The sequence below is a fragment of the Peromyscus eremicus genome, chromosome 2 (genome assembly GCF_949786415.1).
Source record: "Peromyscus eremicus chromosome 2, PerEre_H2_v1, whole genome shotgun sequence".
Taxonomy (NCBI): Eukaryota; Metazoa; Chordata; class Mammalia; order Rodentia; family Cricetidae; genus Peromyscus; species Peromyscus eremicus.
The window spans coordinates 16,634,410-16,706,498 of record NC_081417.1 but is presented as its reverse complement, the minus strand read 5'-3'; positions in this window follow the sequence as shown (position 1 = coordinate 16,706,498).

Sequence of the window (72,089 nt, the reverse complement as noted above, 5' to 3'; positions counted from 1 at the left end):
TAGGGAATGAGAGGTGCTCTCGGTCTCAGAGCATTCTACGATATGCTGAATTAATTTTTGTATCACCTTGGTGACAGTTTTCTGAAGAGTTTTATACCATCAAGAAAAGCTTCTAATTAGTTTTTTTTGCAAGCTTGGAGGGGAGGGGTAGAAGCATGAAGCCAGGGACAGCCTAGATTCCAGCACTGACTCCAGTTTTTTGATCTTGAAGTTACTGAATGTCACTTGTCAGTTCCACACCCATATTATCATACCTTTTGTTCTAGTGAGAGTTTGTAGCAGAATTTTCCAGTTAAATATTTTCCTCTTCCAACTCCTAGCAAGCCTGCTCCTGTATGACTGACAGATAATAGACACTGGATGATGGATAGCTTTGTGCATCTTACCCTCCAAAAGGCAGAGTCTATGTTCCCTAGAGCTTGCTGCCAGCATCTGTAACTTCTTCCATTATGGAGACTTTCAGTGACTTGAAACAGTCAGAGTTGCTTTGCTTAATTTTGATATTGGTTTCGGTTAGGTGTGAGTAGTATACATTAACATCCAAGCTGAAGGTTAACCCTGGTGGAGGCTGCTACCAGCAAATGTGACACATGTGAGGTTAACCCCTCAACATGGATCACACACTAGTGTTAAAGGTTGTGATGTTAATTCCTGTTTATGGATAGGTTGGCTTCTGTTTTCAGTTTCCTAGTGCAAGTGCTGAGACAAACCACAAAGAGACGATATTTAGAGTCTGCAGGCTTTTCTGTCATCCTGGTCTTGATAAGACTCATCCCCGGACTCAGGGGACTGGTACCTATTTGATGAGGTGAAAATGTGTTGATTACCCTTTCACGGGTGAGCCAGGGCATATTTTCAGTGGTGTACTAGGGGTTCAAGTGGGAAAAAGTAGAAATTCGCTTTTTCATGCTTTCCTCTGCTTGCTTTCAGTTTGTTATGGTTCTACTGACCAAGGGCAGAGTCTGTATATGAGGGTGCAACCAAAGACAACAAATACAGGAAGGCATGAGAAAACTGAGCTACACATCTAACCAATTTAACACATAATCTATAAGTAAAACAAAAAAACAAACAAACAAAACAAAAAAACAAAACAAACAAAAACAACAACAACAAAAAACCAGATGCTAAAGTAAAAGAAATTCTATAGAAAACAATTTCAGTCATGTGATATTATTATAGAAATTAAAATCTCCTGGAAGTTATCAATCAATATGTTTATTGTGTTTATCTTTTACAATAATGGCTGCTGGGTAGTTTGTATGTTTTTGTGTGGTTCTTCATACTTTAATATACTTGTGCTGAATAGTTTTATGTCAACTTGACACAAGGTAGAGTTATCTGAAAGGAGGTAGCTTCAACTGAGAAAATGCCTCCAGAAGATCTGACTCTATGGTATTTTCTTAACAATTACAAAGTGTAATTTTGAAATTCTAAGGAAGATATTTGTTTTCCCATCAAGTGCAGTGACTGGGGACTACAGAAGAAGAGAAGGAGTAGTTCTTTTCCTCACAGCCCTCTTGTAGACAAACCTGTATCCTGGTCTCATTCTAGCATCTCATTCTAGCGTCTTTGTCTGTGAAGTTTTTTCAGGAGAGTTAAGCACTGTTTCAGTGTCAGTTTCTTTTGCTTCTATTGCAGTCTAGAGCCTGCTGAGCCAATATTGTGCCTGTTGGGCAAAAGACAACTTCAAAGCACGTTGCCCTGCCTGGTTTGTTTTCCCTACCTGCGCAGAACCACGTAGATTTTGAGCTCTGCCACCCTCAGTTTTGAGGGTGATGAAGTTCCTTTGATTTCATCTTTCATTTCTGGGAGTCAGTTTCTTCACTGTCTAGTTTTGATTTCTGACGCCTTTTCCCCGTTGCTGCTTGGACGTGGGAAGGGAGTCTGGTCAAGAGATAATGAGAAACTATGGCTAGGAGACGGAGAAAGCCTGTTGAGGTAGTTACTCATTCAATACATTTTCCCTCTGGGACCTCAGTATCTGCACTTGGAAAAAAAAGGAATGAGAGAATGAAGAAATCACACCATCTATAGATGCTTACACAGAGAAACAAACTTGACAATGTTTATGAATGTTTGTTCTACAGAGAAATGCTTTCAAAATCTTCATGATCTTGGCTTGAGTTACTGCTGGAATTGAACACAGACTTGTTGGTTTTGAGAAGTCCAATATCCATCAGAGGACTGTGACCTTGTGGAGATTGTTCCTGCACAACGACAAAATATTTGCTAACAAGAGACAACACTTGCTCTAATACTTTTAGCTCAAAATTCAAGAGGTTGGCTCTCAAGTGGAAAAGTAGGAAGGCTGGGGACTCTGTAATTCTGCCCATGGAAAGGGGCTGAAGGCACCAAAGCTTTGTAAACCTACTTTCAAGTTCACCTAAGGATGACCTTCATTTTCTAGGTTAAAACCTTGGATTATTCATGGGAGTCGTCCATTCTTTAGAAGAGGTCAATGAATTTTAAGTTGCTTCTGAAATACTTGCTCTTGGTCAAAGTTGTCTTGCTTTGTTGTTTAAAAAGAAACCAGCCAATGCATTTAGCAACAAACATTCCTTCTAAAATAACTGCCAGCAGGATTCTGACAAGAGCACACTGGGCAATGTGAGGCTCCATCCAGTCAAATACAGGTGATATGAGGCTCACACAGCGAGACAAAATGTAAGGGATGGCAGTTAAGCCAAACAAGGAGATTTTATATTTTGACCTTGTTCTAGGTATAAAGGAAACTCCAGGAGGCCTACAATTCTGCATCAGTTCAGACTAAATGATTGATCTCTTTTCAGTGGAAATGAAAGCTCATTTTAATTATTTAAAAATTATCCAGACAATCATAACTTTCAGGCTATCAGAGAAAGCAGAGCAGTGACAAGAAAAATAGCATCTAATTTAGTTTTCCTATTGTATGTGAGCACATGGGCTTTTGTAATAGGGCAGAAGCAAGGACAGAATAATATGGTGCTCAAACATATGGTGGCTGATCTAAACCAAGATTAAAACATTTTAGTGAAGTTGCTGTGAGTCAACCATTGGAAAAATTAAATTTCCCTGGAAAAATTTCACTTTTGAAGACCTTCTGCCCCAAGCAAACAGCTCATAGGCTAAGGGTTCTTCCTGATGCCCATTTTTTAAAATTCTGTGACATGATTTAGTCTCTGAAAAACCTAGTCTTCTCTTTTGTAAACTTGACTTTATAGCACGCAAAAATATATTTTTTTTTGCATAGTTACATATTAGACATTTAAGAGCCATTATCTGCCAAGTGCTGACATTACAAAGGTATGCCCCCACACCCAGCACATTATCATCTTTAATTCTCACAATGGTCCTAGGAGTACTGAAGCATATAGACTATAAGATAAATAACTTGTCCAAGAATGACCTAAATGTTAAATCAATTCTCTTTGTTTCCTCCTATAAAATACTGTTGATGTTGGGTCATAACCATCCGTAGAATTTTTTGAAGAGAAAGACTGTTAAGAATGAGAGAAGAAAGATATTTCCCAAAGTCTACATGGCTTTCTTCTTCAACCATCAAAAAGAAAATGACGGCCAGAGAAGCAATTAGCCCGTAGTGGTCCGATGCGGAAGGTGTTGGGTGGAGACAACTGCAGAATTGGGAAGAAATGACCTGAGAGAAGCAGGAAGTGATGGGCTGAAGAGAAAGGTAATTTAAAGGTAATGAGGGACTGGTGTGTTAGTTCAAGATAAAAGGAGGTTTTAACCTGATGTTGGAGTATGAAGTGCTGAGGGGAAGAGATGGTATCTTTGAGAAAATCCAGGGAATTCTATATGAAGAACTTCTGTACAACTACTTCCTTTCCCTTTAAGTAATTTCAAAACATTTGTTTTATTATCAAAATAGAGATTTGAGCTATTGGAGTTTGTATTTTGTTTTGTTTTGATATTTTTGAATGAAGCAGGTATTAGGACAGGCTGTGTATGCAGCCTTCAAGTGTCAGGAAATGGAAACTGCCTGAATTTAAGATCAAGAGTGTTGATCACCAGAAAGACCCACGGACAGTGGGAAAGCAGTGACCAAGAGGGGCAGGCTCAAAATCCTGTGGCATGACTGCTGTCAGTAAGTAAGTAGTGCACTCCTTCGAAAGTGAGAGCCACAAAAATGTATTTCAAACAGATTCGTGGCTTGGGTGAGGTGGTTCTCTTATCAACTGCAGCTGCTCCATGATTCAACTTATAAGGAGTATGCAGAGTCTAGATGAGGTAGCTCCAAAGCTGCTCTACAGCAAGCAAGGAGGGTCTGAGTTGTAGATGCCCTAAAATTTCTTCTTTCCTGCAAGACAGTAAGGTCGTGGCTTTCAAGGGTTACACACTTGTGTCTGTGTGAAGCTCAGAGCGTAGGGACTGTTGGGAATTGTGCTTCAGTGACATGTTCCCGTGGTAGGTTCTACACCACATCTTTTGAATCCATATGAAGGGCATATGATCCGACAACGTATTAGTCAGGATTCTCTAAAGTAGCAGAACTTATAAAATGAACCTCTTTATATATATATATATATATATATATATATATATATATATAGAAGGGATTTACTAAAATCACTTACAGGTTATAGTCCAACATGATGGCTGTGAACAGAAAGACCAAGAATCCAGAAGTTACTTAGTCCACAAGGATGGATATCTTAGATGCTCTTCAGTAGACACTGCAGTCCAGAATAGGTAGGATCTAATGCCAAGGAAGGAATGGACTTGCTAGCAAGGCAAGGTCAAGTAGGCAAAGAGCAAAGGCTTCCTTCTTCCATATCTTTACATAGGCTTCCAGCAGAAGCTGTGGGCCAGATCAAAGGTGTGTCTTCCTGCTTCAAGATCTGAATTAAAGACTTGTGTCTTTCTGCTTTAAGATCCAGATTAAAGGTATGTTCTTCCTACCTCAAAGGTACAGACAAGAAATTGATTCATCTACTTCAAACAAAGCAAAAAAAAAAAAAAATCTCTCACTAGTGTGCCCCCCTCTTCTGAATTGTAGTTCATCCCAGATGTAGTCACTTTGACAACCAAGAATAGCCAACACAAACAACAAAAAAAAATATTTGAAATAAGATATATCTGGAAAAGTCTACTTTTCTTGGTAACCAGAACTATAAGCTGGCATTGTCACAAAAATTCTACAGTCTCTTCATTTTCCAGGTCTCTGCAGGGAGCAAAATTCTGAGTTTAGGAAGGAAAACACTCTAGGCTTTCAATTTCCTGTCTCCATGCAAGAGGACAAATAATTAACACTTTCCTATATCTAAAAGGGTCCTAGAGCCCAGAAATGTTATTATCAATCCTTGCTACTAGGGAAAAAATCATGGTTGTGTCTTGTATCAACAGGAATTATAACAGATTAAAAACTCAGTTTGAGTTAATCAGAAATAATCCAGGATGAGGAGAGTTTCAACAACACTGCCAGGTTGATCAAGTTCCTACCTAAACAACTAGAAAAAAATAGAGCTAATGTTGGAGAAGCAAATATGTCAAATATTGTGATGACTGGTGGATATTGAAAAGCAGTGTTTCCACTGCCGTCTGTTACTCTGTATTGATTACATTCAGATGCTATTATGATCTAGAAAATGTCCATTTAAAAGACTTCACCAAAGTTCCTTAATTTAGAACAGTCACCCAAGAAACCCCTCTGAATTTATCCCAATGCATACAATCTTAATATGCATTGATTTGAGACTTTTTAGGTCTTTGGATGAATTAGAAGTAGATTGTAAAGTAGATTACCTTGGTTTGTTTCCAGAATTGCCATAAACCGATTGAAGGCTACAAAACAAATTTAAAATGATTTGATTGTAAAATTCACTATGAGTTTTCTCCATAGCCATCCAGGGGTGTGTAGAGGCTACTTCTATTTATTTATTTATTTTTACTATCATTTTGTGAACATTGTTGTCTGTAAACTGACATTTCTTTTATTTTCTTTCTCTTGCTCAATAACTATATACTTGACAAAGTTTGAATGAAAAAGCCTGTCCAGGAGAGAAGGCTGGACCCTGGACCTAGAAGATCACCTCTGTCAGAAATGATGAGCAAACTTCTGCAACCCAGCAGCTCCAAGCTCACTCCAACCCACAAAGTAAGGGTATGTGTCACTTGGCGAGACAGCGCAGCACCAAAGGGAGGCAGAGACCTAGCGACTGCCACTCTGGTTACTCAGCTCTGACAATCAACCCGCAACGGTAATCATGTGAGATGCACAAAGGAGAGAAAGGCAAACACAGGCCCAGGGCTCCTTAGTGTTTTCAGAAGTAGGACGAAGACTGTTACAGAAATTGGAGTTCAATGTCATGAACAGATAAACAGTCAGTTCTCATTCCTCGCAAGTTGTCTAGGTGATTTGCAGAAGACGGGGGAATTACTTGATTCCCCTCTACTTTCAGAAATAGATGAAGTAATTAAAAACCTGCCCCAGGAGAAAGTTCTTGGCCCTGGCGGAGCTACAGGAGATTTCTATAAAACCTTTGGCTTAGCTCTTTCTGTACATCTACTTGATGAGTTCAGTCACATGATGGGCTCAGGTGAATTTATCCCTGCCAGCCCTTATATCCAGATTATCTTAATTGCTGAAAAGGATAAAGAGACAGAAAACTGTACCAAAACCCATTTCAGACTTGTGATTAAAGTAGATACCAAGTTTTGGAAAGGACCCTGGTAATGCTGATCCATGTCTGTGATCTGAGGGAATGGAATCAGGCTGCTTTTGGGGGATGGGGCTAGTTTTTGAGTGCAGTGATTTTTTTAAAACCCTAGATTCAAATTCTGTGCATATCACAGGACAATAACACCCTCATTCATTGTTTTTCTTTACTGGTGAATAAGGTTGTTGTATTTTTTGGCAGAATAGTGAGTATTAGGGATGTATGCTGGGCTCTATAACGCATGATCTTCATCATTTAATATATTTTTTTTTGTTTTTGTTCCAAGTAAGTGTCTGTCTTCTGAGTAAATCTGAGTTTCTCTGTTGTCAAGCATTGTAATGGTAAGGTGGGAAGATGATCTTCCACTATACCAGTAACCTATTGCTAAATATAGGAAAAGATCTAAGGAGGGATAATTGAGAACATCTAACAGGAGAGAAATGGTCTTATAAATATGTACAATCATTATGCAACAACTAAAAAGGAAGGAAAATAAAAATCCAAAGCAACTTTCCAAGTTATGAACATCACAATATGCTTGCCAACACCACTCATTCCAATAAGGCCCAAAGTCTCTTACATGGACTATCTACTTCATGGCATTTTCTCTCAGCAGTGTCCTGGGTAAGGCATTCTATAAATAAATGGCCTGCAGAAGAGGAAAGTGTAGATGCTACCATACCTATATTCTGTTTCTGAGGGAAATTGTTCCATCTACTATAAGGGAAGCGATGCTGAGGGACACTTCTCTTCCATAGCTTGCCCTCATAGGTACATTCAACCAATCAACAAATGCAATAGTGAAGGGTCTGAGGATCACAGCTTTACACGGAGCCTGGCAGGAAATGTTTACCTGGGAGGCAAAGCAAGGGAGCTTGAAAACAGGGAATTGAGAAAGTAGGATGTTTTAGTGTATGATGTCTGGAGAAGGCCAGATAAAAGAATAATTAGGAACAGAAACCTCAGAGCACTCCGTTTTAGCTGCGGGTGGGATGAGAACATAATCGCATTGGTAGTTATGGAACTTCCTGATTGTTTTCCAGTTCTTTAGACATACTTGCACCGTCTTTGGTTTTTGCTATTGTTTGGTTGTTTTAAAGATGTGGCTTGTGGCTTCCCTGATATCTTGTCACTCAATGAATGATCACTGAGCACTCATTGCAGCCTGGGCTCTTTGTGAGGCCCTGGGGAAACAATGGGGACGAAAGCAGGCTTGGATTCCTTGGTGGTATTTCCAGTTGACACCTTCAAGGAGGCATTGATTACCAGCACTTGGGACTATATAAAAACAAACAAACAAAACAAAACAAAAAAACCAACTACATTTGCTGTGAGATGTTTTAGTAGAGCACTCTAGTCTGGTCATATGAGAAAGCTATCTGACACTGAATTCTTTTCTCCCTGATTGTGATGTGATTCTTAGACTAAGCCCGTCATTCTCTGAGTGCTGTTGAATGGAACAAGACCACCACACCTATGAATAAAAGCATTAATCAATACTTTTTTTTTTACAGTGCAAGTTGGCTTTACTGGCAAGCATTCAGTGAGGCAGAAGCATGGCAGCAGGAAAGCTGGAAGGATGAGGTGAGCAGTCCTGAGGGACATTGAGAAGGCCCTTATTTCTTGCTAGTGGCACACTCTATGCTATCCTTTAGTGGTATACCCTTCCATATCCTACCCTGATGGCAAAAGCATATTAGTGCTGAACTGGATGAAAATAAGTTACAATAACACCAGTATCTTAGGAACATGTTGAAGGAAACAGGAGTATTGAAAACAAAACTTCAAAACTTGAAAGCAGAGTTGGGAACATTTGGCTGCTTGGTGCCCTGGAGTTGCTGGCTACTTCCTTGTCCAAACATCTTATAGGCATGAACTTTATGATCTCAGAGGCAGGCAATTTTACCAGGTGTATCTCCTGTTCTGAGTAGCTATACAAGGCATGTCTCAGAATACATCAGGGGCAGGAATTTAGAAGGCTGAGAACCTACCCTTATTTATTAATTCATTCCCTCAACTGCCACTTATCAGCACTGGCTCTTCTTATTGCTTCCTACCATAGAGCACATAAAGATAAATATATTTTGTGCCTGCCAGAAGTATTTCTTCTTGGCTGCAAGAGGTCTACTGTTGTCATGAATAGATCTTCTTTATTGAATTAAATGTTTTCTATTGTCTTTTACTCATCTTTGGGTCCTCTCAATATCTAGCTTAAAGCTTTGACTATGTGTTTTCTACTTCCAATAAATTCATCAAATGTCCACCCTGGGTCCACATTAATTAATCAGAAGTGGCAACTTGTTCCTCTCACATACATTTAACACACACACACACACACACACACACACACACACACACACACACACACAAATATAGCAAAAGGGGCAGATGCACATACTACACCCCAGTAACTCTGGGGAAGCAAGAAAAGCATGGTACTGAGCACACAATTGTAGAGATAATAATCAAAACAAGAGGCACTTATTTGTCTATGCCTTGTTATGTGAAGGGTTTCAATGAACCCAAACATGGTACAAGAAGACAGTATGTTTTAGTAATAAATTTATCCATATCAAAGCCAACCTCTCTACTGTGTAGGCCGAACTAAAAGTATGGCAAAGTCCAGAGCCAAGGGAGAACAAGATACAGATCTTTTAAGGATGAGAAACAACAGCATCTGCAGGAGAGGACAGCAAAGGCAGAAAAGTAAATGGATGAGTGAATGAATAAAAGGCAGAGTATTTTCTCAGCTGGATGCTTGGCCAGTGTTGTACGGAACCTAAGGCACTAAGAACAGCCCTCCTTTCTGTAAAGCAGCTGTGTCTCAGCCAGTACTCACCAAAGGCCTAGTACTTCTCTAATCCCTCTGCTTCCTCTTGGAGTTTTCTTTTACATTATTTTTGTTTGTTTGTTTCAAATATGTAGAATAAGAAATGGTTTGGTAAAGACAGGCAGCAGTGGCACATGCCTTAAATCCCAGCACTCAGCAGGCAGAGCCAGGCGAATCCCTGTGAGTTCAGGGACAGCCTGGTCTACAGAGCAAGATCCAGGACAGACACCAAATCTACACAGAGAAACCATATCTCAAACACCCACCCCCCACAAAAAATTTAAAAAAAGAAAAAAAAGAGAGAAATGGTTTGGTAAGAGAGCAAATGTTTGATTTTCATGATTCTTAGTTAGTGGTTTATATGTAATTATACATTTTATACTGTTGGAAGTTACACTTCAGTGTTTCCAAGTATGGAATTATTAGAGTAAATAATTTTACCTTTCATGAGATTTCTGTTCTAGGTGTCTGACTATGGATCTCATCTACTTAAGCAGAGAAAGAATTGGTTGCTGCTATGGCCCTAGCTTGCATGGAATACAGCTCCAGATTAACTTGAACTAGATGTCAGCACAGGTACATGCCAGCTTTACTCCATGGAGCATCATTTGCCAATGCTACGTCTGAGGGTAGGATAAGCTTCTGTGAACCTATAGAATGTTATTAATGGTCTACAGATAGACAGATGGACCTGGAATGTAAACTGCTGCAGGCACTTGTGAATGGGACCTCTTTTTCATATACAGCTGTTTTCTTTGTTGTTGAGTCTCTGGTTAGGCAAAAGGTTGTTGTGTGGTCTTTTATCAATGTCACTGGGACTCTAATAAGTTTGTAAGGATGACTTGCTGCTATGCCCCAGATCTTATTTCCTTGTGTTTTAACCCAACAGTGAGTATTCTGTTAATGACTGTTCTGCATATTGAATGGAGAAATATTCTGTGAGAAGGACCTATTTTTCTTTCAGACCAGTAAGGGTATCATGTGCCAGATGGCTAATTCCAGTGGGTGAATGAGTGTATCCACACACTTTGTGATTTAAAATATCCTGCAGATATTTCCTTTGGTGAAAGGATTGCTAGATTTTTAAATTTACATTTGTGTGAAGTTCATATTTGCTGTTTGCTGCTGATACCTGAGAAAAATAGATTTTTATAATAATGTGTGAAATATGTGCTATTCTCATGATATATCCTCCCGGTCTTTGGTACATACAAAAATATAAGCCCGTGGTAGACCTGAAAAATTGTATTTTAATTATCAATTCCTTTTTAAATAGAGAGTAAGACTATAGCTTTCATATATGACATATGAAAGTATTCAAATGAATAATTTTATGTCTCTGTTTCAAAATATTTATAGTTTAAAATAATGACTGATCTTTATCCTGTTACATCCAATGAATAAACTCATGATTCATGGGCATTTTAGAGGAAGAAATTTCTTATTGAGCAATAATGCTGAACTTTCTAATGACTGACATGGGCAGAAAATTAGATTTGAGTGAACTTTAAGAAAAGGCCAAAATAAAAACAATCAAAATTTTGATATTTTCAAGTAGTTGGTAATGATAGTTGACAATGATAGATACATTAAAATAGTTGATATAATTGTGTTTTACAGATTCCCGGGTACATAAGCTGAACACAAAGGGCAAAGATACTCAAAATGTGAATTATACCCTTAGGTAATACATAACATATTGTTAAAGCATAATAAAATGATATTTTTCAGTACTGTATAAGCAACTATTTTTACATAGGCAATAGAATGGCACGGGCCATCAGCCACCCAAGGTTCATAGAGATGGTCATGGTCAACAAGACCACGCAGAGGCCTGAAAGCATACAGCTTCAAGCTCAGAGGAACTCATCTTCAGCTGCTGCATCACTCTGCTTACTCCACAAGTCAGTTCATGCTCACCTTGGGTGGGCATACCTTCTTTTCTTAGATGAAAATAAAGGTTTTGTCTTCTCATTGGTCAGCTTGGTGGGTAATACACCTGCTTTACTTTAGCCAAATTACTGACCAAGCAATCTGCCCATAGTGCTATGGGTAGGATTTTAGGTAAATGTGTGATGGACATTGGTCCACTGTGATAATGGCTAGAGGTAAACTAAGTTCCAATAAAGCCTTAGGCATTTTTTGAGTAAGTAGCTAGATTTTGGCTCCCATCATTTTGTTACTTTACATATGCAGTCCTAGGAGTAAGACAAAATGATAAAACAAGAACAAAACTCACAATATACCATCTTACATATCAGTAAGTAGCAGACAAAAGACAGAACTGGAGAATAGAATCTAGGTGGGGGAAAAGAAAAATGTTAGGACACTAGAAAAGCCAAGAGCTAAACAGTGTTAATTGATTGTTCTGAGTATTTTTATAGGCACATTAATGGGTATACTAGAATATTTAAAAATATAAAGTCAAATAATGTTTAGATTAAAGCACAAGACAAATGCTTCAAGATAGAGAACATGAAAGTAGAAAATAATATTTCACAGTGAAATAAATGAGACAGGTGTTTAGGAATCCATTTCATGTCAGATGTTTGAAAAAGATTGGCTGCTAACTGTGGGGTAGATAGAATTAAAATCTACAGGGGGTTTTTGACACCCCCCACATTTCTCATATCATTTAAGATCAAGGTGCAGATATTCAAAAAGAACACATTCTCATACCAATGCTGTTTCATGTTTTCACTTTGAATTTAAAACTCAAATCTGATTATGGCCATATTACATTATCTAATCCATTTCCCAACGGAGTCTGGCTATTTCGATCTAATATTCCCAACCTCTTTATTCCTTCTGTGTTACACTTTGCATTTCCTTCATTCCTACCCCCACTCCATCTGCACTCCTTTGCCTCATTCAATTCAATTTACTCTGCTAATGTTTGGAAAGAACATTGTAACTCAACCTTCATGTAATGGCTTCTAACCTCCTGATTTTGTCATCTTTTTAAGGTCTGCTATATTGACAAGGAAATTATACTTACCTCAGCCAATTGTATGCACTTATGTCACTTTAAATTTAACTTTATCACTACTTGTCAAATTCTCCCCTGTGGCCTTTTTAATGTTCCTATGTATTTGGCAATATTTTTTTATTGACATTTCAATTTTGTTTTGCAGTGTGCTAAAGTTACAAGAAAACAAATGGCAAAAGGTTAAACCAGAGCCAAACCAAGCTGAAGTTAAGCCTTTGGAATCTTTGGGAAGATATTCCTTTTGTTGAATATTCAAACTTCTGAATCTACTAAGATCCAGGATCACCAGTGCTCTTAAGAACAGCTCAGAGGTCATTGCTAAGCAAATGCACCTTTTACCCTTCCCTACTCACTATATTTTCAGTGTTAATTTTGTGGTCCATGAAAGACAGCAAACTCATTTCAGTGTCTTGGCTTGTGAGTACTTTATGTTTTCATTCGGTTCATTCATTAACATTTACAGAATTGTTTGTTTTGTTTCTTATTCTGTGATCAATTTGCCTCCGATGCTATCAGTTACTATTCACAGACTTTTCTGTCTTGTTCTTGATATTCTCTTGGTGCCTATCAGGCATTCAATAGTTGTTTGATGACTTGCAGTTACTGTCTAGCACATGGCTAAATCACACATAAATACTATTTTAAGAACAAAAATAAGCCAAATGGTGGTGGGTCACACCTTTATTCCCAGCACTCTGGAGGAAGAGGCAGGCAGATCTCAGATTTCAAGGCTAGTGTGGTCTATAGAATAAGTTCCAGGAAAGCCAGAGCTACACACGGAAACCTTGTCTCAAAACATCCAAAAAAAAGAGCAAACATAGATGGCAAACTATCGATTATGATTTATGTAGTTTTCACTTATTAGTTTTGTAGACAAAGACAATGCCTGTTTTGATTTGCTACTTCTATTGGACAATTCTACTGCAAACTGCATGGAACTGCTCTGCTCAAGATTGTGACCACTAGCCACGTGTATTTAATTTAAATGTAATTAAAATAAAATGAAATTTACAATTCAGTTCTTCTAAACTACACTAGTGACATTTGAGATGTTCAACAGGAACATGTGACTGTTGGCTTCTGAATTCTACAAGCTGGTTACAGAATGTTTCCATTGTAGCAGAAACTTCTTTTGGGCCATGTCAGATTATTATGTAGTCTTGAGCAAGTATCTCAAGTAGATAATTATAGAATAATAAATTGTCGTTTTGATTTCATATTGCTTTATGAAATGTCCAGTAATTCAGACCTCCAAAAATAGGTAGAACTATTATTAGTGCTAAGTGAAGAAAAATATTTAATTGATGACTATCAAAAATCAGAGGAAAATTAAAATTATTGTTAACTATTTCCAGCAAACAACTTTATAACAGTCAAGTTGCTTATTTGTACTCCTAGAGATAGGAATGGCTGTCTGTCTCAGGTATTCTATATTTACACAGAGACAACAATCATTAGCAACATCGACAGTAGGTACCATATCAATTCCTATTCTACCTCCCTTAGCTGCTGTATATGAACACTGAAAAGGAGTTATCCTGAAATCTGTGTTTCTACTGAGAGAGAGACAGAGAGAGACAGAGAGACAGAGAGAGAGAGAGACAGAGACAGAGACAGAGAGAGAGACAGAGAGAGAGACAGAGAGAGACAGAGAGAGACAGAGACAGAAAAAGACAGAGACAGAGACAGAGAGAGGCAAAGACAGATATTTTCCTGTTTAGAGCCGTATCAGGAAGTCATGCTTCCTGCCAAAAGGAAATTTAAAGACTATCATTTTTGCATCATGGGAGCAAACAGATCACCCAGAACCCAGACAGCAGATAACAAGCAGATCACTCTAATTAGAGAGTGGGAGCACAGGACAAGCCAAGCCTGGCAGTAAGAGGCAGACTTTAAGGGGCCTCTCGCTTACATCCTTAACATAAGCTTCAGATAAATTATACACAGAGACTGAGACTCAGGACCTCCATAAGAAAAACTGGCTTCTCATTACACATCAGCAATGCCTAGAGAAGTGTGAGAAATTTAAAAAGTAAATCCATATAGATCCTGAACACAAATTCTCTCTTCACTTTACAGGATGGAGGGTTTTTTCAAGATAAGGTCTTCCTAAGAAGAAAGTAGGAGCTGTTGTCATAATTGCATATCTTGTTTACACGTGTGCTTCTATTTCAAAAAGGTATTCTGCTACAGAAGAAAGTTCCCATGGGAAGTAAAGGTAGAAAATATTGGTTAAGATAAGATTAAATAGATCCAATAATCACTATAAGACTTATCTGGATAGCCACTATGTTAGTAAATGCTGCAATCCTGTAAGAGGTGTAGGAGACAGACAAAAGCCATTAGGCTATTATAATAAGTATTTAGAGTTTCAGGTGCTTTGCTCAGGTGGAGGAAGGTGAGTACAAGTGATTTCATATTATGAAGGGTCATTTCTAAACACATTGCTGCAAGAATCAAGCAGTAACCACGTGATCCTGAGAAGACCAGGAACATGACATTAGTGAATACTTGTAAGGTTCTCATAACAGTGTCTTTCACATAGGAAAATGAAGCTTATTGTTAGGGCTTTATTCACACTGTGGAAGATACAGGCATATGGAGACACTTGGGATCAAGCAGAGGGAAAGATGCTAGAGAAACCAAATGACATGAGGTGAAAGGTCAGAGTGCTCTCAGGGTTAGAGAATTGCTACATATCTTACCGGGTAGTGATGGAAATGGTTCTTCCCATAGGTGAGATTGAGATCTCATGGTGGCCATGGATCCCTCAAAGACTCCTGTGGCTGGTGGGGAAATGAACCAGGAGATGTAATTGCAGGTGAATTAAAGGTCTGTGAAATGATAAACCTTGATATTAAAACCAAACTCATTTCTTGGCCTCAGGGACCAAGTTCTTTCACAGTGAGGCATTTAAGCAAAATGAACATACCTGCATTTTTTTATTCATTTGTCAAATAATGAAACAGCAAGGAAAACAATCAGATATGATCTCTGTCTCTCTGTCATTTTTTTTAAAAAAATGGCTTTCTCAGTTACTACTGCAATGGAGGATCTACTCAGGACTTAATCTTTGATGCTTATCTTGAATTTATCTTGCTGGCTGAACTTCTCAGGTAATAAATTTAGGAAGGATGTTTTAGATACAATGAATATTATTGGGGTAAGAGTGTGAGTTATTGAGAAGCAAAATTAGACTCTGGGAGGAAAAGACAAGCAATGGGAACTCCAAGGGAAGTCAGCTTTTCAGGAAGAAGCATGCATGCTCATGTCTCAGGGGTGAATAAGGAATGAGCCATGGATCTTCTTTGGACTCCTCTTTTCTTCTCCCTTAGTTCTCCAAACAAGTTGCCCTATACCAGAAGCATTGGGACCTATGGTTGTCTAAACTGATTCTGGGGAAGTAAAAACAATGCACAATCATAAAATAATCTCAATCAAGCAAGAGTGATAGAAGTTAACCTGAGATATAAGGGTTTTAACTCATTAAAGGTGTTATTCAGACTCTTTTCTAAATGCAGGGATATTTCTAGGAATCAAGATCTGATTGTAGCTGTGACAGCAGAGGTGAAGCTCAGAGTGTAAACTGTTCATTCACAGGACAGACACTGAAAAAAATGATGGTATTTTCATACCTAAAATCGACTGGAATCCAGGAAAAGGAAACTGAACGTTGTTGTCACTACCACTGCCCTGTGGATAATTCTGAAATTAGCGGTGGGTACATCATTTTATGCATTGGAGAGAATATTATTGACTTTGGAATCAGTTATCTATTACTACACAAGTAAACCCAAAGTTTTGTGGTATGAAATATTAACAAATGAACATATACTGACTAGACCAGTTTTTCTGTAATTACTTAGTTCACACATTGAGGATCCTATCAACTTGGAGTCAGATTAAATGGTGAGATTGTTGGAATACCTTCTTCCACTTAGTCTTGTGTCCCTTGAATTGCCGCAAAAGGAAATGGTCCCAGGATAGGTAGTCTCAGGAGAAACAAAAGATGAAAGGTCTTTGCACAGAGGGAGTGTTGTAAATCTACAATGTTATTTCTTCTACACCCCTTTAACAAAAGTTGTAACAGTTTAGATCCATAGAAAGGAGAAAAGTCACTATCCCTTGATGACAGAGATGGCAAGGCCCCAGAACAAAGAGGCCCCTGTATAAAGGATTTTGTGGTTACCTTTGCAAATTATCTCCTATAGTTCTTAAACCATCTCTAGTAAAAGGAATAGTTGAAGAGTGGCATATTAACAACCTTATTTCCTACATGATAGTATTCTCTTTATTATTTAAACCTGAGTGCTTCAAGAATATGGACCTCCATACATGGCCATGTGTCTGATGATATGGATTGTTATCTTTGTATTCATTTGTAGCAGAAAAATTATACTGTGTAGCTGGGTCTAGGTAGTAAATGAAATTCATCTAAGATTGAGCTATTTCTTAAATTGATAAATTGACCTTTGCTGTGGAATGCTATTCTGTATGCTGTGAATGTGTGTTGCTCTGATTGGTTAATAAATAAAATGCTGTTTGGCCAGTGGCCAGGTAGGAAGTATAAGTGGGATAAGCAGACAAGGAGAATTCTGGTAAGAGGAAGGACTGAGTCAGGAGTCACCAGCCAGACACAGAGGAAGCAAGATGACAAGGCAGAACTGAAAAAAAGGCACCAAGCAATGTGGCTAAACATAGATAAGAATTATGAGTTAATTTAAGTATAAGAGCTAGTTAGTAAAAAGCCTGAGCAAATGGCCATACAGTTTGTAATTGATATAAGCCTCTGTATGTTTATTTGGGTCCGAGTGGCTACAGACTGGTGAGACACAGGAAAACTTCCAACTACAGACCTTTACCTTCATGACTTAGGAGCTTAGACAGAATCATTCTCATCTATCTTTCCTTCTTTCCAAAATTACAGCCTTTGGATCATCAAAGAAGCCTACAAATTTTAATTCTAAAATCATTATCTAACTACATCAACATTGTTGACTTTGTGAGCATTTACATTGTGAGTTACATAAAGCAAACACAGATGATGTTTATATTTTAATTCCTTTTATTTTATGTGCTCCAAAAGGGCAAACAGACCAAAAATACTGACACAGTTCCTGTTCCCATGTCTGCATTTCTTCAGAATCAGGACATCAAATAGAAAAACTTGTTGATAAACAGAGGCTTTATTAGGTTAAATGGCCCTTCAGGACTTCTAAGGGGAAGAAGTAAACTGACAAATCCCATTATGTAATTTCCTAGTTGGTTATTTACAGCCCTTTTTCTATTGTTGTCACACATTACCTTCATTTAGAATTATTTTATTCCTCTAAATTAGAGAGATAGGCACAAAGCAGTGTTGTGTACATCTGTCTCCACTGTGAAGGGAGAGAAGAGGAGGGAGAGAGACAGGAAGAAGGAATGAGAATGTCCTACTCATTCACACACAGTGACCCCCATCTCTGTCTTGTTTACATTCTTCTTGCTTTCTGGAGATTATCAAGCCTAATTCAATTATTTAACTTTGAGTGTCCAAAATCCTCAACAAAACCATTCAGTAACTTCGACTTTCCTTTCTGAAAACATCTCTGATTATTTTAAAATGCATAAAACATTTCACAGTGATATATAAAAGCATTTAAAAAGGTTATCCAGCAATACCTAACTTTATTGTGGAGGGAAAGATAAGAGTGGAGGTGGAACTGCATGCCTCACATTTTTATTCAACAAATATTTTTGAAGGGTAAGTAGTTAAACCAGTTTGTGAAGTACTACAATTTGTGAAGCCATACTCATTTCTTCTGATGAAGTTTGTAGATCAGGGGTCAGTGAACTCTTTCTGCCAAGTACCAGAACTTTAGAATTTTGATAGAAGTTTCTGCTAATCATTCATTTCCATCTATATAACATGAAAGTAGTCATAAAAAACACATGAATGCATTGATGCTACTATCTTCACATAAAAATGTTATTCATAGATACAGGCAGTAGATTTCATTTTGCTTCAAGAATATAATTTGTTGTTTCTTATTCTATATAAAGGAATTATATATATATATATATATGTATGTCTAATATATATATATTTATATATACCTATATCTATCTCTCTATATATATGTATATATTTCAAGGGCATTGAAGTTTACCAGCCTAAAACAAAATACACAAAATAAATAACTTAACCAGCCTATAACAAAATACACAAAATAAATAACATAAGGAAGGAAGGAAGATTTATTTTGGCTTGTGATTTTAGAGTCTTTAGTTCTTAATCATGTAGGTCTGTTTCTTTGGATCAGTGGCAAATCAGAGAATCACATTTGGGGGTGTGTAGTGAGGCAAAGCTGCTCATCCCATGACCACTGGGAAACAAAGTAAGATAGAAAAGTGCCAAGGTCCCTATATCATCTTCAAAGACATTCCCCAGTGACATAACTGCCTTCCAGTAGTGGCAAAAGCTGGTGACTCAAGCCTTAAAACTGCTTTTGGAGAATATTTAATGTCCAAAAGAAAACACCAAGCTGGACATACAGAGAAAGAAAAGGTGGCTTTGGGTGATGATCATCTAGCCCATTGCTTTTGGGTGTGTGATAACGCAAGTCACTCTGGTGGAGAGTGTAGTATGCCAGGGTAAGAGCAAGAGGGGGAATATCAATAGCATGCCAGTGCTTGTTTGAGGTAAATAAGCTATCACATGCAATAGGTGCTGTGCCTGCTGCTTTGTACTTCATGGCTCACCTCACGGTCAATGCACACTCCCGTTGACCTGATGCCCTCCCATGAGGCTCCATCTAAAAGGTTCCACTTCCTAACAGCCTCATGCTGAGAACCATGCCTTTCATAAAGATCCAAACATAGAAAGTGCGGTAATAAACATGCAATAGTAAGCACAGGAGCATAAAGTGGCAGGTACAAGTTAGGAGACAGACAGGACAGCCTGGCAGGAAAGCTGAGTGGTTATCTATTAAGTGACCAGTGCAAGAAGAGACAGCCTATGTTTCTAGGGAACTATAGTTGGTTTGGATTGACCAAGCCATCAGGTGTAGCTGCCATGCTATCATAACAACTGGAACTGATAAAGTCAAAGGATCATTAAAGTTTTAAGCCAATTACTCCTCTCCTTAATGATCCTCTTAAAACATTCCAGAAAAATTTGTGAAAATAGGATATGTACTTCAGTAGCACTCTTGAGTATCAAATAGTCACTAAATCAAATACGTTTATATAAAACAGTGAAGTCGCACGTACTAGCTCATTTATTTCAAAAAGCATCAATGTAACACTTTTAACTACTTTTTTTCTTTTTTGTCATCTCTATATTGCTCTATACCCTGGTTTGCCTTAAGAGATTCAGATATACATGGTCATTTGTCCTAGAAAGTCAGATATTTGGAGCCCAAGTTTATACTTTGAGACCTCTCTTTTACTAAAATCAAATAAAGAAACAAAACTGTAAACTCAAATATACTAGGTTAGACCTTGGAACAACATGTGTGAGTAAAGACCATAGAAGCTTAAGTCATTAACTTTATCTGATTCTGTCTAGTAAATGTCATTCACATGTTTTTACACTCATTGAACTCTACATAAAATTATCCATAAAGATTCTCTCTGACTTGGAGCTTATATTTGGAATGTAGAATGTCTTAGATTTAAAAAAAATATTACTGTATTTTATATATATGAGTCTTTTGTCTGCCTATACGTTTTTCTATCACATCTGTTTCTGATGCCTGTTAAGACAATTAACGGGTGTCAGATCCCCAGGGACTAAAGTACTGGATGGTTGTGAACCACCATATGGGTGCTAGAAATCAAACACAGGTCCTCTCCAAGAGCAGTTTGTGTTCTTAATAGCTATGCCATCTGCCCACCTTGATGTCTTAGATTTTAAAATCCAAATACCCAATACTTCCATCCCTTGGTTATACCAGAATCATACTGTGGCTGACTCCTGTGAATGTTATTTTGCAAATAACTGCCTATTCCCACTCCTCGCCCTCAGTCCTTCTTGACAGTTTACAACATTTTGAGCCTTTTTACTCATTCTCAGTCTTGTTGCTCTTGATCAAGGTTTTATACTGTAGTCTCCATAATTCTTCTAAAATGCAAATAGAATGAGTTTACTCTCTTCTTCAAATCTCTGAGGAGTTTTCCATGGTTCCATGAAAATATTTAAGGCTGTACTGAGGCTTCCATGGTTGGCCTTTGTCCGACACTCGTTCTTTCCCATCTTTACAGACTCGAAAGAATGATCTTTTAAGTCTCTCAGTACAATGCTTAAATTTATTTTTTGCTTAAAATTTATTCATTATTTCTACATTCCTATAAGAAAAGAAGTCACTGAAATGTATTTGCACAATGTACAAGAACTTCCACCAACCATGGTTACTGACTTCTTCAGGCTCATAGCTCTCCAAGCCTCTGAACACTTCACATTCTCTCAGGTTTCCTTGACTTGCAAAGCTATTTATGCTTTCTGCACACCTTCTCCCTCTTGTCCACCTGGTTCATTACACTGAGTTCTCTAAATCTTGCTCTGTTAAACATTCCCTATTCCCTGAGTTATTTGAAGTAAACCAGGACATGCTTTTCTTCTACATATTGGCTAGGTCTTCAATACACAATCAGGTGTTTAGATTCACTTATTGTAAATTCTTTCTCTTTTTATAATCCAGCTGCCTAGGCAGACATAACTTTTAACTTTTTTTTTCTAAAGACCATATCATGTTAGTAACAAAATATATATTTCTTAAAAGAATGAAGGGATGAGTAAATTTAAAAATAAAGAATGTATGCATAAATCAATAACTCATAGCACTTCAAACAATAGGGTATCTTCATTTTTCATATTAAAATAGTTAAAAGATTCAAGTCCTCATGTTCACTGCAGCATTATTTATAACAATGAAGATACAGCATCCACCTAAGCACCTACCAATGGGCAAATGGACAAAGAGCATGTGTGGGTTTTTTTAAACACACAGGAATAGAGGAATAGCATTTAGCCTTAAAAAGAGATATTTTCATTTGTAATAGTACAAGCAAATCTGGAAGACATTGTTGTAGCTAGAGTTTTTCTGCCTGGCCCACAGTCAGGACAAATCTCTATCACCTGCCCGTCCCACAGCCGCTCAGACCCAACCAAGTAAACACAGAGACTTATATTGCTTACGAACTGTATGGCTGTGGCAGGCTTCTTGCTAACTGTTCTTATAGCTTAAATTAATCCATTTCCATTAATCTATACCTTGCCACATGGTTCGTGGCTTACTGGCGTCTTCACATGCTGCTTGTCATGGCAGCGGCTGGCTGTGTCTCTCTCTCAGCCTTCCACTTCCCAGCTTTATTCTCCTCCTTGTCCCGCCTATACTTCCTGCCTGGCCACTGGCCAATCAGTGATTTATTTATTGACCAATCAGCAACATTTTGCCATACAGAACATCCCACAGCACTCCTCCCCCTTTTTTCCAAAAAGGAAGGTTTTAACCTTAACAAAGTAAAATTACATATAATTTGGGAATTTGGGCATAGCTTCTCTTACTACTTCCTGCTGGAGGAGGGCGCTGTATCTTATGGGGACACAAAGAAAATTTTAGGATTATGGAGTAGTCCATGAGGCTGTATTGTCTGAGCCAGTTGCCTTCAAACCATTCTGGATATTGGATCATCTGGGCCATGGTGTCATCGGAGACCTTTCAGGGGGTTTTGGCTGGTCAAACCTGATGTATCTTAATCTGGAACAAATCCATAGCTTTTGGCTTTCTGTGGGAACAAAAGCAGAGTCTCCTTTCCAAAGCAACACATCCTTACATCCAAATTTGGAAGTCAAGGTATCTTTAAAATATACATATTTTACGATCAAATGTTTTTCTGCAGTTAAAAATCCCAAAGGCAACACAATCCAGATTCTCTGTGTAATATTCATCTTCACATGGCTTATTTTTATATTAATTTTACTGTCTCTTTAAAGACTTTATTTTTTAAAACTATGTATTTGTTTATATAACTGTATATATCACCTTTTTTGTCTCTTTCAAGCCTACGTGTATTTTACACACATTGTAAACTATTACATCTGAATCTGTCTTATTGTGAATCTATTGCTTTAAACTGCAGCAGCCGTGGCTGCTGGCTCCGCCCACCTCAGCTTCCCAACATGGCAGTGGTACGTTTACTACCAGCTCTGGGAGCTATCATGGGTCTATGCTTTTATCCAACCAGCGTGTAGCTCAGAAACTTCTTTTTTTGTTTTGTACTAGCAAAGGTTAAATCCACCATGCAGCTTAATGTGCCACTTGCAGAGGCCTCATTCCTGCCATACGGCGGTAGGTCGAGTGCACAAGCTAGGAACCCACCAGTAGCTCAAATTGGCAGCTGCTGCTCATTTGAGAGAGACAATTAGGAAGCTGTTTTTAGCTCCGTTTTAGAATCTTTTCTCAGGTTTTAGGTGGAAACTTTTGCCAACACGTTGGGCGCCATTTGTAGATGTAACCAACCGTCTTTTTAAATAAGAAACACAGAACCAATGCAAAGAAGAAAGCCAAGAGGTCAGAGCTAAGAGCTAAAACCTTACCCTTCCTCCTGCAGTGGTCCTACCTCTCCGAACCAGAGCTACTTTCTGTGTTAAAGTCTTTATATATAGTTTCTGTTCTGCCTTCTCATTGGTTGTAAACGCAACCACATGACTGCCTTGTCACAGCCTGTCTGTAAAGGCCTCCAGGTTTTCTATGATTGGTATTGAGATTAAAGGCATGTGTATCCAATACTGGCTATATCCCAGGAAAAATGAGCCAAGCAGAGAAAGACAAATATGCATAATCTTATAAGTATACAGAATCTACAAAAGCTGAAAGCACAGGCAGAATTTACAGTGATTACCAGAGGCTGGTGGTGAAGATGGGATGCTATTGATCAAAGAACAAATTGATTTGGTGACCCCAAATCCTGATGATAAGCATAGTGATGATAGTTATCAATGCCTTAAATTTGCTAAGGAATTTCCAATTAATGAGGGGGAAAATGTGTTAATATCTTAGTTAGGATTTTTATTGCTGTGAAGAGGCACAATGGCCATGGCAAATCTTATAAAGTAAAACATTTAATTGGGGTGGCACATTTACAGTTCAGAGGTTCAGTCCATTTATCATCATGGCAGGGAACATGGTGGCATGCAGGAAGACATGGTACTGGAGCTGAGAATCCTTACATCTTGATAGGCAGGCATCAGGAAGTCAACTGACAGATTGGATGATATCCTGAGCATAGGGATTCACAAACCCTGCCCACACAGTGACACACTTCCTCCAACAAGTCCATACCCACTCCAACAAAGCCACACCTCCTAATAGTGCCACTTCCAATGAGGTTATAAGATTATGAAGGCCAATTACATACAAACTATCACAGTGAAGTAGTAGATATGTCTATAGGTTGATGGTGGTAATTATTTCACTAATATAGATCTATCAAAATATTATCTATCTTAAACAGAATTTTTAACTTGTTAATTATACTTCAAAAATACTGAAAAAAAGGAAAAAAGTTGCCCCACCTCCACCTGTTTTTCAGTGCTGAGGACTGATAGACCTTAGTATAGGTTAAGATGGACATTCTTCCAATAATCTACACCTCCAGTCATCCTTGCCATTTGAGTGTGCATATCAAATATCACACAATTTATATGTGCTTTATGCTTCAAAGTAACTCATTCTTCCATAATGTGTTCCAGAAAGAGCTAGAAGCAATTGTCATTTGAGGGTTGATGTCCTATTCAGTGACATCTCTTCTTTAGGTTAGTTATAGTCCAACAATTAACAATAGGAAAACATTTCACCATTCATTGTCTGGTGCTTACTTTCTTTTACTCTAACATTGGAAAAGAATGGGAGTGTCCAAATTAAATTGGCCCAACTAGCTGAGGGGTGGGCAGACTTTTTTCTGGGTTATCCTGATCTCTCACTTAGAGCTATATTGTTTGATTTAAAAACAAAATGAGGCTGGCTGTTGGACTCTGGACAGCTCTATGTCCTAATTCCTTCTTGACAGCTCACAACATCTATTTTAAATTTAATTTTCCAGAATATATGTGTGAGTGGGGAGGGGATGTCTGTTTATGGCCAGGGGAAGACAGTAGACCCCTTACTCTGTCATTGTCCACCTTGTTCCTTTGATGCAGGGCTCCTCACTGAAGTGGAAGCTCACCATATCAGTTAGACTGGGTGAGGAGCGAGCTCCTGGGATACACCTGTCTCTGCCCTGTCAGACAAGGGTTTCAGAAATGTGGCATGGTGCCCTGTTTATTATATGGGTGCTGGGGATTCAACTCCGACTCTCATGTCTGCACAGCATTGCTCTCATCTACTGAGTCATCTTCCTCCTCTCCACTTCTATTTTAGTGTGAATTTGAATTTATTATTTACTACAGAACCCTATCTTAAAGGAAATCTTTCCTAATGTGAACTCCTTTTTTTTTTTTCATAGCCTTTTGTGATTCCTTAGCCTTGGTGTGGCTGCTAGAAACAGGAGGTGAGACTCAACTCCTATGTCTCAGCAGAGCTAAAGCATCCCAGGATGAGCCAATAAGAAGGAGGGAAGATAAAAATCATCACTCCCAAGGTGGGGTCCCCTCACAGTCATCTAGTCCCTCCAGAGGCTTGTTGAGTATTCAGGTTCCTGGACCAACTGAGGAAGAATTTCAGTGGACTAACCAGTCTACCAGTTTCCTAAGTGAATGGAACCATGAGAACATGTGTATCATGATATGTTTTTAAGTGTAATATTGAGAGGATTTTAATTCAACACAACTTATGGTTAAGAAGAATTCACTAAACAACAACTATGCTGAAGGTGCTTCTAAAACTGCATGTTAGCCCATTCCATATCTTGAAGGAAAAACAGGATCTCAACATTGCCTATGCTCAATCATGTTTCAGAATATACCCTGCTTATCACAGCAGCTCAGAAAACAGATACTGAATTAAATCCTATTTTGATTCAATAACTTCAAAAAAGCTGGAAAGCCAAGCAAAGCATTTGTGATTTGTACATTAGACTTTTTTTCCAGCCCCGAAGGCAATCTCTATAATCAATTAGTGTTGTCTAAGAACACAGAAATTCCATCAGGCTCTAGCCTTAAGATTAATTGTGCATGTGGCTTGGCCAGTTTTTACAGCATTATAGTGCCTCAAGGTTTTCATCTCTCAAATGGGAAGTACACTTTCAGAAATGTCTATTTCAGTGCTTGGTTATGAACATAAGAAGATACAGGGTGGAAAAACATGAAAAAGCATTAGCTTTTCTTCATATGCATTTTATAAAAGAATTTATACCAATCATTTGTTGGTTTGTTTCTTACTCAGTAAAATTTAGTCAAATGGGTGTTTATTTAAAATCTATAAACCCTCATTAAGGCCCTCAGTAATTTCCTTAGTGACTGTTCAATGCAATATTGGGCATATTTCCTGTAAAATGTGTAGTCTTTCAATGTTGATATTTTAGGAATTATTTCAAGCTTAGATTTTACTTTATTGATGTGTTACTAATTTACTTTATCATGATGATAGCAACATATAATAAAGTTAACCATTTTTGAAGAGGGTTTTGTTAAGTTTATATTCCTGTGGAGTTTCATTAATGTGTGAATATAGATTTTTACGATTCCACAGTCTTTATTTTTAGATCCCCCTCTGTTTTTCACATTTTAAAGTGTGTGTGTGTGTGTGTGTGTGTGTGTGTGTGTGTGTGTGTTGCCTGCACTGCACACATGTGTTCTTGGAGATTAGAGGGTAATTTTCAAGGGTCAGTTCTCTCTGTCTTCCCTGACCTGACCATGTAGGTCTTGGGGATTCAACTCAAGTCATTAGGCTTAGTTGCAAGCGTCTCCATTCTGTGAGCCATCTCAGAGGCCCCACAGGTGCTTCCTTACATTTTACTGTTAAAGGTTGTGTTGCTTGTCTTTCTCTCTTTGTCCTTAGGGTTTTTCTAGAACAAACTTGGAGAGGATCTGACACTCTGTGTTATCCCTGCTGAAGATCACAGTTTTATTTGCTTGGTCCCGACTTAGCCCCATCCCTTCCCACATTCTTACACTGCTTGGGTAGAAAAGAGAAGGGACGAAGGGAGCTGGTGGGAAGCAGGAAGAAGCATGGCTTCAGCTTCCAGGGAGCTCCTGTAAGTTTCTCTTGTTCAAGGATCCCAGTTGTGGCCTCATCTCTCAGGATAAAGAATGGAATGGGGACAATTTTCAGGCAATATCCATCTCTTCCTCTTATGCAGGAAGCCAAGCACTGGAGGAGATGCTGTGGGAGTCTTGAACTTCATCCTCTGTAAGATCAGCACTGACTTGAAGGACATGTGGCCAGCAGTGTATCCAGGTACCTGAGTTCCCACCCATCTGCTCTGGCTGAGAGAGAGAGAGAGAGAGAGAGAGAGAGAGAGAGAGAGAGAGAGAGAGAGAGAGAGAGAACTGACTACCTATGTTTCTCTGTTTTTCACTGTGGAGTAGATACAACGCTAGGGAGTTTACATATTTTTGTTACAGCTCTGTGAAATGTCTACTGTTATTTCCTCATCAGTAAACAGATCATTTAAGCTCAGAATTTAATCAACTCGCCTAAGCCAAATACCTACTAAAACAGAACTCCAATTAGCCTAAAATGAAGAACTAGACTGAAACTCAGTACTAAATGTTCCCATATCTTCTTATACAGAAAGTTCCCCAAAGGCCAGGTAAGTCGATGTTTCCAAGTGCACATTCACTGTTAACAGAACACATTCTGAGCTTCTTGGAGCCTCTCCTTAAGCAGAGCTCCGAAGGCATCTGATCATTTGGGTGATTGGATATGTTTTCCATTTCAGGGGAGTTTATCATCCAAATCATGCTATTCTCTTATGCTTGGACACTCAAGTACTCACCAAGCCATTCTTACTCTAGCTATTGCATATTGCAGAGTGTATTGTTCTAATGGTGTCTCCCAGTGAGTCCTCCCAACTCCACTCCATTTGCTGTAGTGTCTCAAAGGAGTTCAGTTTCAAACTTGTGTCGAGGAGACTTCTTGTTTTGTAGTCCCTGGATTCCTGTGTGCATCAGTCTATAGGCCAAGATGTGCACTCAATGATTCAGGTAAAGCGTGGCTGACACTTATGATGGAAATTCATTCTATCTGTGTTTAGGTCCTAGGCCAAATAAATCATTCAGTATACAGTATGTAGTAGTAGATACTCCAGAGCTGACACTTACAAAGAAATGTGGGCATAAAATTTACCTTCCAATACTTCTTAGCTCTCACTCACTGAATTACTTTGTGACATTCTATCCTACTCATGTCTTAATGGCTAATTGGTGCTTCTTAAGTTATTGAACTCCATCAATAAGAAACAGCGAAAGAGGGCCTTGGGGGCTGGTGGGCTTGTCCTGAGAGCTTTCTGAGGAAGAGAAACTCTGGGCATTTGCCTCACACTGTGTGAGAAGTATGGTCCCATGTTTAAATGGCAATGCAACAAACTTTGAAAGCTTGAAGCCAGCTAGAAAATGACCAGTGCTCACTATCCCCAGAGCTAGAGACAAAGGCCTCTCCATGTTCTGTCTGATCATCACTGTGCCCAGACTTACTGGTTCATAGCATCTATTCATTGTGCTACCAAAATGCATGAAAAGAAATTTAGACTTTTCTCACTCTCTCTCTCTTTTTACTTTCTTAAAAGATAAGAACTGAAATCTTATTAGTTCAAGGTCTCCTATGAATATTCTGGAAAAAGCAGGCAGACCTGTGAAAGGTTCTATAAACCTTTAAATTGCCATTAGCTAATCAGAACCATTGTTCAGTGATCATTATCTTTTATTAAATGACCACTGAATCAGAAGGTTCATACTGCTTTTCAATTAAAATGTAGAATAGCTAGAAATGCCTCAATAGCACACAGAGCGGCAGCAACATGACCCAGTGAAGCAGCCATTACCCAGAGGTAATTGACCACTTAAGAACTTAAGTTAACTTCTCGATGCTGCCAGTTATTTCTCCTGATGTCATTTCTAAAGGTTTTTTCCTACAGAAAGAACACTCTTACAAACAATATCCCCTGTAATGGGGTATTCAAGATAAAAACTGCATGGGATTTAAAAAATCCCATTAAGGCTAACTGCTATTCTGCCCCCTGTCATTTGTTAGGGATCCACACAATGTCACATGAGATGGAATGAGGAAAGGTGACACCAATATAAAGGCAACACGGACAGCACAGGGCAGGGCCAGTAAGCGTTTGTGTTTTGAGTGAATGAAAATGAATTTGCACGTGTGCTCAGACGCATGCAACTGTGTGACAAATCAAAGCACTTGATGGTGAAATGAAAATTTTATTTCATCGGCTAACTCATATATAATAGGGGTAATGTTTGGCTATTGCGTTGGCTCTCACAAACGGACAGAATTGGTCTTTTGAATTTTTCTGTTGTTGTTATTGTTCCCTGGAAAGCAGAAAGAGCCTAACTATACCAAGGGGAGATGCACTAGCTAACAAAGAGTTAAGTTTTCTGTAAGAAAGAGAAACACAGTTAAATACTACATCACAAATTACCATTTTTATGTTACCACCCCACCATGACTTTAGCACTAAGCCTGCTCCATCTTCACACTCTCATTAGGATATAATGCATATTCATGGTCCTGATTATATAGCCACTTTCTTGACTTGTTTTAATTGTGCATAAAGACACTGTGACAGGAGACCTGACCTTTTCAAGATCATTTTCTCTCCATTGCTTTTCACAAAGCTATTAACTTGTCTCCTTCCCAAAGATTGCAATAATTTATTTCCCATTAATAAAAAATTCCTGGTGCCATGCAAATTAAAATTTATTCAGCAAATAGAATTCTTTGGATTATTTTCTAATGGCTTTAAATACTTCCAGCTTAGGAAGAAAAATAATATTAATGGGTGCAGGCTGAGTGGATAATTGCATACATTGGAGAAAAAATGAATATACAACCAATGCCGTAGCTTATCTCACATCAATTACCCAGAAGACGTACTTTACTTCTTTTTTCAAAAAATATATTAAATAATTTATTTCAGGGGGTATTATTAGGACCTTGAAATTATCCCTATTATATGAAAAACTCCGCTTATGTATATAAACAACACATGTTGGTAAGAAGACCACATTGAGTTAAGGAAATATGTGTAGGTGTAAATGAGATTATTTAAGGGGGTCACTTAGCTAAAGTGGTGGCTAGATTGCTATATAACATAAGGGCAGAAGTGACATATGGGAATTGTATTTCTTTCTTACTACACAGTGCCTATCTTTATTTTTGCAATCAAGAGTACTCCAGGAGAGACCTGAACTTCTAGAAGATGTTCATTTCTGACCATATTTTCCTTGACAGAGAGAGGTTTCATCATTAGGCTATGCATACTTCCTCCTTTCCTTGTGTTTGATGTTAACATGATAAAACCGAGGCATTAAAATGTTTATATACAAATGGCTCAGACCTAATATGCCATGGCTAGCATGCAATTACTGTCAAGGTATTTAATATGTGTTAAAACACCCTTGCCACCTGCATGAAGGATGACATTTTGACTTTGAGCCGTCATAACCATAACTCCTGCTTTTTGACATACTAAATACACTGGACAAGAGGAACTGGAAAACCAGAGAGAGCTGTTCCAATTCTAATCAAGCTCTTTGAGTGTTTGCTTCATAGGAAATTAGAGAAGGAAGGGTACATGGGTAGTTAAATTAATCCACTCTGTGGGAAAGTTTTTCTTTTAAGTGGGTCCTTTATTATTGGATCCAATATAATTTTAAAGACTTGCTTCTGTCCATCTTTCCCAAAGGAAAAAGGAAACCAGAGTAAGAGCTGCTACTTGAGTCCTCCAGAATTTACAGTGAGATTTTACCCACATTTTATTAGATCCACACGATCAGCCTTTAAGACAGGTACAGCATTTGTTAACCCCCCATTTTACAGATAAGGTACTGAAGGCCCATAACATGCAATTTCATGTTCAGAGTTTTAAGCTAATAAACTTAAGAGTCAAGACAACACCAAATTAAGTGGTCCTTCTTAAGTGCTGGACAAGTTAGCTCCAATCAGCTAGATGACCAGCTTTTGTGACAAGGGGGTGATACTGGCCTCCATGGAACAGTCAACAACTCCCATCAGCAGTTTAGGATCTCTTGACTTGGGCATTGGGGTGACTGGGTGCTGTTGGTATCTAGTAGGTGGAGGACAAGGGTTCTGAAAGGCATTCGATAATGCACAGGGCAGCCTTATACAACCCAGAACTTTGATCCAAGACATTAATATCATTGTTGAATACCAAAGAGGTAAACAAAAAGAACTTTCTAAATAAAATGTTTTATAAAGAATTGTGATTTTCACCTGACTGGAAAGTAATGATCATGATTATGAAAAAAGAAAAGTAACGGGAGGAGGGAGGACAGGGAATCCGTGGCTAATATGTAAAATTAAATCAAATTATAAAATAAAATAAGTATACTTAAAAATGCTATCACCAAGGTGACTACAAAAAAAAAGAAAAAGAAAAAAAGAAAGAAAAAAGTGAAAAAGATCAAAGTCAATAAAGGCAGAATATAAAAGCAAAAAAAAAATCTGAAAAAAAAAATGAAAAAGATCAAAGGCAATAAAATAGAGGCAGAAAATAAAATAAAAAATAGTCCCCCCCCAAAAAAAAGTGAATTGTAGCTCAGAAAATAAAAATAAAAGAATAAGAAAAAAAGGTTTTGATAATGGAGAAAGGAAACTAAGATACATAGCAGATGAAAAAAACCTCAAAAATATTCCCCCAGACATGCGGGGTAGGCAATGGAGGGTAGAGGATGGGGGATGAGAACATAACGAAACAGGATGGTCGAGCTGGAACAGGGATGGAGTGGGAGAGCAATGAGAGATACTCTGATGGAGGGAGACATCATAGGGATAGGGAGAAACCAGGAGCTAAGGAAGTTCCCAGGAATCCCCAAGGATGACCCCAGCTTAGAGTAACAGCAATAGTAAAGAGGGTGTCTGAATTGGCTTACTCCAGTAATCAGATCAGTGAATACCCTAACGATCATCTTCCAGTGATAAACAAACAACGCCTAACAATGTGAGTTGGGGTGTCTCTGACTCTTTTGTCTGCACATGGGACCTATTTTATCCTACTGGGTTGCTTTGTCTGGCCTTGATATGATGGTATATGGCCAACCATTTCTTATTATTCATCCTTATGACTGAGTTCATCTGGTCCAGCCTAGAGCCCAGTCTGTACCTGTAACTTCGTCACCCTCATATGCCTTATACCATGACTCCATTAAACATGGTCATTGCATGCTATATCCCCTTATGAGGCTCTCTATTTTTTTTTATCTAGCATGTACCTTCCTGAATTGCAGCTTTATTAATTTTTCTACCATTTAAGGACGTATCACCTTTTTCTGTTTATATGGGCTATTTTCTGAACTCGACTTGTCCATTTAGTTTTCTATGTACTTGTCAGTCTCTTTGTTCCCACTCCCCTTCCTCCTCAATAACTCTAAGCTATATAAAAGCATAAATATGCACCTAAACTAATGGACATTTAGTAATTTTATGTGGTATTGGGAATTGAACCTACATCCTCACACATGTTAGTCGAAAGCACTACTATTGGGTTGTATATTCAGCTCACTGTGTTTTGGATGAACGGACAGGTGATTTGTGCTTTCTACATCATTTGGGTATATGGGCTGAAGCCCCAACATTTTCTGTATTCCTCTTTCCCAGCCTTGGTCTTGGTTCATATAATTTTTTGCCTTTCATAGCACCAGTCACTGCTCCCAAAGCAAGTAAAGACCACACTCAAAGGCAGTATACTGTACAAGCAGTTCTTGCCATTACTGAAAACTGTAACAGGTAATTTTGCTTGACCATGTTTTTTTTTTCCTGCCTCAATTATTTCATTATTGCTGCTTAAATAAAACTGTGAATTTTTTAAAAAGTGGCTTTGACATTAAACAGAAATCTTAGCATTAGCCCATTAATGCAAAAACTCATTTTCTTCTGCACCTAGATAGAAGTAAATTAAAGAATAAAGATTAAAACTGAAAGTATGTAGACCCTGCTGTTTCTCATTTACTGTGTTAATCAGGCTATAGGATGAAGTTTCTGCCTCCATTACCCCCATGTTTCCATTTCATGCTTCTCTCTAGCTCATTCTTTTATTCCTTGTAGCCTCTGCCACACATCTGAGCCTTTGATACTTTTCCAGGATAAAAATTAACCTTACTCAAGTATGAAAGCTTTACCTTAATTGTAGCGCAGTACGTCGCTGTAAAGACATACACTTTAACCTGTTTATTTTATGAACTTTTTCCTGAAATAAAATTACATGTTAATTTTTAGTAAATTCTCGGCTACAAATAGGGAACTGCACTAGATGGTGCATGCTAAGTGCCAAATTAGTGGTGCTGATAATGAATCGTTCCACAGCACTCTCGTGATTGATTTCCAAATGAACCAGGCATGAGTTAGTGCTATGACGTTCAGAGGAAGAGAACTCTGCCCTGTGTGACCCTGAAGGAGATACCTCAGCTCTCCCAAATCCCCTTCATTCACCCAGATCTGAAAGGGGGGTCAATTTATCAGCCCCCCTTTTTACTCCTCAGCTGCCCTCTGCATTTTAGCTCATTGCTAATTTGGCATCACTAAAATTGATAAGAGAAATGATGCACTGGTCTGACAGATCCATTTGAGGGGTTTCTTCTGGGAAAATCAGGAACATACCCTGAGCTACTTTTCCTGGTTCTGACTTTAGCAATCACTATTCAAGAGGTAGCTATGGGATTTCTCTTTTCTTAGAAAAGACTTTTATTGGTGTCCTAATTTATGTGGCCACTTAAGAATATTGATTATTGCCTAGAGATATGGATGCTGACTCCAGAATTGAATTATGGATTAGCTAGTTGAAATATTGTGTTATGGATGCATATCTGCTTAATTAAATAGAAGTCAGGTGCTCTTACGTGAGAAATTCAGCTTTGCCTTCTCAAATAATAAAAAATGGAAGAGGGCTGCTGGTGCCTAGGAAAGGAATATATTTATCAAGCCCGCACCCATGGGCCAGCCTAAAGCTAGAAACACCACATGAAATTGGGTGTATCCAGCTGAATTGTGGTTGTTGAACTCTGCGTTTACTTCTGCTGGGAATTGTCTTAGCCTTTTCTGACACACCTGAATAATGAAGTTGTTGCACCTGTGAAATAATCATTGCACAGCTCGAAGCCACCCAAGGGAGGTTCTGGAGCAGCTGTCCCAGATTCTTGTCCACTGTGGGCTGCCTCTTCCTAAGACTTGCTCAGGAGTCTTATTGTCTTCAATGAAAACATGCTGTTTAATCACATGGAGACTAACTCAGAAAGCAGCATAAAATTCATCTGCACCTTTTTTTCAGACAAATGTGGAATACAAATTTCCTCATGCCCAAATTTCTATTTGAAATACGGAATGAGTTAAGAAAATGGAGTTCACGGGCAGTAAAGCTGCTCTGTGAACGAGAAAGGAAATATTTAAAACAACAACAAACCTTTGTATCAAAACCTTATTTTCAAAGGAAACCAACAAATAACATCTTTTCCCCCTTATTTTTAATGTCTATTTGAGAAAATGATAGTTTAATGTATAGTAATAAGAAAACATATCTCTTAGTGCCATGAAAACCCTTAACATTGTTGTAATGCTTTTCAACTTTGGATATAGAGAACTTCGTTTCAACTTAATTTTCACATGTGCACCCAAAGAAATTAGGAATACTTTACATTCACAGTGGTTATATTTTAGTACTTTTATAATAAATGCAGTATAAGCAGTTGAATTGAGCATAGTGAATATCAACCCATTAGTCTTGACAGTGATGGATTATGTAGTAGTCTGAGTAGTAGGCTTGTTTACTAGACCTCTGATATTTCTTAAACATTTAGTTATGTAAAAAAACTATTAAACCGTAATTCTTATGCTATTTTTTGCTTATGATTCTGGTTGCAAGTCAGGAACAATGGCAACTGGGTGTTTGCTTTTTTTACAAGTACAAAATTTTGACTCTATTACCCAACCATCTGAATCTAAAAAATTGTTGTGTCAGTTCAAAAATCTGTTTTTTAACAAGTACATATTTTGATTTTGATACATGCTGAAGTTGGACAATCATTACTAAGTATTTGATTCTCAGTAACTAGATAGATGACGACCTCTCCAAACTTTACTTCTCCAGATTTCTGAGTATGAGAACCAATACTATCTTGGTATTGTTTTCTGATTCAAAAGCTGAATGTCTGTTTTCCAGTGTTTCTGGATGTGGCTGGCAGTCTGTCCCTTTCCATGCCCTGGGATATTGTGTCCCTTAAAGGCAGAGTCTGTCTCAAGAACCACCAGTTTTGTTCTGGAAGTCATTTGAGGCTGGACTAACATAGACCTTGCTTCTATAAGTCTCATGAACATCTGCCTATATTAATGTTTTATTTTGTTCAGCCTTTAGCATGGAATCTTCTTGCATTAAACGTTCACTGTGGCAAGTTTGAAACATAGCTCCTAAATGCTTTGAATTACTTTCTATTGAAATCTGCAGTCCCCTTGAATCTGGGCTCCATGGTTGTTTGACCAACAGGGTATAGTAGAAGTGACTTTGCTTATGCAATAAGAAATTGGATGCTTCTAGTTCCTATCTCTGGGGAGACTAGCTCTTTTAGCCCAAAGAACTGGTCAATAGGGAAGCCAAACACTAACTTCCAAAGCATGTGTGAGCCATGCTGGAGGTGATTCCCCAAGCCAGTCAAGGTTCCCAGCTGGTGACACATTGAAGATGAAACTTCAGGAAACAATAGACTGAGGAGTTGTTTATCAAAGATAAATCACTGGCTTAAGAAGTTTACTATTTATCAATTTGCTTTCTATGATCCTTAATTCCAGGGTTTTGTAACTTCAGTAAGGTGAAACTAATTGAGTGTGAAGACCAGTTCCACTTCTTTGGATAAAAACATTCCAAGGCTCTGTTGTTTTAAGCCACTAAGTATGACTTAAGGAGATAAAGATAGTTGAAATATTTTCTAAACTGAGACACTTGTACCATAAGAATAAGATATCAAGTCTTGGTGAAAGTGTTGTCTCAGTTTGGATTGTGCTAAAGCAGACCCAGATGTGAGGTGGTTAGGGCTGAGGTTAGGAATGAAGTAGGTGAGTTTGAAGAACAAATTCCCTCATAGGACCAGCTCCAAAATTTCCCCATTTAAGACAGACTATATGAAACATTACCAAGATGGTTATACATACTAATAACCCAGCACTTGCGGGGTTGAGACAGAGGATTACAAATCTGAGGCCAACCTGGGCTGCATATGAGATTCTGTTTTAAAAATAAAGATAAACCAAACCTAAAGAAAGAAAATCAGGTTTTCTGCCATAGAGTCACATTCATAATGGAGGGAATGTATGATAATTTCCTCTGTAAATATGAATACCCATTTGAAAACTCTGTAGTTAAGACCAAAAAGCAAAATAGAGTGTCAGACTTCTCAAACTGACAAATGCCACTCACCACATCACAGCACTTAATCCTGCAATGTCACAATGTCTTCTGTGAGACCTGACATCCAACAAATTCTCCACGTGAATGTAAAAAAAGGACTAGGTAGAGTAGGAAGTGTGAGAACCTGTCACACATGGCTTCATAGTGAATGAAAGAGTCATTTAGATACCCAGCATGCTTTTTCTAAATCCTCAGCACCATTCTATCCTATAGAACTCCAGGAAACAGAGACTTAGCTGTTCTCACCAACACCGTACATTTTCTTCTTTATATAAGATAAATTAGAGGACTCATAATTAAAATAACCCATACCTCTCTTATTTTGATTTCAGAAAGACTTTAGAATATAGATAAGAAAAGGATTGGGTTTTGTGTATGTTTTGTAGTATAGAATAAAAAGGTTAAAATATATAAGTGGTTTTTCAACTTTGTGTTTGAATAAGATATCCATTTCAGTCATGAACATGGGCTCCTTTTCTAATTTCAAGCATGAAGGCATAACAGATAGATGATTTTAGAATCTTTTATTAAGAATTCATTGTTCTATGTTTTAACAATTATTCCATTTAAATATTTCATATAATCCTTAATCTATATTTATTAACCAAAATACAGGATTTATAATAATAATTATTCCTAATTCTACATTTCTGAAAATTAAGAAAAAAAGCACGGAACTTTCAGACTTAGAGAAGCCCTTTAGAAATCTACTCCAGTGTTTCTCTTTAGAAAGGAGGATGAGAACTCAGAAGTGAAGTGAGTTTCTATGGGTTATGGCTAATCTGTACAAGATGGGGGTCCAATATTCCTGTTTTCTAAGTGCTTCCATCTACCTCTGGCCTCCACTAACACTGTCTTCTTAATCAGTGTCTGCAACAGTGTGTGTACAGTGATGTAAGTGCATAAATACTGTCAGCCCTGACTCTATAAGCCACTTGAAGGCAGGGATTCTGCTTTATTTATATTGTATTTCCTGCAATGCCTACAACAGCTTCTAAGCTCAAATCAAATGCACGAAAGATTAATTGAATTTGGTTTTGAAACAGGGATGGCAGCATCCCATGTGTGGTGTACAGTAGCAAGCTATTTTCTCTCCACTTACCCTCAAGACATTTGCATTTTAATGTACGTTCTCTCCAGAAATACTTTCAGTTGTTACCCAACAGTAACAACTAAAGTTGGAAAGTCTCCTTCTAAAGTGCTCATATAGTCATGCTTCTGTTTGATTGTCATGATCATGTGAAGATTTACATGATTCAGAGTGGTTTCTTCAAAACTGTCCAGGGAATACATGTAAAACCAGGGATTTGGATGTTGCTTTCATGTTCCAGAAGTAATCAATGTTCTTTTTAGGTACTGTCTGAATTAGAGATCACATTTATAGTTCAGAATAATGCCGATTTGCAGTCCTGTCTGAATGATGGGGTCACTTTGAAGATCAATAAAGAGGCAGGAAGCCATGCCAGCACAAAACTTTACCAAAGATTTTTCAGATTCCTAGATGACCTCAGATGCTCCTAATTTGCTCATGGAAAAATTCCATTTGAGACAATCACAGGAAAAGGGAGAAGAAAATGGGATAGATACCCCTTTCTCTTTCACATATTAAATTCTTCCTGGTGTTCCTAAACACTTTTGTGCCAATGAAGGATCCCAGGTCTCCCTAAGTTTCCTGATATTTCAAATTATAGCATCATTGAATACAGATATTCAACTGAATTTGAAACAGAAGATGATATTTTATGTATTACATTCCAGTAAAATATTTTAACCTAATAAAAACATGAGTTTAATAGCACAGACTTTGTGTGTTGCAAGGATGTTGCTTTTATTTCTTCCAAAGAATAAATAAATTGAGGAAAATTCATGCTCTGTCTACTAGACCATTATCACGTTATTGGCAGTGTATAAAAAACCCAAGGAGACATCTCTTTTGTTCCCAGTGTGACTCACTGCAATGGAGAGTGCATACCTGTTGGCCAGCCTGATCCTCCAATAGAGAAGGTCTGTCATTAAAATCTTGCATACTATCAAGTGGGGGAAGCAGACCTATATTGCAATTACTTTCCTATTAGCTGCTGCCCATTGCTCCTGACAGGTATAAATTAGATCTCGCCAGGTTGCCTACAGATTAATGAGTTCCAAAATTGGCATTCAATTGTTTGGGAGTGAAAGGCAGAAAGGGGAGGTAGATGCAAAATCCTTATACACCTGTGGTTAGAGGACATTTTCTTCCATTTCACATTTTTCTTCTCTCCTTGCTATCACTTGGGTGATAAGCGACACTTCTGTCTGAGGATTCCTTTTCTCACAGCAGAACCTTGCAGCTGAGGCGAGGCCAGAATTAATAATTTGCGTGAGCAAACACACAGCTGCTGTTTGTGGAGAGAGATTCTATTAACGAACAGTGAATTCTCATAATTAGCCGAGTGGTTTCTGCAGCTGCCCGCCTGACCCCCAGACTGCACAAATTGTGGGTGGTGTTCGGCCTGGAAATCCATCTTCCCTAATTACTATAAGCACGTTCTTCCAGTCCCAATGACTGCAAAAAATTAGACATTTTTTACCCATTCAATTGCTCTTCTTATTAGATTTTTCTTTGTACAGAAATTTATATTTGTCTATTAGCATTTCCGAGAGTGTACAGGTGTAGTTACAAATCAGTTGTGGAGGAGTATAATTCATGTTTCTGGAAGCATGCACCCAGAAATGCCTGCTCTGCATGCAGGAGCAAGATCTGTGCTCTCTGAAAGCACAATTTCTCAAACAGCAGTTGCTGAATGCATTGTAGGTGAATAATCAGCCAAATCTCTGCTTCTCTTCTACCCTTAGGTCCCCTTTCACTCACCTGTCACCCTTCTTTTCCATATCCAGCTCTGCCAAACCGTATTCAATTAAAAGAGAAGAAATTGTGTATGTCAGTGTAAGCCTGAACCTCATGGGAGCTAGGTTTCCGTTCGTCATTCTGTCATTCTGAAACCAAACCATCTTGTTTGACATTGATTTGCCTGACCAGATCATAGCTAAGTATCCCACTCCCAATAGCCCATCCACATGGCACCTATTTATAACACATGCCTGGTGCTGGTTTGTTTGAATAACTGGTTAATTTTATTTGCAGAAGCAAACTTTGAACAGTCCCCACGCAGTCTGGATAGCTTGGCACCAAGATTCTCATCTTCTGTGGCAACATGAGCCTGCACCTAAGTCAGATTGATCTTGGTGAAAATATTTCCAATGGAGCCTTTAGAAATGTCACAGTGCTTATCTAAAAGTAAGATTGTTATACACAGAGAGTCCATCTATATTTGGGCCACCATCATCCGGCCTATGCTTGGAGAATGAGGTTTGGGCATTTCGCTCCATGAATACTTTCACTCAGGTCTGGGGTGCAGCTAGTGTGAGCACGGAAGAAACTCTTTTCATTTTTTTGTCATGTGTCAGATAACTCAGTATTGACTTAGTACCCATCCCTCCCTTTCTTACTGTTATCTGCATGCCTTTATTATCTGTGAAAGACTGGGTGTTATTATGGTCCCTAGTCTTGGTGTTTCTGCTTGAGAAAAGGAAGCAAACATTAAACAAGTAAATAACACACACACACACACACTCTCTCTCTCTCTCTCTCTCACACACACACACACACACACACACACACACACACGAGTTATAATTGCAAGAGATCGTACAGTTATTGAAGCTTATGAGTTCTGGAAGGGGATTTTGTGATTTCATATCCTGGCATTCAAGTTTATCAGCTGTTTGAATAGTTTCTTCATTTTTAACGTGGGCATAATAAGAACATGTTTATCCACCTAGTATTAGTGCTAAATGAACTTACGCCATCAAACATGAAACTGGGAACATGGTTTTGTTTATAGAGGGATACATACTAGCTGCTAGTATTACAATACAATAGTTATGAATTGAAAATAATAAAACAAAACAATAGCAAGCAAACAAATCCAAGATTCAATAGAGAATCGTGGAGAAACTTGCTTTATTCTGGGTGAAAATGGGAAGCTTTCCCTTTATAGCAGACATAAATAGAGAAGTGAAGGCTGTCTCTTGACAGTGGTTGAGATGACCACACTCTCTCAATCTAGAGTAGCTTATAGCAAGTGCCTTTAGTAGGGGAGTCTTGGTGTGTTCTAGGAGCTAAGCAAGGGCAAGTGTGGCAAGCATTCACACACAGTGCAGGTTAAAGGAGTACAGAGACCAGATTTTCTAACAGATAAGCTACAAAACTGCTTTAACTTGTCTTTTGGAGAAAGTAGTGTTGCAAGCACCTGGTTCTTACAAACTCAATCTGAATCAGTCAGTGTAAACATGAGAGACAGTAGGGTCTTCTAAAATGGTGGTCTGAGAAACCTATGGCAAAATTAAGCTTCCAGTGAGTTTTTTTTTTTTTCCTTCCATGCCTGCTTTTCTGAATGATTACTTCATCAAAAGTTTTGTGTAATGAAGTTCAGTGGACTTAGCTCAGAAACAAGGAAGAAAGGACTTTGTTGAACTCTGAGGCAGAGAAAACATAACCCCGTCTTCCCCATCCTCACTTCAGTCATGGTTATCACTTACGTTTGAGTGTGAGTCTATGGTATGATCTTTGCATAACAAGATGGAAATGGGTCTAGAAAGGGGCACTGTTGTGGGATGTTTGAGCACTGTGTAAAGATGTGTTGCTGTGGTTGGTGTAATAAAAACTGAATGGCCAATAACTAGTCCGGAGGTATAGGCAGAGAGAGAACTCTGGGGAGAAGAAAGGTAGAGTTGCCAGCCAGACTCAGAGGAAGCAGGATGGGCAGTACAGAGATGAGGTAATGACACGTGACAGAATGTAGATTAATATAGATGAATTAATTTAAGTTATAAATGCGAGTGGAACAAGCCCAAACTAATGGCCAAGCGTTCATAATTAGTAAGTCTCTGTGTCATTATTTGTGATCTGGCAGCCCACAGAAAATTCAGACTACAGGGTACTTCACATTTCAGGTTTGGAAAAGGAGTTTCATATTCCACATGGACCAAAAATGAAAAAAGCATTAATTTCTAAACACCCAGGCCAGAAACAACCAGGAGCAGGCAGTGCTGAGATGTAATTACTCGGTAAGCAACAGGCCATGGTACTGTAACTACCTGGTACATCCTTCTTCCAGTCTTGGTGGTCTATTGCACCAGCTGAAATTACTTCCTGTGACTCTCTGAGTAGAAAACAGCATACTTTTCAGCAAGGCTAACACTTACCAAAGTCACTAATTTAGTATTAAATGTATAGGCAGTGGAATGCAATGTTTTAAAAAATGTGAACATTCTAAAATCATCAACTTATTTTTGGTCAAAAGCCAACAGTCTCTCTTTAAAATAGAACTTAATTAACATTACAGTAAATTTTCATAAGATAAGGGAAATTAGTCTTTAACTCACCTTGTAGAAGGTACTATGGGGCCCATGTTGCATCTTGGCCTGGCTCCTGCCTACTTAAGAAGGCTAGACATCAACTAGGGTTAATAACAAGGCAATGATTAGATCTTACACATGTATTCTTATGTAAGAGAGGCCATAGAACTTTTTTTCATTTGCAAGCAATTATATTTATAATTTACAGGTAGTACCCAAAGCCCCAGGGATGATTCGTCAAGTGATTACTGAACATGAACTAGAATCATATGAGATACAGAGGTTATACATCAGATGTAGAGTCCCACTGGCCTTTGTCTCAGTTATAAACTTGAATCAGCAGAACAGAAGGCTAGTCCAAGAATTGCCAGTGAGCTTGATTCTAACTCGAGTTGAGATTACTGCTTGGACTTAGAGGCTTATACTCATAGGATTTATACCATGCTATGATGGAAGTTCAAGCACAAATTTAAATGTTACTCTATATATTATGTGAATTTCATTTTTTATTTAAAATGTATTTCTTTATATAATATTTTAAGGCAGAATCTTGCTATGTAGACCATACCGCTTCAAACTTGAAATCTTTCTTCCTCGGTCTTTCAAATTCTGTGATTACAGACATATACCACCAGCCCAGGCTCTAGATATACAAGCTTGTCTAAATTCATCTTGTGTCCATCATTCAAATTTTGGAAGAAAGTCTTGAGGTATACTGAAACATTTGTTGAGGTGTTGCCATTTGGAGTCTAATGCGCCTACATCATAGAATCTCTGACACTAGTCCCTATTGCCATAGCTTCCACCAAGTGATCTTCCAAGATAATTAAATCTGTGGCTCTTCAACATTTGAATTAGAGATTAGATATTCTGCTGTTTCATTTTAATTTACAACTTGAAAAAATGTGTAAAGTCTTATGTCTCAGCTTATTCATTCAGTCCCTATATTCAAATTCTCTAATTGAAAATGGTGATAGGCTGAACATGTTTTTGGAAAGTGTTTATGTGAACACATACACATGCATATGAATATACACATAGATATGAACATTTGATATATTTGATTGGTTATCCTTTATAGTAAGTATCAACTTTGTTTGATTAGGAGTGGAGATATTTTAAGTGTTCTTAACGTTTTCTTCAATATATGAATTGACTAGTATAGAATTTTCATTCAGTTTTTCCATATCTAAAAATTGGGGTCCACATTGAACAACTCACATGAGTTGCTTCTATATAATATTTTTTTTAACTATTGGAGGGTATGATGTTTACATTATCAACTTGACAAAGCATCAAGTCACCTAGAAAAATCAGAGAGGAATTATCCAGATCAGGCTGGCCTGTGTGCATGTCTATGGGGATTATCTTGATTATTAATTAGTGTAAGTAGGCACAGCCCATTGTGGGTGGTACCATTCCCGGGATTTGGATCCTGGGATGTAGATGAACAGAGAAATCCCCTAAGCATTAGAAACCTGCAGACATTCATCTTCTCTCTGCTCTTGACTGTGGACGTGGTGTGGGACCAGCTGTTTCAAGCTCCAGCTGCTGTGACCTCCTTCCAGTGATTCACTACAACCTGAAATGGTGAGCTGAACTAAACCAGTTTTTTCCTAGTTGCTTTTGTTGTGATATTTTATCTCAGCAACAGAAATGAAGCTAGGGCAGAGGAGAAGAGAATGAAGTCTACTGAAAACCCTATCAATTCTTCAAATAAATGTATATGTACATTATATAGATTTTCCCTAAACTTCACCCAGGAAGCAAAGGTAGATGGACACATTGCAATACAGCCATAGTTCATGGTTGCTTTTATTCATCAAGCCATCTATTCATTCATTCACCCATTCATTTAATCAACCAACATTCAATCAACCTTCATTGTGCTGAGAATACTGAGAATACTAACATCTTAAAAGACAATATGACACAATTTCATTATTCAGGGGTTATAGTTTAGTGATAACGAAAGATGATAATATTTTAGTGAATGAAAAGTGCTGTGCAAGAGGAAAGCACTTAGTATTCATTTGTGATGAATAGGGAAGTCTTCTAGAAAGGTTATTCTAAAAAGTGTGTTCTGATAGTAAACAGAAGTTGGTCAGGGTGGAGGATAGTATAAGGTTATGGTAAATCAAAAAGACAAAGAGGTTTTGTGTCAAAAATACATTGCAAACATGCCAAAGCCATATTGGCAAGACCTGTGCGGCAGATGTGGAGCTGTAAAAGGAAAGAGAAACCAGGTTGGACAAACCAACAGACAGCAAATTATTAAGGGCATAATTGCTAGGCCAGGAGTCTTACACTCTTTCTAGAAATCATGAATTTGCACCACGGGATATTTTTTAAGCAGGATGCAACAAATTCAAGGCTGCATTTTGATTATCATGTAATTACTTTGTGAAAACTGATTAAGAAAAGCAAGACAAACCTTGATTTGATGATAATACAGGTAGGTGGCCCAAGAGAAAGATGATGGAAGTGAGAAGACAAGTGGGAGGGGGCTTAGAGCGAAGGGAGTAGTTCCTAGACATAGTTGATATGCTTACAGCAGATACTGGATATGACCCGATGTGCAATCAGAAATCTCTAAGAATTTTAGAAGGCTGGGTTTTAAGACTCGAAGTGGTAGTGATTGCCGGGGTGGGTTGATGCTACTAATTGAAACTAGAAATACAAGAAACAGAGTTGTAGGTTGGGATGGATGAAGTGTTAAAAATGGGATCAATAAAGAAGCTGAGAGAACAGATACATGAAGAGAAAAGGATCTAAGAAGAAAACTTCATAATAACTTCATTTAAGGCATATTCTGGGGGTAAGATGAGAAATTCACAAAGAAGATATATCCAACCAATTAAATGAATAATGGTTTTAATACTAGATGAGAGTTTCAGAAGCAAGGGTGTGGTCAGTAGTAACTGATTCAGAGATGTGCTCCCAAGAGTTAGACAGCAAGGAGATAGTAGTAATCTCAACTAGTACATAAATTCTATAGCAGCTCTGGAGACCATAAGGACTGGCTCAAGATGGAAGCTCCTGTCTGATAAAGGAAATTTATACAGTTCCCTCAGGAAATTGTTATTGGACTGTTCTTGATGCAATCTAGTTTAATTACTACCCTGTACATTTATTATGGCATTTTAATATTTTATCATATCTATATGATCTTATTACTTAGATCTTAGACCCTAGTCTTTTGAAAGAGATTGCATATGTTTTAACACACTTATGACCTTTACTGACAACTAAGGTAATAAAAACTTTTCTGTTTTTTAATAAATTATAATGGGAGATTTATTTGAAACTTTATAAGCATAGATAGCTTAATATCATAAGCGATAGGAATGTCATTTGTGTTAGAGCACCAAGCCTTAAGTGAACCATTATTTCAAATGCATAATAAAAGATTGATTGTAACAAAAAGGTGATTAATGCATTTGTATTGAAAGAAACTACAGCATTATTTCATGTCATATTGTTACTCTCAATAGTAATGAAAAAAGCATGGCAGATTGCTCATTGTTTCTCTTCAAAGATATATAACAGGAAACATGATTTTAATGTCACGTTGTACGTATATGCACGTGTGTGTGCCCGTGTGTGTATGCATCACTGTTTACACACTGTAGCTGTTGCAACACTAGGAGCCTTGTTGCCTTTCCATTCACTGGTCTTTGATGTTGGATCATTCTGATCTGGCAGCTCAAGATGGTAGGAAATCCTCTGAGAGACAATGCTTTAAATAATTAGGAGCTTTAAAAACCACCAGTACCAGCCAGGCAGTGGTGGCGCACGCCTTAAATCCCAGCACTCAGGAGGCAGAGGCAGGAGGATCTCAGTGAGTTCAAGGCCAGCCTGGGCTACAGAGTGAGTTCCAGGAAAGGTGCCGAAGCTACACAGATAAACCTTGTCTCAAAAAACCAACCAACAAACAAACAAAAAGAAAACCTGCCAATACCTGAGGCATGAGTACATGATCATCATGCAGGGTAGAGCTGAGACACAAGGATTTTTTAAAAGCCCCATAAATAATACTCCCATGAAATGAGATTAGGAGTCCCCTCTGCATCTTTTCCTCTGTGGGAGAGGTTTGCCACCGCAGTGGTGTTGGATTGGCACACGTATTCTAGATTTGATGATTAAAGTAGAAATACCTCAGAATTATGCGGTCCCTTTTTACTTTCAAGTTTTTTTTTTTTTTTTTTTTTTTTTTTTTTTTTTTTACTTTTCTTTCCTTCTGTTTTTCAAGTCTTTTTTTTTTGTGTGTGTGTGTGTGTGTGTGTAGTCATGGTTGTACTATAATTCACTCTCTAGACCAGGATCCCTCACACCTAAAAATCTGCCTGCCTCTGCCTCCCAAATGCTGGGATTAAGGGCAAGCACCACCATAACCCAGGTAATTTTTTTCCAGTTCCAGGGTATAGAATAAGAAAAGACAGGTGATTTACTCTAACTTTGTTCATCATTTAAATAAGAAATTATTAGTGAAATCTTGCCACAAATCTTTGTGGAAAGAGTCTCATGAATCACGAAGTGCTTCAGTACTTGTGTTTGTGTGTGGCTTTTGCTCTTGTGAAGACCACAGTGGCACAAGTGTTCCTGGCATTCTTTTTGAAAGAAGACTTTGGTTTGTAAATTGATACCAGGGGGTGAGCATTCATCACTATTTTACTCTTAGAATGAAATGTCTGAGTTACTTTTTTCATTTTTACTCCAGATAATGCAAGTACAAAACAATCCTATGAGGAATACTAACAACCAGGAGAGATTGACTTTGTCAAACAGGCCTGTGAAAGAGCTGACTTTTGGAGGGGTTGCTTTATCTGTGCAGAAGGAATTCTGATAATTCAATCCTCTTTCCAAATTTTCCTGTATGGGAATAGACATCATTTCTTTCTGGGCTGGCAAGGGACACTGGCCCAGCAGTCTGATACAGACTAGTCTGGAAATCAGAGAAAACTCGAATGTCATGACTTTTCATATTCAAGGCTGAGTTTCACATGCTTAATAAAGGAACCCTTTTGTCAAGAAGTAGTTCTCAACCTTCCTGATCTGTGACTCTTTAATTGAGTTCCTCATGTCCTGGTGACCCCCAACTATAAAATCATTTAATTGCTACTTCATAACTGTAATATTGCTACTGTTATGAATCATAATGTAAATATTTGATATACAGGTATCTGATATGCAACCCCTGAGGAAGGGTTGTGATCCACAGGTTGAGAATCACTTAGTGGGTCCAATGTGAAGATATATCATTCACAATAAAAGCATTTGTACTGTAAGCATTCACCAATTAACCCTAGAGAGATCTACTGGATTATATTTAGACATTTTCTTTGAAGATTTTTATATCATGCAGACAATTGTGCATGGAAATCAGTTCTCCAGTGTTTCATAGCAATAAGTGAAGACATTTTCTCTGGCCATGAGATGATGAATGTTAGATTTTATGTGCACAGTGCTTTCAGCAATGTCTGTATAGGGATTCACAAGATCGGTAAAATCCTTTTTTCTTCACTCTTTCTCTGTTCATGATGAATAACTCATTGATACCTAATCTTATAGCATTTTATCTATCTATCTATCTATCTATCTATCTATCTATCTATCTATCTAATCTTCTAAAACTTCTAATTTCCTCTGTCTTCTAAAGTTACAAAATAAAACTCATAAAGACCCATGCAAATATCTCCTAAAGAAGTTATGTGTCAATCCTAATTTGGAGGTTATTGGATGAAGGAGAGGACTGCTATTTGTAGAGTACCATGCTCCTATTCTCTCTTTTCATCTTCAGTTTGGGCAATGCCTCCTCATTTTGTTGATTTTACCTGGTGATTAAATGAAATCAGATATAATTTAAAATACTTTGGATTTTATAAAATGTACCTCCATAATGACTTATGCTGCATTTGAAAAGAAAGTCATATAAATAAAAACCAACCTGAGTTCTCTGACTGATTATGCATGTCAGAATTCCCCTGGGGTGACAGAAATGAGTCTGAATGAGCCAGCACCCACTCAAATCCTTGGTATATGGAGCATGAATCTTTAAGACCCATGTTTGTTTACACATGAAAAGACAAAATACTATTTCAGAGGGAAAAAAATCACAACCGTCAAAAAGCTTTTGGTCATCAAATCAACAATTTGATGAGTTAACTCAAAATGAATCAGAAACATATGGATTGAATTTCTCTTACCAAACAAATGAATTTAAAAGGAAAAGAGAACTCTGAAAATGTGTTTTGAATTTCCTTAAACCCAAAATGTTTGAAAAATAATTTGAAGCAATTGGTGGAATGAAAATGTGCTTGGCGTCTCCCAATTTGGGAAGACTCGCCGGCTGACTCTGCAGTGATAACATTGCATTTTTTTTAAATGAACAAATACTAAGGGAAATTGGTTTCCTCTGTATTTGCCCACAAATAGGAGCAGAAGGATGAAAATGTATATAGTAAGTATCTTTATCTTTCTATAACGAATAGAAATTACTTTACAATTAGCCACAGAATCTTTTGAACACATTTTGTTTATTTTCTAATAGTAACGTAAAAGGAGAGATTAAATTTTACAGATTATTTCTATGCTTCTTTCTGTTTTATTAACTATAAGCCAGCAGCTGACTTATGATAAAGTGCTTTTGTGCTCATATTGTTTGCATAAGTACTCAAGAGATAATGATACTTTTACATGTGTGTTGGTAACATGAAAACACAAAGCTTAAAGGTTATGACCACATTTTCATGTCATTTTGAGAATGCATTGATTTTGAAATTAGTAATAAAATAATAGTACAATATTATTCAAATTATATTTTATTCTCTCTCATAGATGATATTTAGGCATTTCATGTTGAAATAAATATTGTTTTTATTTTATTGAAAATAGCTTTTTTTATACAATATATTCTGATTTCAATTTCTTCTTCCAGCCCCTGTCAGACCATCACCACCTCTCCATCCCCCCAAATCCACATCTTTTCTTTCTCTCATTAGAAAACAAACATCTACACAAATAGTAAAATAAGATGAATTAAACATAAAACAGATTAAGACAAAACAAACAAGCAAACAACAGAAAAAGAGCCGAAGACAAAGCACAACAAACATACAGACACAGAGGCGCACACATTTACACACACAGGACTCCTGTACGAACACAAAGCTGGAAACGATATAAGCAGAAGACCTGTAAGAAAGCCCAGAAAAAAGCATTAGGAGACAGAATAAACAAACAAAACCTTCAAAAATGTCATTGAGTTTACTTTGTGTTGACCATCTACATCTGGGCTGTACCCAGTCAGACACCATTGGTGAAAATTAAGAAATTAAGTTTTCCTTTGTGAGTATTTTTTCTTTTTTGATTTTTGTTTATCTTTTTGCCATGCACTTCTGAACTATATGCTATATGTTTCACATTTCTTTGTTCTGTATTGATAATTGCTATCCCTAGTTTTATAATAGCCAAAGAGCTGTTGGGGTAATGCTTCTTTGTTGAAGATCATAGGATTGCCTTTACTGTAGACAAAAGCTGCTGTTCTTCTTCTTAAACCCTTCGACTGTGGCAGAATCTGTGCACGAAGAGGCACCAAAAGGTACGCCGAGAACCAAAGGAGTGTGATGTATCAGGCAATAGGAAGAAGCCTGTGCCAAGGTCCCTGAATTCGAATGCTGGTCCCATCCCTGATTGGTTGAGTATTCTATTGCGACAGGCCTAAATTTTGCAATTCTGCTTGTTTTCCATTTCTAACATGGGGACAACAATAATATTTATTTTGGTTGTTGTAGCAAAGGAGATAATGCATGAACTATGCATGGAGCAGCATTTAAGAAGCAGCTATGAAATTAAGAGGTTTACGCTGAGTTGTCAATATTGAGAAGTAACTAGAATGTGGGAGATATATGACCTAATAATGAGAAGACAGACTTAATCCCCAAATTACGATAAAAATAAATATTTTCCTACAATTAACTAAAAGCATAGTCTTATTCATAGGGTTATAGATAAATGAACAAAAAGAGCAAGTAAGAGAAATTTCTAGTTTTATCAAACCAGTTCGTGCATCTCTTCTAGACCACTTAATATAAGACACTTATCTGTAGAAAGGGTAATAGAATTCTGGTGTAAATTTTAATAATTGCAGCAGTGATTACCTTCAGATCCGGTGAGTTCATTATTGGCTGAACAATTCTGGAGACTCTCGTTAAATGGCCCATGGAATGAATCAGGCATGGAATTAACCTATCTTTAGTTCCCTAAAGCTTATGTTCCATGAAGGAGTACTCAAATTGCTTTGTGCCTACACCTTGATCCGTTTGTGGGGGGAAATTAGCTATTTAAAGGACTTAAGCTCCAAATTCTAGGTGAACTGACCCTTAAGTAACTAAAAATGAAAAGGGGGAAATGTTAGCATCAGAAATGATTTTAAACAACTACCAAATTTCTTCTGCAGCAATGTAAGTGCAGGTTATTGCTGTCTGTGCCTTGTGCATTGAATGCCAGTTAAAGGCAGTTGCCTTGTCCCAGTCTGGGAATACTCGGCAGGAGATTCAGCAGGAAAAGAGGTATTTTGTGCCATGGAAGGATAGGTACTGGGTTAATAACTACTATTTTTCAGAGCTCTAGTGAAATTCAAATAGTTTTTTAATTGCTTAGAGTGTTGTTAATTAAATGTGGACACTGAACTGGATTTGCTGAATTTGTTAGACTAACTCTAATATCCTAAGATATATAAATCTTCGTAAACACACACCACACACACACACACACACACACACACACACACACACACACACACCATAGGAAAAGTGAACACTATTTCTTAAGAAGGATTGTCTTGGAAACCTATCAGTATCATTTCATTTTTAGAAAATTATCAATTGTTCATTCTGAAATATCTCTTAAGAGATTCTAGAGTCATTGAATCTGGGGGTATATGAATCTTTGCCAAATCATTTTATAATCTGTACTTCTAGTGTTAGAGAATTCAGGCAGCCTACCAATCTTCAGCAGGCTATACTTGTTAGTAAGCTTTCCTTTATGTTCAGATATAACTTATTCATTATAACATCCACCAACTACCCTAATTATACAAATGGTACCACACGGTTCTGATCTAACCCCTCTCACAATTGTGGTGCCTATTCTCAATCCAGTTGGATTCACTCACTGAGCACTTCCTGTGTGCTCTCATTGATCACTTACAGGAATGCGGGTCTTTCTTTAGCTTCTTCTTGACTTGCTCCATTGTTTATAAAGGGCAATATATTAAGACAATGAAATTCTGAGTTTAGTGTGATTAATGTATCACGTAAGCAGGGATATCATCCACTTTGGACTAGTTTCTATATGGTCAATAAAAATAAGATTATATTAGCCCCTTTGGCAGACTTTTCAGGGTTGACTCATAATAAACTTGAAGCCAATTAAAATCTATTTTAGTCATAGCAGAGTTCTGTCACATTACCTCTCTTGTGTATTATTAGAGTTGTTTATTCCATAGTCTATTGACTCTCAACTATTTGGTCTAACTGGAGTCTCATAAGACAGAATTACTCTGTAGACAGAAGTAAAGAGGTATTTGTTTCATCTATGCCTGTCCTGGATAGACTGTCATAGTCATTGAAAACATTTGTACATGCAACCAAAGGACTTCTGGTCTTCCTCTCCATTGCTTGTCACATTGCAGATCACCTCCTCCATTCTGTGTTATTCTAATATATAAAGCAGAGAAGCAACAAACAGACCTTTCCAACCTGGACCTTACATGGGCATTTTAGTTGTAGTCTATCTCAAGGATATGCAATGGCCACAGTGAAATCAAAAGACTCCCAAAGTGTCATTGAGAAATGTTTTCAATTACTCACTGTCTCTGTCTTTTCCCAACCCCATTTTACTATATCATTTTCTCTAAATAATCAAATGTAGGATTGTGCACAGATTGCCATTGACATCTCATTATATTTAGGCCATGGTTTTCCTATCAGATTTTTTTTTTGTTTTTTCTTCTGTCATTTAACATAGGTGTTATATTCTCTGGATCTTCATTTTTTGCCAGTCAGTCTGTTATCAATTACCGACCATGGTAATATATGTCATACATGGAAGAATACTTAAATCTAGTTTCTATTTCAGACTGAGTCTGCCGCCTGTTTGATGACTTCAGATGGAATAACACATTTCCTACAATAACTAGTCTAGCTCTTCCAATTCATAGTCAGGAAGCTAAAATTTCTAGGAAATGGAAACATCTGGCTTTATTTCTTCTAAGTCATTCAAGAAATTTCATATCAAGTTAGGTTGATATAAACATACTTGTATTGCCATGGATGATCTATCACCAGTGAAGTAAAACATGTCTTACTCCTATGTAGAAGGTTTAAGAAGGCACCCTTTATCTTACTTGTCAAAGTTGTTTTCTTATGTTCTTCAAGTGGCTAAAATGGAATCACAAATTACCTTGAAGATAGAAGGCCTTCAGGTATAATATTCTATTTGGTTGATTTTATGAATGTAAGTAAGGACCACAGTATCAGCATATTTTTTTCATCTTGAGAAACAGAATCAAACAATAATAGAATTTTTAAAAGACACAAAAGATTCAAAGGATTGATTCAGTCTCTTCCAGCTAAGGTGCAAGAGCTACTGAACCCAAAAAGACTTATTTATCCCCTGATCATTGATTTTCCAAGCATTGATTTATTGGATTCTCTCTACCAGCTGTTTAGAGGTTACAGAAAACACATCAGGCTTTGCTGGTGACCCCAAGTGCCTTAATTCCTATGCATGCATATTTTAACATTATTACAGAAAGGCTTCATTTGCAATTTACAGGCTGAGTAGCAACCAGTCCGTTTCTAAGAGGTCAGTGCTTTCACCATGGCTCCTAGTGATGGAATTATAGTTTAAACAGCTGGAGCTCATTCCCAGGAGGGACACTGGGGTATGGTTCCTTAACAGCAGAATAAATCCATCAGACATATTTCATGTGTCTGATAACATTAATAGATACCAGGGCTGTTTAAATATTTAATGAGCTCGCACAGAGGCTGTTTATGAAAGGGGGGAGGCTATCAGAAGGGACAGTCACATCTTTTTGATCTACAATGATAACAAGAAAGCCGAAATCTCAGCCAATGATTTCTCTTTCTTGTTGCGAACTCCACCATAGGAACCTGTTTGCTACATGACATGTTTCATTTCCATAGTGTGCAAGGGAGTGTTTTCAGTTTTGCAGTTGAAAAGTTAATCATTTCCATGTGGCTCACTACTTAATAGAGATGCCAGGATTCCTAGCACAGCTTTCAGTTGGGATGGAGAAAACAGAAGAGAGAAGGCAATCAAAAACACACAGAGCATTAAATGGTGTGTGGGGCACACAGCCCGAAAGCCCTTGGCTGTGTTAACGAATGGGCGCTGACCGGAAAAGACAAGAGGCAGAAGAAAGCAAGCCAGGGTGGCTACCTCTGTGAACAGCCTTCTGCTGGACATCTTGATAGTCTTTCTTGCCTGAAATAGATAATGCACATTAACAAAACCACAATCTTAGTTTTTGGCATACATTTATTTTCCTGTGAGGGCAATTCTGTTTTGATTTGCTACAAAACTTTGCTAAAAACAGATTGGTCAGGCTGAATAACAGATTATTCTGTGGTTTCAGATACCAATTTGGTCATGCAAAAATGCAACAATAACTATCTTCCAAATGGTGAAAATTGCTAGGACACAGCCTGTTGGTACCAACAAACATCCATGGTGGAAATAAATAAACAAGTTTTCTTGATTTTTTTACAATTATGTATTTATTCATTTATGATTTATTATTTTAATTATTTACTTATTTATTGCACAGGTGCATGCATGCATGCATGTACGTGGGTGCATGCATTCAGGACAAGTTGCAGGACCCCATTCTCTCCTTCTACCATGCAGGTTCTGGGGACTGAACTCAGGCCATTATGGAATTCATATCAGTCTTGGTGGCAAATGACTATTGTTGAGCCATTTCACCAGTTCCATTTCATACTTTTTAGAGCATTTTTCTCAATAACATTGACTTTTGTGTTAATCCTGTTCTCTTTATGGGATTAAGGCATACCTAGGGCTGGTGCACACTCCTTTGGTCTGGGCTAACACACAATAAACTCAGCCTAGACAAGAATGAATTAACAGAGTTGTCTAGACCAGGTTGAAAATGTCCAGGCATTTGAAGATTTAACTTTAAATCTGAGCATAGATAACAAACAATAAGGCAGTCCACGGTTCTTTGGGAACCAAGAGAGTATCTTGGCTTAATTAAAAATGGATACATTTGGAACATCTCAAATGAATGCCATTAGCATTATTTAGACTCTGTGTTCTCTCAATGCTGCTCTGCTATAGGTCTGTAATATGTTCTAAGAGCATAAGGAAGCAGATGGTGAGTTTCCTGAGTGCACAGTGCCGCTCTACTTTTTGAAAGGCTGTCACTCTCAGAAATAAGAGACTTACACTAGCCTATACCTTTCCAAACAAATCATTTTCAAGTATATAAATAGCATAATTAATCACAATGGAAATATAAAATGTTTAATCAGGAGCAGATGGACTGAAACAAAGAAATTTTATGCATGAGGCTGTTGAAAATGTTCAACGTTACATCATTTTGATGTGTTTGTAGAAATAGATGGGGGCACAGTTTTATTTAGATGTAACTGTTAATATTTTAATATATATGCAAAAAGAGTTTAATGATTTCATCAGTTGCTGTTCTAGAGAAGCACTTGAGTCACTACCTGGCATGAGAGAAGAGTTTGAGTAAAACACACATTCTCAAGAGAACAGTGTAAATTCTCCAAAGTCTTCCTTTTGGAATCATCACGGGTAGAATTTGTTTATGTCCATGGAAAGAAGCAATATGGAGGGGTACTATATAGGAAGATGTAGCTAGTTTAAAACAGGCATGGGATTTTGATTCTGCTTACCATTTAAAGCTTTTAAATGAATGCATTTTAGAAAAGAGAAAACTCTGACAGTAAAGGAGCAGGGACCTCCTTTTGGAAACTGGGTCTAGTTTGGACTTAATTCCATAGCAATAAAAGCTGAAACTAATTTCCAGATGGAATAAATTGGTTCCAGCATTTCTAAACTTTTGGCCAGTATATTGTACAGCTGAAGTTGATCCTCTCTCCGAACTGTTGCTGAAGGAGCCTAAAGGGGGCTGGGAATACTTGGTGGGTAAGCTTTCCCCAGAGGTCTCAGGGCTGGGTACTGCTTGCTTCAGATTTTTATTTCTCTGAAATGGAAAGGCCAGCAATTCTGACCATGTTTCTGATTATTTCTGAACTTCCCCTGTATCCACCTGTGAAGGTGATTCTCCCTACCAATGAGAAATCGGAAGTTGTAGATATAATGACCCACCATGTATTAACACCTTCAGAGTCAAGTCAAGAGGGAGAATGACATTTGTGTGCCTGCAAATGGAAAGATATCTTCTTAGGAAAAACTGAAGAGAAAAGAAAGAAGGAAGACCACCTTACCAGATGTATTTGAAATAATTTTGAGATAGCCTCAAACAATTCCCTCATTGACCTCCTCAGAGCATCACCATATCATGAAGATCTAGAGCAGTGGTTCTCACCCTTCCTAACGCTATGGCTCTTTAACACAGTTCCTCATGTTGTGATGACCCCCAGCCAGAAAATTATTTTCATTGTTACTTCCTAATTGTAATTTTGCTACTGTTATGCATCACAATATTAAGTATCTGATATGCATGGTATCTGCTATGTGACCTGTGAAAGGGTCATTCAAGTCTTAGAGGGGTCACGACCCACATGTTGAGAACAACTGATCTAGAGCGCTATCTGATGATTACTGTCCTAACCAAGTCAACCTGGAGAGAACGTTATAAATTCAAGTGCAGAAGATTGAATTGATTGCAGTGCTTTTTAAAATGTTTTGCACCTGTATTTTTGTGTAGTGTGCATGCATGTGTGCATATGCATGCATGTGTGTGTGTATGTGTGTGGGGGGGAGCTAGATGATGAGTGCCTTCTTTCATAATTCTCCACTGTTTTAAATTTTATGGAGGCAGGATCTCTTATTGAACTATCCAAATGGGCAGTCTAGTGTAGTAAGCCAGCTTGCTCTAAGGATCCCTATCTCTGACTTTGGAGTGTTAGGCCAGACTTGCCTATCTTTTATATGGGTTCTGCGGAGCCAAACTATGGTCATCACACTTGAATGGCAACTGATTTATTCACTGAACCATTTTGCTAGCTCATAATTACATTGTTTTAACTTTGTATAAATATACTATTAATTTTTCAACAAATTGAAAGATTCTTCAAAATGGGATTCCTATCCGTATTATTAATATTATACCCTAACACAATTTAAGGCACGTAGGAAATGGATATTTTTACATGAATGAATTAATTTCAGTTATAAGTCTAGCAAGAATGAACCAAAACATAGGGAAGATTGTGCAAATAATCATACAATAAACAGAAGCAATTAAACTCTTAGCAGTCAAAAGAAAAATGCTTGATCTGTGTCTAAACTAATGGCCATGTTGTGATTGTGGCCAAATGATCTTTGAGTCTCTGTCTTCCAGTGTAAAAACATCTTCCTTCTAACAGAGGACACTAAACCATTTGAAACCACAAGCCACTGGGCCTAAGAATTTTTTGCTCCTAGGTATAAAACACTGACTTGTACATACATAATCAATCTTAAATAATTTATATTCTTCACTGTAGTTTATTTAAATAGAACAGTTTAATTATTTACTGGAAAGATATAGAATGATTGGTTTCTCTCATCTTCTCTCCCTGTGATTTTAAGGACATGTATAAATGATGACAGTAAGAAAGAAATGGTATGTCTATAGAGAAGCCCAGTGGCTTCTTGCTAACAGAGTTTCAGTACAATGCCATGAGTAAAACAGAGGAATTTATGAATAATTTGACATTGTTAATGTGTTTCCATTTTCCCATGAATTCTTTAATTTTTTTCTAGCTGTGGTTTTGTTGAAATTTTAATATACCAAGGATGAATTCCAAGTGTCCATCTTAAATATTCCATCTGGATTTATGTAAAATGGTGACTTTTTTTTCTTGAAAATAATTTTATACATCCTCATGGTTGAATTCTGTACAATTATCCAAGTTTCAGATCCCTGAAATTTTTTTTTATTTCCCTGAAAATGCCACGTGTTCATGCATGTATGTTTGTGTGTCTTTACTCATTTAGTCTTAGGATAAAACAAAAGCACTTTAACAAGCACTAAACAAGCACCTACGTAAGTTCCTAAATCCTTTTCCAAAGAGGAAACAGTAAATACTATTTACTAAGTGAATGAAAAAATATGATTCAGCAAATTAAGTGATGAATTCAAAATCAATAAATAGGGCAATCAGTTCCAATGAGGAGGCAGAAAGAAGTATGTCATATTTTAGGTGATATGCTGGCTTTGTCAACCCACCCAGAAGCAGGGTTACAACACTTTTGGGCAGGAAAGCATATTGTCAAACAGATTAACCCAGAAAGGATGGGGTCAGTTAAGTCACTGAATCACAGAGCCAAGAGCCTATAGCAAAATGGAAAGATTTGTTTTCCTGACTCATGGCAGCAAGGTCAGGCATTTCCTTTGCTAATAGCAGTGAACCAGTGAAGGGCAGACCATTAATGGATGTCTTAAGTTATGGGAAGGAATTGGGCTTCCCAAATGAATGTTCTTTCAATGGACTAAAAGGAAATATTTGATGGGCAACCTGAAGCTAGAAGAGCTCCGACATTAAAGAGCATCCTTTACTTCTCGAGTGTGCACCTTTCACTTAGTTAAAAGTCATAGCAAAACGATGAAGGCACTAAAGTATGGGAGAGTGCCATGCTCCTGGTTGACAATTCTGGAAGTGAAAAGAGTTCCAAAGAACAAAAAAAATGAAAGGCATTATTTATTAAGACAGGGAGAGGTGAATGAGAAATAAGTTCAGTTATGTAAATTCTTATCTGCGGCTAAATTTGACGAGATTTGTCAAAAGGGAATGTGTTTTCATGGACTTGAACATGTGTGGCATTATCGTAGCACAGCTAGAAGAGAAGGGCAAAGCTGCAGAACTCCCCAGGGTTGGAACGGATTTTGACCTACACGTTGGATTTCTTGCTTCACTGAATACGTGATATTAGTACGGGATCTTCTCTTAACTCTGAAGTATCTATCTCTATTGTGGTCACAATAAAACTCAGGAGAGATGTAACTGAGTACACAAAGCCCAGTTTATCGTGCCATTGAACCACAATAGGGTTCTCCTCGCAGGGCATCTTGTCCCAATCCCTCTGCCAATTCCCTTAGCTGATGGGAAGTGAAAACGTCTTTGAGGAAACTACTTACTGAATTATAGGCTAGTGCTACTTGCCCTCCTATGATAAAGCAACAACCTGCTTTCTAGAATCATTGTTTTGTCTTTCTCCATGACCTGTACTACTGTTTCAAGTGCAGAGATGCTCACCGACTTCAAAGGAAGCTTAATAGCGCATGGCAGAAGGCAGGAGACATGGCTGGAAGGTTTCAACACGCACTTTACAAGGTCAGGTTTCCTTTTGTGATTTTCAGTGCACATATCCAACTGTTTTATCTTTCTTTTTGTTGGAAACCAGGGGATGTTTGGCTCCATTTCTATTAAACCCCATTAAAGTCACCAGAATGTTTCATTTGAATTCTACAGATAGTATAATTATTGCATGGGCTTTGCTGCCTTGTTTATGCAATCCATATCGCCTAGCTTGCAAAGATACCCTGTGGATAAAGTCAGAATTTTATATCAACTTTTATTATCTCCCTGAGATATAAATATATTTGTGAATAAGATGGAAGAAAAGAATTAAAGTATTTCTTCTCTTAACACAGAAACAAATTCAGTGCCTTCCATGTTACTTCTTGCAGTCACCTCTGTTCCTCCAAATTCACTGATATGATTGTGTTGATAACAGTGATGAGTAGAAGGGTTATGCCTTCATTTTCCTTTGAGCCTTAATATTAAGCCCTTCTGAAATAATATTCCATTTATGAAAAATGAGTATGCATGCATGCACAATTTTCACCTATGCCAAAGCAGTTCTTTATTATAATGAGATGCAACTTTCTGGATTTTCTGCACAATCAGACTGTAATTAAGCATAGCAAGATGCAGGTAAGTGCATGAGATGCATGTTTAATTAAAAGAGAAAATGCTGGTTAAGTATCAATTTGTATGACATTCAATTTCCACGAAGGACTCTGCAAGCCACCCCTCTTTCTCATTTATCTTCTTTTATGTGTGTATATGTATTTGCACACATGTATGTTTTTACACTGAAGTCACATTCTCATTTCGTATGCTTGAGTTGCTGTCACATGTACTGCCCCTATCCAAGGAAATGTTGATATATGTTGAAAATCTCCATGAAAAATAAAATGTTCACATAAATTCATGTAGGGGGAAAAAGCAGCCAGGACCCAGCAGGCTGAGTCAATGTATAGCTTGCATATGGAAACAATGACATGATTGTTTACTCACTGGTTTAATGAGATTCACTTTCTCCTAATGGCAACGTGGAAAATGTGAGCACCAGATGCTGTGCCCAGAGCAGAGAGAACAAGAGAAGGTCTAGAGTAAGGAATTTATCCTGACACCAGAATGTAGTGCAACTCTTCAGTTTATTAACGTGGTTGTTTTGTTTTGTTTTGTTTTTTCAGAAAAAAAATACTTTGATGTCTACAGCTTAAATTTCCATATTTTTATAACAGTTCAGCAACAAATTTACATATTTCCTGGAATCTGCAGATATAAAAGCGGTAAAACACTCCAGGCATTATTAGACAGTAGATTATAACCCATTACTATTGTTTCAATTAGCAATGTAAAAGTGACCTGCAGTGTTCAGATGACCCACTAATGGATTTAAACGCTTTCAAATATTAATGTAGGTTTTCTAAAGATGAATCCCAAACCCATTATTCCTGGAACAACTATGAGCTGAAAGCTGGCAATGACTGTGCATTATGTGGAAAGGCTCATGGTTAATTAAATGAATACCTAGCATTACACTCTTCACTTTAGTGCTACAAAATTATTTCTCATTGATTTTTACATTCTGAGTCCATGATTCAATTTACTTCTGCAATTTGTGTTGCCGTGTCAATAAAGGAGAACTGCTTGAACATGGAAGCATTAGAGACTGATAAATACATTAAGATCCAATGAAAACTGCAGTTTTCCCACTGTTTTCCTCTATTGAGACATCATTTGGAGCAGCACTTTGTTATGTATTATTAATACAATTTTTGTTTGCTTCCATCTGCTCTTCTCTCCCCTTTTCTATTCAGGAACTGGAATGTTAGCGATTGCTTGAGGCTGAGTAGCCAATTTTTCAGTTACAAGTTGTCTCACTAGCAAGAACAAAAGCATCATCAACACAGATCTGCTATTCCATGTTAAATGAACTAGAAGGCCAGATTCCTCATCAAAGGCAGAGTGGGGAATGGCTGTGCGTGTGTGTTGATTTCAGGGAGTTAATGACACTGCAGTTTCTTAAATCAGGGAAGGTTAAGAAAAAAAAGTAAATCTCACTCCATTATCAAATGGATGAAATGGAGATACAGTTTTTTATATTTATGAAGAACACATTTTATTCAGAACTCATAGTTCACATTTTACAATTGAATTTGCATGTGCTGTTACCCTTTGCAAACACCCCTAAGTCAGTTTTGTTAAAATCTGAAGCTATAAATTGACTTGTGCTCTAACCACTTCCTTTATTCCAAAATGTATGACTTCAACTTCATAGTTATCATTATTCAAAGCCATCTTAGATGTGTGATTTTCACAAGATTTGCATTCGTAATCCAGGAAGTGTTTGCTATATGCTGTAAACTTAACCTTTCCTTAGGAAGGTGGTCTTGCTTGACAAATGGGAGCACCATTGTATTTTACCTAGGTTTTCCTCATGGCATTGATGATGCTCAAATGATTGTCTCCAAAAAGATCATCTCTAAATCACATCTCATCCCATGCTGGATGTTTTAGACATAATAAACAATACTAGAATCTTAAAAAAGAGGTGAATGCATTCTTGAAAGACTCACATTTTACAATCTACACCCATTTGACAAAATCCTTTGCTAAGCCATAACCTTTCTGATTGAGTTGAATTGCTGAATAAAATTTAGGTTTGGCTATCAGTATGATGTACAATGCACAACATAAGGTATTTGATATTGAAAGGGAACCCTATGATAGTTAACAAAAGGATAAAATAACCAATATGTAGACATTCATATATAACCTCCTTATTAATGGGTGTCTTCCTTATCAAAAGATGAATGCTGTTTTAAACAATTAACTTTTCACCCTCTATCAACTTCTCATATTGATAAGAAAGCATAATATTTAATACTGGTAAAAGAAAATGAAGCATGCATCTATGGATGTACTTATACCACTGTGATACCTAAATTGATTCACTAATTTTAAAGGTATTTTGACTATTTTTCAGTTTTAAAAGTTTTTTATACTCTTACCCCAAAGTGAAACTTGACTTTCAGAATTTAAGTTTTAAGAAATAATTATGAATATATAAAAAAGTTGGCAAAGGTAAACGGTTCATCTGACTCTAATGGTATCATTTCTGAGGATAAATTTTTTCCAGGGACTAATATTTATGGTACACTAGCATTATGAAGTGTCATTTAATAATTTAAAATAAAGTACAGCAACATTTAATGATACAGGGAGACATTTCTGGTATATCATGATTGGGTAAAACGCATCACGCATGTAACTTTGTCAACTGACCAAATAGTATATGTATTGTGATATATTTGTGCTTATATCAGGATAATTCTGAAGACATTTCAAAGGATTAGGATTACAGAACTGAACTTTTTTTTTAAATCTAAAAGTAACTCATTCTAGGAGGAGCTGGGTTTGGGGAAAACCTGATCAAAATACATTGTACAAAAAAATAAACAAGTAGTAACTCATATTCACCACGTAACACTTTTAAGTCTTTTAAAAACAAAACAAACAAAATTAAACTCTTTGTGAATCCATATATGGATGTGTAGAAAGATGGGGAAACTGGCAAAACACAGCAAAATATTAACAGGCTTTTGGGGAATGTTATGAATAGTTCTTTTTCTGTACTTTCAACTTGTATTTCAAAATACTTCTACAGTTATGTGGTAAATACATTTTTTATACTTAAAGGATGATTGAAGATTGCTGCTTACTTATCCTACACAAAGATAGTCCATTGGACGATGTCTTTGTAACTCTGAATGGGGAAAATATGGAACAATTAGAAATACCTACAACAAGAAAGACTACTGCTTACCTGTCCAATCAACTGGATTAGGAGCCTAGCTCCTCAGAGGACTAGTTGGGAAACTCTGAACAACTCATTTAAGTTCTCCAGGTTTTGATTTTATCATTGTATATGGTCAAAGGAGAAACAAAAATGCCAGGTCCAGTTGTGTCAGGATGTTCAGAAGCAACAACTAAGCAGAGAAAACAAATCCTCTAAAACATCGTGAATCCCTCATGCCTATTTTAAGTCACTGCTGAACTCACAGTCTGAGGTTGTACACTCTCAAAATCCAACCAATGTTTCCCTTATGACATTCACTTCAAATATTTTTGTTATTAAAGTGAAATATGCCTTTCTGGAAGAGAGCTGAGCAATAAGTGATAAGTCATGGCCGCCACACTTCCCCCAATAAGTGTCACCTCTAACATCAGAGCCTTTGCTTGAAAAGGGCTCATGTTATCTCTTCCATGTCAGTCTTTTCTAAATATGCACCCAGCTGGTTCTCAAGGTCAAGCAAATAGATAAGACACACCCAGAGGAGCATGTCAAAGTTATAGACTACACTTTTACGTCACTTTACTTCCTCTATTGCAATAAAATAAAAACAACTGATGAATACAGGCTGAAGCTGAAGCCACTGACTATGTAGGATTATACAATATTGAGTTAATTACTTATCTACTAAACAGAAACTGCACTACTAGAGGGCTGAGGTCCTTAGATGCTGGAAGCATCACATTGGGTGGCCGGCTAGCAACTCCCTCTTTTCTGAAATGCCCTGTCCCCACTGCTCCATCACACATGCCAAAAAAGTCACAGCTCAGAGATGCTGCTGCTGGGCACCAGGCAGTGAGTGTCTCTGCAGGTGGTGCTGGATGGTGAAGAGCTGTGTGAGGAGTCACTTGGAAAAAGACATTTCAGTAATTGTGGTAGGTGAAGGCAGCCTGTAAAGATAAAGATTTGGAAGTGGTTTGGGCTCCTGTTGTCTCTAAGGTTAATCCATGACAGTATAGCAAATTTCAGTGCACTCATCTTTAGAATGGGCATACTCCTGATATAGAAATCAGCCGAGATTAGCAAGACAAAATGACTTGCTATATAGAGAGCACACTTGCAAACATCAGTTTCTACTCTTATTACTACTTATTACCTTCTACAAATCTTTCTTAAAGAGGCATTGTCTGAGGCGAGACAGTAAGTTGGAATCCAGAAACTGAAGTGGCACTGTGAGAAAATGGTTCAAAGTGATAAAGCCATGAAGATATTTGACTAGAACTTCTGTACAAGACCATTCATTTTTTTTCTGGTAGTTAGAAACTGTAAATATTAATTAGGCATAGTTTTATCCCACATGGAAGTCTTAAGGGTACTTGGTACATTCACTTTGATTTATTCTTCCACAAGGGTGGAAGAATGAACTACTGAGTGTTATCCACTCAGGCAGATGTCAGGGTTAAACTGAGGTCTCTTGACTCATGGTCTAAGAGGCTCTTTACTGTATTTTTTTCTTAGTAGCCTAGATGATATTATTTTTAAATAAAAAATATTGATATACTATTAAATAATGGGGTATTAAAAGACACATCACTTGCAGTATTATGTTTGTAAATTATATATTAAACTACATATATGGCAATAGGCTAACCAACAGGTTTTAGATCCAGAGTTTAAATGTATATTTTAATAGGAAAATCCAGGCTGCTGTGTGACTGGTTTTTCAGTGATGTTTTGCAGAGGAATGACCAGAATGATAATGTCACCTGCTGGCTGGTATCAGGGCAAGGCTGGCTGCATGTTGTGTTGCTCCTTGGTTCTCAGAAGCACTGATAGGGAATATCATTGTCTGCTATAATGATAATAATCATAATCGTAATCATATTAACACCAATGAGAGTAAAAGCACATGCTCAGAGCATACCATTCATTTATTTCAAAAAGAAACTACAGAGTTAGATAGACACAGATCTGGTGTGTACCTCTCAATACAGGATGAGAGAACATTGCCAGATAGCTCTTCATTTGAAACAGACAGATCAGGATAATGTTGTAAATTAGACTTTCCTCGTGTTACCTGGGCATTCCATGTATTTGGTCAAAATTCACATGACATTAAAATTGTTTTCGCCAAGCTTACCTTTGCTTTTGCCATCACAGGGGAGTAACAACAAATACACTTTGAAATAACTGCAACATAAACACATAGGGGCAGGAAAGGGGCCTGAAACAGAAGCAGCTGCAAGAGACGAGATTTACGCATGTGTTTTCTTCTAAACAGTTTTACAAATTAGATTATAATCATTTTATTTAAAATTATCTAAGATCAACTAATATCAAAAGGCAAAAATATCCCCTGTTCTATGCTATAAAAGCTATAAAATCTAATTAGATAGTGAAAATTCAATGGGAATTATTATAGCCATAAAAATTAGAACATAGTAACTAGTATAGATTTTTGGAATTTACTGTCTAAGTTATGTAATGCATTCATTATGAAGCTATGTGAAAGTTATCTAGTGAAATACTTATTCGAAGAATACCCAATGAGATGACAAAAGATCATTAAGGTCACCAGGAAGACATTGAACCAAGAGAGTGAGGAGTAAGATTTTGAAAGGAGAACTAACAGAATATTTGCTATTAGAAATTCACAAAAGACAGAATATGTATTTGCCAAGACTGATTGCATAAATATGATTGAACAGTTGTATAATTTCATTCTTCACAAGAGGAAGTGCATTCTACATAATACAATCAGAAAGTAAAAACTGCATTTTGTGCAAAGCTTGATATGAGTTTATTTTCCTTGGTACAGCTTTCACTAGCCCTAGCTTCTCACCTCTAATCATAACAGGACTCTTTCTGGATTAATTATGACTCAGGTTCTGAAGATGAGTTAACCACTTACATAGGGAATTTGACCTGCATTGATCAGAGGAACTAAAAAAAGGGGTAATAACGTCTATGTGTTGATTAACCATTTATCTGACCATCACCCATAGCTGTTATTTCAGGCAAAAGCTGAAATATAGACTGCACATAAGATGACCCCCAGTGGAATAAAGCAACTCTAATTTGGCTTTTTATTTATTGCAAACAGCAAGGCAGAGAACTTTCATTGCACTGAAGATATCAGCACCTTTAGAGACAATGGTGAGGAAAATTGCTAAAAAAGAGCAGGTGTCTTCCCAAGAGCCTGACTGGGCAATGTAACCTTTCATCCAGCTTAAGAAAAAATCAATTCTTTAGCTTACCCTTGCAACTTTAATTGCAAGGCTGGTTATATCAGAAGAGGAAAAGTGACAGTGGATGTGAAAATACGTAATTTATTTCAGCAACTGAATATATATATATATATATATATATATATATATATATATATATATCCTTTTCATTTGTGTACTGAGCATGTGCTTTTAACAGATTCCAAAGCCCAAGTTCACATGTATTTACATAGGATAGTGTTTTACAAAAAAAGTATTTATAAAACAAAATCTTTATTTGGTCTAGAATATCAGGATTCTCAGAGGCTACTGAATTACAAATTGTATTTTGTGAGATTTTATTTTCTTATTTTGAGGCTGTAGGGAGGCAGATATGGTACTCAATATCACTTCATTTCTTAGATTCTAGATACTAAACTAAGAAATGATATATCAACGCAGAAGACTTTGCTGCTGGGCCCTCATTTTTCTGAACTCTAAATTGTGATGCTAGATTGAACTAGTTCTATGGAGTTATCTGATGTCTACTTTCAATGGCTACTACTATTTATGGGTCTCAGATTTCCAAGTTCCCAAGTCTACCAACAGTACTTCACTTCATGTGGTGGTACTATGGCACTCCCCTTTTTCTCAGTATTTTTTTTTTTTTACTTGAAAACAGATTCTTCTCTCATACAATACATCCCCATCAGTTTCTCCTCCTTCCACTCCTCCAGGCTACCCCTATCTCCTCTCTCCCTCAGATGCACTTCCTTCTATTTCCTGTTCAAAAAAGAGCAGGCCTCCAAGAGATGACAGTCAAAAAGGACAAAACAAGATACAATAAGACAAGGCAATAGCCCTTATATCAAGGCTGGACAAGGCAATCCAATAGGATGAAGAATCCCAAGAGCAGGCAAAGGAGTCAGAGACACATCTGCTCCCACTGTTAGGAGTCCCACAAGTACACCAATCTAACAGCCATAACATACACACAGAGGACCTGGTGCAGACCCATGCAGGGCCCAGGCTTGTTGCTTCAGTCTCTGAGAACCCATGTGAGCCCTGCTTAGTTGATTTAATGGGCCATGTTCTCATAGTGTCTTCCACCCCCTCTGACTCTTACAATCTTTTCTTCCCGTCTTCCACAGAGTTCCACTATCTCTGAGGGGAGGGACCTGATAGAGACCTCTAATTTAAACTGTCCACATACTGTCTGGATGTGGGTCTCTGCATCTGCTGCCGGAGGAGACCTTTTGATGACAACTAGACTAGGCACCAACCTATGAGTAGAGCAGAATATCGTTAGAAATCATTTCATTGATTCCTTTCCAGTCGTGTTTGGTTCTAGCCTATGTCTTTGGGCTATCTCCTTAATATGAACAAAATAACTGACCTGTTTTTAAAAGACAGAGTGGGGGTGTAGGTTGAGTGCTTAAAAACAGGGAAGGAAAATCTATTGGTAACAGCATGTTCCTTAAAGGAATCACTTAATTGGCAAAGCTGAAATTGAGCTGAAGTCCATTGTTAAAAAGAAAAAAAAAAACAGAATGTGTTAGATTGAATGAGAATTCGCCTTCGTAGCAGCTTAGTGTATTTGATGTAATAAATTCTCACTTTTCTGTGTTAAATTCTTTCATACAATAGAAGCTTATAAAAAAGAATATAGACTGAAGAGTAAGTTGTATAATGAGATTTAATCTATGTAAAATATGTCCCAGAAGAAATGTCCTTTACTTTGATCATATGCCTTGAAACAAGATGCCCTGCTGGAAACCACAATAAAATGAGAGCTTGGGAAAAAACTCATCTGGCAAGGAAGGTTGCTCTTTAATATAAAAGTTCACCACGTCTACGATCCTGGGGTGGGCTTAATTAATGTCAATGAAATCTCCCAGACTCACTGAGGCTTAAAGGCAAAATAGCCCAGAGAGTTTCCCTTAGCTTTCTCTCTGAAGTATTCAAGACTGGAGACACCTCCCCAGCATGTGCACATAGGCACGTCGCACATGTGCCCACAGGGGTGGGTGGCCCAGCCACACACAGTAGGCTTCTGTTACATTATGGAATTGCTCTTTATAAAAAATGGCATGCATTCAAAGGGTTCATATGTCATTTTATCTTCATTATCAACATGCTTGAGTGTCAGCAGCTGTCATGGCTCCTGACATCAGAAAGATCTCCCCTCTTCGTAAATGGACATGGCTGAACTTCTGTCTTGTATTTGACTTCTGTTATTTACTTCTTACGCTGAATAAACTATGTCGCTCTGTCAGGCTCAACTAAAATCATACCTAAACACAATCTTCAGGTTTTTCTTTTTTTTCCCCACTAAAACTGAAATCCATTTAAAACAGTTCCTCATTGGATTAAGAGACTTTATTTTTCTCTAAATGTTTATTCCACTTCATTTCCTTCAGATCCATTCTGAGCCTCCTATTAGAAACAAGTTAACAAACATCTCAACACAATGTTGAGGGTTTGTTGTTGTTCTTGCTTATACACAAAAAGATTTACCAAGAACAGATTCACAAGTACAGTAAATGATTTACTCCCAGAAACAACATCATTTGTGCCTAAATGTATGGTCAGTGTTGATTCACTGACTTGGAAGTGATACTTCTGTCCTGTATAAAGTATATATGAATCTGAAAAGACACACACACACACACACACACACACACACACACACACACACATCATTAATATTAAGCAGCTGTGCTGCACCCAGGGAAGTAATGACATCTACTTCCTATCCTTGGCCCCAAAATGATCATTTTCATGAGAATTCTCTTGCAGTTGCCCCCCACCTTTCCATTTATACTGGTGACAGTATTTTGAGCCTACCTCTCACTTTGAAAGTTTTGTTATGCAGACTTCAGTTTTCTAACTATCTCAGGAATACACAGTGGTTTTAAAAATGGTGTGATTGCTGTGTGGTTCTGTGCTGTAGGATGGTCTGTATGTCAAGTGTGTTGCTAATTGGTCAGTAAATAAATCACTGATTGGCCATTGGCTAGGCAGGAAGTATAGGCGGGACAAGGAAAAGAATTCTGGGAAGTGGAAGGCTGAGAGGGGGACACTGCCAGCCGCCATCAGGACAAGGAAGATGTAAGGTACCAGTAAGCCATGAGCCATGTGGCAAAGTAAAGATTAATAGAAATGGGCTAAATATAAGAGTAAGAGCTAGACAATGACAGGCCTGAGCTAATGGCCAAGCAGTTTAAATAATGTAAGAGTCTGTGTGTTTATTTTATAAGTGGGCTCTGAGACTGGCGGGACTTGGTGGTGGGAGCTGGAGAGAAATTCTCCAGCAACAAATGGCGTCCAACGTGGTGGCAAGAGTTTCCACCTAAAAACTTAGAAAAAAGATTCAAAAACGGACCTAAAAACAGCTTCCTAATTGTCTCTCTCAAATGAGCGGCAGCTGCCGGTTTGAGCTACTGGCGGGTTCCTAGTGTGCGCTCTCGACCTGCAGTATGGTGGGAATGAGGCCTCTGCAAGTAGCACATTAAACTGTGTGGTGGATTTAGCCTTTGCTAGTACAAAACAAAAAAAGAGGTTTCTGGGCTACACGCTACTTTGGTAAAAGTGTAGACCCACTATTTCTGAGAGTTACGGCTCCCAGAGCTGGCGGAAAGCGGACCACCGCCATGTTGGGAAACTGAAGTGGGCGGAGCCAACAGCCACAGCACCATTTCAGTCTTAGAAGGCTGCAGTTTATTTAAATCAAAAGGTTCACAATAAGACTGATTCAGATGGAATAGTTCACAATGTGTGTAAAATGTACGTAGGCTTAAAAGAGAGAAAAAAGAAATATATACAGTTATATAAACAAATAGATAGTTTTTAAAAATAAGTCTTTAAGGAAACATTAAAGGTAATAAGCCACGTAAAGATGAATATTACACAGAGAATCTGGATTGTGTTGTCTTTGGGATTCTTAACTGCAGAGAGATATTTGATTGTAAAGGAAGCTGAGTTAAACCAATATGCATATTTTAAAGATATCTTGACTTCAAAATTTGGATATAAGGATATGTTACTTTGGAAAGGAGTCTCTGCTTTTGTTTCCACAGAAAGCCAGAGACTATGGATTTGTTCCAGATTAAGATACATCAGGTTTGACCAGCCAAGACCCCTGAAAGGTCTCCAATGACACCATGGCCCAGATGATTCAACATCCAGAATGGTTTCAAGTCAACTGGCTCAGATATACAGCCTCACGGACTACTCCGTGATCCTAAAATTTTCTTTCTGTCTCCAGAAGATACAGCGGCCCCCTCCAGCAGGAAGTAGTAAGAGAAGCTACGCCCAAATTCCCAAATATACCAAGCTGGCTTTAGAGATGGAATTGGCTCACTCCCCCTCTAAACCCAGACATATTGCTCAAAAAAAAAAAAAATGGTTAAGAGATTCTTGTGTCCCAAATCAGAAGAGCCGTCTGGTGTGGGACAGAGAAAAACCAATATTTTTATTTAAATCAGGTTGATTATAAATACAATCTCTTTCTAAAACAAAAAGGGGGATAGTTTAGATATGATAGGATGAAAGGGTAGATTATTGAACCTACTTTTAAAGAGTAACAACTTGTTTAAAATGTTTTACATCGCTATAGATTTTAGTTTATTGATACAAATTTAAACTTAATTTTGTTATACTGTATATATATTTCTATTCTTGTTTGAGGTATTATGTTTATGTAACTCATTTAAAATTATAATGGATAATTAAAAAATAGATTAATAATTAGTCATCTATGATAATCATATTTGTAGCCATGTTAGTTAAGTCTTTTAGGTATACATAGATATATTTCAGATAGATAGGTAGTCTTCAAACACTTCAAAGACCTACAGAATATGGCATTTAAAATGTTTTAAAAGTTTAGACTTTCTGGACAGTGAGACATGTCTGCTCCTGACAGCACCGATTTACTTCAGAGAGGAGGATGGGCATCGAAGACACTCCATACGGAGTTTATCTTCACCTTGACAAAAATAGCCATTTGGGCAAGAAACTGTTCTTGCCTGGACTGCCTGATCAACTGGACATGCAGGACCCATACAAAGGTGACCACTGAACTTTGCTTGACAAAATGGTCCTTCAGGTTCCTGCTTTGCAGAGAAAACTGCCAGACATTCTACAAGACACAGAGAAAAGTAAATAAGAGACTCTAGGCCTGTGGGCTGAAGACAGATGCCCCAACTTTACAAGAGAACTTTGAATGACTGTCCAGGCTGCCAGCTGTCTCTGTCTACCCTACAAGACTCCTAAAAGTTGCTTATATCCTTCTCCATTTCTCAGGTAGTAGTATATTCTTCTGAGGTCTTTGATGTGGTTAAAGACTAGATACTTACAATTTTCCTTAGTGATAATAAAAGATAAGTTAGATATAAAACCTTAAACTTACAAATATAAGATAGATAGGATCTCTTCTTTAATATTGTAACTGTAATTCTTGCTTGATAATTGTTTTGTTATATGTAATTTTATTATGTTAAAGTTAAAACCTTCCTTTTTAAGAAAAGAAAAGGGGAAGTGCTGTGGGATGGTCTGTATGTCAAGTGTGTTGCTGATTGGTCAGTAAATAAATCACTGATTGGCCATTGGCTAGGCAGGAAGTATAGGCGGGACAAGGAAAAGAATTCTGGGAAGTGGAGGGCTGAGGGGGAGACATTGCCAGCCGCCATCAGGACAAGGAAGATGTAAAGTACCGGTAAGCCACAAGCCATGTGGCAAAGTAAAGATTAATAGAAATGGGCTAAATATAAGAGTAAGAGCTAGACAATAACAGGCCTAAGCTAATGGCCAAGCAGTTTAAATAATGTAAGAGTCTGTGTGTTTATTTTATAAGTGGGCTCTGGGACTGGCGGGACTTGGTGGCGGGAGCTGGAGAAAAATTCTCCAGCTACAGTTCTGTGTTGCTTTTGTAGTTTCTAAGACATTCTAATACTATTTAATTAGCTAAAATTTCTCTTCTCTTGAGAACTGAAAACTCAATGAAATGTCAACAATGCTGTCAGTCTGCTTCAGGCTAAACTCATTACACAAAATCTAAAGGTAAAAATAGTTCAAGGAGTCTTTGTCATAATGTTGAAGCCTACACCTATGCCAAAGGAACACGGAAATGATCCCATGAAAATGCCAAATTAGGAAGGAGATCGAATAAATTATCCCAGCACTGGCAATAACTGCTCACTCCTTGCATAGAAATTTCTCTAATTAGTCAAATAGCATCAAGTTTTGCCCAGAACTACCTGAGTACCATGCTCATTGCTTGATGAATTGAATTCTGATCCAGTAGTCTTTATTCTAAAATGTATCTTTTTTCATCAAGAAAGAAAAAAAAAATATCCTTTGAAACAAAGTATAGCTAAGGACTGAACAAAAGTGCTTTTGTCTGAATTATGGAAGATTTGGCATCCCTGGGCTCATTACAAAGAATAATAAAATTTGGCGTTTTCTATTGTCTGAGTGTGTATAAAGGCTAAACTTCTTGATTTCCTTAAGTAGATGATAGGAAAGAGCAAACTACAAAAACAAGTGCTATATACTGAAGGTATGTGAGCGGCCTCCTTCCCAAAGATAATGCAAATTAGAAGTACGTAAAGCTTTGTCTGCACCTGGGATCTTTAATGAGGATAAAGAAAAATCAGACAGAGATTCTCCTGGGGAAAGAGAGGATCGTTATTTGAATAACCTGCAGTGAATTCTAATCAATGCGACGTGACTTTGAAAATGAATGTGGTCTTTCAAGCCGCTGTACTTGAGCTGTGATATTAATCATAACTTCATGGTACAGTAAAGCTTATGACAAACGCTTATCCAGTGGAGTAGGAAAAAAAATACTGGCTTGGATGTGCCGAGAAAATGTAGAAATAGAATGATTCTTTTCTTTTCCTCATTACCAGCCCATTTATTGGCTACTGTGTTCTGTTGTCTTTCTTCGATTACCTTAAAAGAGATTGAGGCAAATTGCATGTCATAGGCATAATTATTTTCTTTTCTTTTTATTTCCAAAAGGTGACATTTTACATGTAGCTTATTTCTTCATAAGTCTTGGGAGTGTTATTTAACATTAAATTATATCAGGGAACTGTGTGTGC